We start from the raw sequence: 72089 nt of genomic DNA on the forward strand, positions 1-72089 counted from the left end.
CATTGGCGGCCGAAGACTTCCGGCATAAGAAGTCAGCCTCATTCTGCCAAAGGCCTTGTCAAAGAGGGCGGGGGAGCGGATAGAAGTTCAGGGCACTCTCTTGTCCTAGGGGTGGGAAATTGCCCGTAAAGGTGGAAGAATCAGCAATGATCAACGACATGAGGATGCAGAAGGCAATGGAAACCACTGCATTAAAGACACGTAACGTGTATCCACAGGACATGTGACCTGTAATTGAAGAAGTATCATGATGATCTCTCCATTGGCAAAAGATTCCGGAATAGTCCCCCATTCGGACCTCCAGGAGGGCACTGCCAAGGGGGAGGTTACCATGAGAAAAAGATTGAATAATCAACGAAAGGATAACATTCTACGAGTCGGGGCGTGGAATGTCAGAAGCTTGAACGTGGTAGGGAAACTAGAAAATCTGAAAAGGGAAATGCAAAGGCTCAATCTAGATATAGTAGGGGTCAGTGAAGTGAAGTGGAAGGAAGACAAGGATTTCTGGTCAGATGAGTATCGGGTAACATCAACAGCAGCAGAGAATGGTATAACAGGTGTAGGATTCGTTATAAATAGGAAGGTAGGGCAGAGGGTGTGTTACTGTGAACAGTTCAGTGAGTGGGTTGTTCTAATCAGAATCGACAGCAGACCAACACCGACAACGATAGTTCAGGTATACATGCCGACGTCGCAAGCTGGAGATGAAGCGATAGAGAAAGTGCACGAGGATATTGAAAGGGTAATGCAATATGTAAAGGGGGACGAAAATCTAATAGTCATGGGCGACTGGAATGCAGTTGTAGGGGAAGGAGTAGAAGAAAAGGTTACAGGAGAATATGGGCTTGGGACAAGGAATGAAAGAGGAGAAAGACTAATTGAGTTCTGTATCAAGTTTCAGCTAGTAATAGCGAATACCCTGTTCAAGAATCACAAGAGGAGGAGGTATACTTGGAAAAGGCCGGGAGATACGGGAAGATTTCAATTAGATTACATCATAGTCAGACAGACATTCCGAAATCAGATACTGGATTGTAAGGCGTACCCAGGAGCAGATATAGACTCAGATCACAATATAGTAGTGATGAAGAGTAGGCTGAAGTTCAAGACATTAGTCAGGAAGAATCAATACGCAAAGAAGTGGGATACGGAAGTACTAAGGAATGACGAGATACGTTTGAAGTTCTCCAACGCTATAGATATAGCAATAAGGAATACCGCAGTAGGCAGTACAGTTGAAGAGAAATGGACATCTCTAAAAAGGGCCATCACAGAAGTTGGGAAGGAAAACATAGGTACAAAGAAGGTAGCTGCGAAGAAACCATGGGTAACAGAAGAAATACTTCAGTTGATTGATGAAAGGAGGAAGTACAAACATGTTCCGGGAAAATCAGGAATACAGAAATACAAGTCGCTGAGGAATGAAGTAAATAGGAAGTGCAGGGAAACTAAGACGAAATGGCTGCAGGAAAAATGTGAAGACATCGTAAAAGATATGATTGTCGGAAAGACAGACTCAGCATACAGGAAAGTCAAAACAACCTTTGGTGACATTAAAAGCAACGGTGGTAACATTAAGAGTGCAACGGGAATCCCACTGTTAAATGCAGAGGAGAGAGCAGATAGGTGGAAAGAATACATTGAAAGCCTCTATGAGGGTGAAGATTTGTCTGATGTGATAGAAGAAGAAACAGGAGTCGATTTAGAAGAGATAGGGTATCCAGTATTAGAATCGGAATTTAAAAGAGCTTTGGAGGACTTACGGTCAAATAAGGCAGAAGGGATACATAACATTCCATCAGAATTTCTAAAATCATTGGTGGAAGTGGCAACAAAACGACTATTCACGTTGGTGTGTAGAATATATGAGTCTGGCGATATACCATCTGACTTTCGGAAAAGCATCATCCACACAATTCCGAAGACGGCAAGAGCTGACAAGTGCGAGAATTATCGCACAATCAGCTTAACAGCTCATGCATCGAAGCTGCTTACAAGAATAATATACAGAAGAATGGAAAAGAAAATTGAGAATGCGCTAGGTGACGATCAGTTTGGCTTTAGGAAAAGTAAAGGGACGAGAGAGGCAATTCTGACGTTACGGCTAGTAATGGAAGCAAGGCTAAAGAAAAATCAAGACAGTTTCATAGGATTTGTCGACCTGGAAAAAGCGTTCGACAATATAAAATGGTGCAAGCTGTTCGAGATTCTGAAAAAAATAGGGGTAAGCTATAGGGAGAGACGGGTCATATACAATATGTACAACAACCAAGAGGGAATACAATGCTGGCCACCGCAAATGCAACACCCTGAAGGAAGCATCCGAATCAAGTGAAATTTACACCATGGGTTTGCAGCGATGAGATATGCAACTGATTAGAATTTCAGCGCAGACGCACATCACGCGCGCCTGTGGCGCCGCCTCATAGCGCCATTTAAGGCTTGGCGATTTCGACGAGTGTACGTTCGGCACGTGTGTTTACCTTGTGGTTGTTTCACAAGACGATCAGTTATGCCTCGTAGATAACAGCGAACATTGTTTGATCAAGTATCCAAGTTCGACAGAGGAAGGATAGTGGCTTACCGAGATTGTGGATTATCATACAGAGAAATCGCTAGTCGTGTTGGACGAAACCAAACAACTGTAATGCGGATATGTGACCGTTGGATGCAGGAGGGTACGACGGACCGACGTGGTCGATCGCATTCACCTCGGTGCACCACTGCACGTGCTGATAGGCTAATTGTGCGCATGGCAGTGACGGATCGCTCAGTGACATCCCGAACCATAGCACAGCACATTGCGTCTGTAACGCATCATCCAGTGTCTGCGCGTACCATTCGACGCCGTTTACAGCAGAGTGGTCTGTCTGCAAGACGTCCATTGCTTCGTCTACCATTGACGCAGAACCACAGACGTCTCCGTCGCCAATGGTGTGATGACAGACGGATGTGGACGGCAGAATGGAATGACGTTGTCTTTACTGACGAGGCACGCTTCTGTCTGCAGCACCACGATGGTCGGATTCGAGTGTGGAGACACCGTGCAGAGAGGATGCTGGACAGCTGCATTATGCACCGCCACACTGGTCTTGCACCGGGTATTATGGTATGGGGCGGTATTGGATATTACTCTCGCACGCCTCTAGTACGCATTGCCGGTACTTTAAATAGCCGGCGCTACATATCCGAGGTGCTGGAGCCAGTTGTCCTTCCTTACCTTCAGGGCTCGGCCACAGCCATATTTCAACAGGATAATGCGCGACCACACGTGGCACGCATTGTCCAAAGGTTCTTCGTCAATAACCAGATTGAAGTGCTTCCCTGGCCGGCTCGCTCTCCGGATCTTTCGCCGATAGAAAACATGTGGTCCATGGTTGCTCAACGAGTGACCCAGATTACATCCCCAGCTGCCACACCAGATGATCTTTGGCAACGTGTGGAAGCTGCTTGGGCTGCTGTACCCCAGGAACACATCCAACGTCTCTTTGACTCAATGCCGAGACGTGTGGCAGCGATGATCTCCAACAATGGCGGCTACTGTGGCTACTGATTCTGGCAGGAACCACATGTCACAGACGTCTGTATCATTTGATACTTGGTCAACATGTTATTTACAAAATAAATTTTGTTGTGCTACCTCTTGTCTTTCTTGGTGTTGCATTTACGGTGGCCAGCAGTGTGATAAGGAGTGGACAATCAAGAACGAAGTGCTGGTATTAAGAAGGGTGTAAGACAAGGCTGTAGCCTTTCGCCCCTACTCTTCAATCTGTACATCGAGGAAGCAATGATGGAAATAAAAGAAAGGTTCAGGAGTGGAATTAAAATACAAGGTGAAAGGATATCAATGATACGATTCGCTGATGACATTGCTATCCTGAGTGAAAGTGAAGAAGAATTAAATGATCTGCTGAACGGAGTGAACAGTCTAATGAGTACACCGTATGGTTTGAGAGTAAATCGGAGAAAGACGAAGGTAATGAGAAGTAGTAGAAATGAGAACAGCGAGAAACTTAACATCAGGATTGATGGTCACGAAGTCAATGAAGTTAAGGAATTTTGCTACCTAGGCAGTAAAATAACCAATGACGGACGGAGCAAGGAGGACATCAAAAGCAGACTCGCTATGGCAAAAAAGGCATTTCTGGCCAAGAGAAGTCTACTAATATCAAATACCGGCCTTAATTTGAGGAAGAAATTTCTGAGGATGTACGTCTGGAGTACAGCATTGTATGGTAGTGAAACATGGACTGTGGGAAAACCGGAACAGAAGAGAATCGAAGCATTTGAGATGTGGTGCTATAGACGAATGTTGAAAATTAGGTGGACTGATAAGGTAAGGAATGAGGAGGTTCTACGCAGAATCGGAGAGAAAAGGAATATGTGGAAAACACTGATAAGGAGAAGGGACAGGATGATAGGACATCTGCTAAGACATGAGGGAATGACTTCCATGGCACTAGCGAGAGCTGTAGAGGGCAAAAACTGTAGAGGAAGATTGGAATACGTCAAGCAAATAATTGAGGACGTAGGTTGCAAGTGCTACTCTGAGATGAAGAGGTTAGCACAGGAAAGGAATTCGTGGCGGGCCGCATCAAACCAGTCAGTAGACTGATGACCAAAAAAAAAATATCCTGTGTCGACCCGCTCCTTGAAAGTAAGGCTGCGCTGTTAGGATTGTATTCCAAATGCTCTTGTGGCCGGTTGCATCATTTGGGGCGACATTACACAAAGCTATTCATTGTGTGTTGCTTCCATGCCAAAGACGGGAGGTTAAGATATGTCTTTCCTAAACTTATACACGATTATTTACAACAAAATGAAGTTGATTTACATCTACATACAAAATCCGCAAGCCGCCGTATGATACGTGGCGGAGGGTGTCTTGTATCACTACCAGTCATTTCTTTTCCTGTTCCATTCGCAAATAGAGTGAGGGAAAACTGCTGTCTATACAGGGTTATTACAAATGATTGAAGCGATTTCACAGCTCTACAATAACTTTACTATTTGAGATATTTTCACAATGCTTTGCACACACATACAAAAACTCAAAAAGTTTTTTTAGGCATTCACAAATGTTCCATATGTGCCCCTTTAGTGATTCGGCAGACATCAAGCCGATAATCAACTTCCTCCCACACTCGGCACAGCATGTCCCCATCAATGAGTTCGAAAGCATCGTTGATGCGAGCTCGCAGTTCTGGCACGCTGAATCTTTCACATAACTCCACAGAAAGAAATCGCATGGGGTTAAGTCGGGAGAGGGTGGAGGCCATGACACGAATTGCTGATCATGATCTCTACCACGACCGATCCATCGGTTTTCCAATCTCCTGTTTAAGAAATGCCGAACATCATGATGGAAGTGTGGTGGAGCACCATCCAGTTGAAAGATGAAAATAGCTCCCTGCTTGCTTTATTCGTCGACTTCTGCGGCTACGTGTGAAACTTGCCCGCACGCGTTCAACCGTTTCTTCGCTCACTGCAGGCCGACCCGTTGATTTCCCCTTACAGAGGCATCCAGAAGCTTTAAACTGCGCATACCATCGCCGAATGGAGTTAGCAGTTGGTGGATCTTTGTTGAACTTCGTCCTGAAGTGTCGTTGCACTGTTATGACTGACTGATGTGAGTGCATTTCAAGCACGACATACGCTTTCTCGGCTCCTGTCGCCATTTTGTCTCACTGCGCTCTCGAGCGCTCTGGCGGCAGAAACCTGAAGTGCGGCTTCAGCCGAACAAAACTTTATGAGTTTTTCTACGTATCTGTTGTGTGTCGTGACCATATGTCAATGAATGGAGCTACAGTGAATTTATGAAATCGCTTCAATCATTTGTAATAGCCCTGTATGTCTCTATACGAGACCTAATGTCTCTTGCGTTATGTTTGGTCTAGGGATCACGGTAGCTCAGAGTGTTTGGTCAGAGGGATGATTGCCCTCTGTAAAAATAAAAAAAATAAAAATAAATAAAAATAAAATAAAATAAAAAATACACAGGCATAAGAAGTCAGCCTCATTCTGCCAACGGCCTTATTAAAGAGGGCGGAGGAGCGGATAGAGGGTCAGGTCTCTCTCTTGTCCTTGAGGTGGGAAATTGCCCCTAAAGGCGAAAGAATCAGCAATGATCAACGACATGAGGATGCAGAAGGCAATGGGAACCACTGCATTAAAGACACGTAACATGTATCCACAGGTTATGTGGCTTGTAATTGAAAAGTGTCATGATGATCTCTCCATTGGCAAAAGATTGTGGAATAGCCTATTCGGATCTTCTAGAGGCGAATGGCAGGGGAGAGCTGACCACGAGAAAAAGATCGCATAACCATCGGAGGGATAACGTTCTACAAGTCGGGTCGTGGAATGTCAGATATGAATGTGGCTGGGTAGCTAGAGTATCAGAAAAAGGGAAGAGCTAAGGCCCAATCTACATGTAGTGGGAACAGTGATGGGAAAAAGAAAGAAGAACAAGAAAAGGTTTTCTGATCAGATGATTGTAGTTTATTATCTAAAGCAGCAGAAAATGGTATAACGGGAGTAGAATTTACTGTGAATAGGAACGTATGGCAGAGAGTGAATTACTGTGAACGGTTCAGTGATAGGGTTGCTCTTATCAGAATCGACAGCATACCAATACTGGGAATGATAGTTCAAGTTACATACCATCTGAAGATGAAGAGACAGAGTAGATGATGATACTGAACGGGTACTTCAGCACGTAAAGGGAGATGAAAACCTAATAGTCATGATGGACTGGAATGCGGTTGTGGATGAAGGAGTAGAAGAAGAGCTTATGGAAGAACATAGGGTTGGTACTAGGACTGAAAGAGGAGAAAGACTAAGTTCTGCATGAAATTTAAGCCAGGAATGGCGAATACACGCTTGGAGTTCGGTAAGGCTATAGAAACTGCGATAAGAAGTAGCTCAGCAGGCAGTACAGTTGAAGGGGAATGGACATCTCTAAAAAGAAGTTGGTAAGAAAAACATAGGTACAAACAAGGTAAATGCGAAAGAGCAGCAGAGGTTCTTCAGTCTATTGATGAAAGAAGGAAGTGTTGTGGCGTAACAAGACAGCTACGCCACACTGAAGTAGCCGAAAGGCACGCGTAATCTCACGTAGGCTAGATAGAGGTCTGAAACAGGATACGTAATGAATGGTAGCAAGAAAAGTACGTAGCTGCTTTAATACTTAACTTTTAATCCTTCATGTGAATACAGCATTCCTTGATGATACAAGTGAGACTCTATCTAAAAATGGTTAATGGCGCCTTGCTAGGTCGTAGCCATGGACTTAGCTGAAGGCTATTCTAACTATCTGCTCGGCTAATGAGCGATGCTTCGTCCGTGTAGTCGCTAGCAATGTCGTCCGTACAACTGGGGCAAGTGCTCTTCCGTATCTCGAGACCTGCCTTGTGGTGGCGCTCGGTCTGCGATCACACAGTGGCGACACCCGGGTCCGACATGTACTAAATGGACCGCGGCCGATTTCAGCTACCACCTAGCAAGTGTGGTGTCTGGCGGTGACACCACAGGAAGTACAGAAATGTTCAGGGAAAATCAGGTATACAGAAATACAAGCCGCTTAGGAATGAAATAAATAGGAAGTGTTGGTAAGCTAAGGTGAAATGGCTGTATGAAAAGTTTGAAGAAATGGAAAAAGAAATAATAGTCAGAAGAACAGACTCAGCATATAGAATAGTCAAAACAACCTTCGATGAAACTAAAAGCAAGCCTGATAACATTAAGAGTGCAGCGGGAATCCCATTGTTAACTGCAGAAGAGAGAATGGATTTCTGGAAGGAGTAGTTACACTGAAGGCCTGCATGTGGGGGAAGACCTGTCTCATGTGACAGAAGAGGAAACATGAGTCGATATAGAATCCGGCACTAGAATCAGAAAATAAAACAGGTTTGGAAGACTCAAGATCAAATAAGCCAGAAGGGATAAGTAACATTCTATCAGAATTTCTAAAATCATTACGGAAAGTGGCAACAAAACGACTGTTCACTTTGGTGTGCAGAATGAACCTGGCGATATACAATCTGACTTTCGGAAAAATGTCATCTACACAATTCCGAAGACTGCAAGAGATTACACGTGCGAGAATTGTTGCGCAATCCATACTGCTGACAAGTTTGGCTTTAGGAAAGATAAAGGCATCAGAGAGTCAGTTCCGACGTTGCGGCTGATAATGGAAGTAAAACTAAAGAAAAATCAAGACACTTTCACAGGAAAAGCATTCGACAGTGTCAAATGATGCAAGATGTTCGAAATTCTGATGAAAATAGTGGTAAACTGTAGGGGGAGATGGATAATATACAACACGTAAAAGAGCAAACCGGAATAATAAGAGTCGAAGACCACGAACTAAGTGATCAGATTAAAAAGGATATAAGACAGGGAAGCAATGTTTCGCCCCTATTGTTCAGTCTTTACATCGAAGTAGCAATAATGAAAATACAAGAAAGGTTCAAGAGTAGAAATAAAATCAAGGAGAAAGGATATCAGTGATAAGATTTGCTGATGACATTGCTATCCTCAGTGAAAGCAAGAAGAATTACAGGATCTGATGAACGGAATGAACAGTCTAATGAGTACGGAATATGGATTGAGAGTAAATCGACGAAAGAAAGACGAAAGTAACGAGAAGTAGAATAAATGAGAACAGCGAGAAAATTAACTTCACGAAGTCGACCAAGTAAAGTAATTCTGCTACCTGGGCAGCAAAATAACCCATGACAGGGGAAATAAAAAAGCAGATTAGCACAGGCAAAAAAGGCATTCCTGATCAAGAGAAGTTCACTAATATCAAACATAGGCCTTAATTTGAGGAAGAAGTTTCTGAGAATGTACATTTTGAGCACAGCATTGTATGGTAGTGCAACATGGACTGTGTTGGAAAAACGGAACAGACGGGAATCGGAGCATTTCAGATGTGGTTTACAGATGAATGTTGAAAATTAGGTGAACTGATAAAGTGTGGAATGAAGAGGTTTTACGCAGAATCGGATAAGAAAAGCATATATAGAAAACACATCAACCAGAAATTTTGCCTAAGTCATCTTGTATCCTCCTCAATGACGACGGCTTCTTGAGCCGTGCTCACTCCCAACTATGCGTTTTCGTGAACTTCGCTATATGTGTTTGGTTTCCCGCCCTTGTTGTGGTTACGTCGTGTCTTCTTCCTTCTACGTGTGCCAGCAGTGATGTGTATCGATACTTGCGCCGTGTACTATCTTGGGTTGGTGCATATAGTTTCTGGCTAGGGGGTCTGGAGGCAGTCGGTGGATTGTTGCGGACGAGGGAAGCTATTTCCGCGCTGTGCAGTCGGCTGGGTCCGTTGGCAGCCCCTGCGCAGTGTCGGAACGTGTGTGGAGCTGTGCGATCGCCACGAACTTCGTGGTTTATTGATTGGGGACGTCAAAGTTGAGTAGTGGTTTCAGCTACCCAAGCCACGTCCTTTCATGTAGTGGTGGTTCGTTTCGGCGGTTTCCTGCTACTGCTGAAATTTAGCCGCCATGCGGTGCAATTAACTATTTTGGTTGACTAAAATTAGAGGGCACCAGTGCAATTTTCTGCCATGTGGCCGTTACCAGCCCTGACGCAAATTCAGGCAGTCTTATTTTGGGTGAAGTTAACTATATTACCGTGTTTCATATTCAAGTGGACCAGCGGAATTTTTCTGCCTAGTTGCCGTTAGTGTTCCGGTTACCTGCCCTGGCCACTAACGTAATTGCAGGCAGCGTCCTTTTCTCACCTGTTGTCGCTGTCCAACATGGTGTGTAATTTTGACAGCTAATACATACTCCATTGTGGATTATCACGTTTGTAACCTTTTCTGTTTGAGTTCTCATGTACTGATTGATGGGAAGCAAGTCGTTGTGTCGGTCGGTCCGTGGCTGTCCCCTGGTTGGCTTCCGACGGATCAAGAGTAGTTAGGCTCACTACCTGTCTCGCCTAAGTGAACAAGGGCAGACCGACCTCCCTGTAGGCTTCTGAGTGGCACCAGTGTTTAATTATCTGTTTTTAGCTGCTTAAAATTTAAGGCTTATGGTTATTTTGTCTTTTTTTTAAATTATGCAAAATTAATTCTTTGATTTATCTTTCAAGCTTAAACATTGTGGCCTTCTGCCTTTAAAAGATTATGGTAATATATTTTAAAATTCTGAAACTTAATTGTGGCCTTCAGCCATTGGTATTGCGCCTTGCATATGTTTATTCTATCTGCTTTGCTCTAAGACTTTCCACTTAGCCATGATATGTTTTTTTGTTTATTTTATTTGTCTTTTAATTGCATCTTTATCGTATTGGTTTTTAAGATTTCTTCTTTTTAAACATTGTGGCCTTTTGCCTTTAAAAGTCTATGGTAATATATTTTAAAATTTTGAAACTTAATCGTGGCCTTCAGCCTTTGATATTGCACCTTGCATTTGTTTTTCGATCTATTTTGCTGTGATGTTTTTGTAATTATTTTATTGTTTATCTTAATTAGATTTTTTTAATCTTGTTGATTTGTTAAGATATCTTGTTTGGAGGCCCTCAGCCGTGAAAGAGTTGCATTTAGTAAAGGTTCGGCTATTTGCCGCTTTCGTTGTAAATGTGTGATTAAATTACAATAAATTACAACTAGAAGGCGAAACTGACCCCATCCTTATTTGACCCTTTCCACAATGCTAATTACTTGTTTTGCTCAGCGGGTTTAGCTGGCGTATCACTTCCCACACACACACACACACACACACACACACACACACACACACCATAACATCATGAGCAAACAACCGCAGATTCTGCTCATCCTGTCCGTCAGATCATTTAATTATATAGAGAATAGTATATGTCCTATCAGACCCTCAACGATACTCTTGAGAGATGAATGGTCACCCCCAACCCACGGAGGAAAACGTACTGGTTTCCTTTATTTAAGGAGTCTTCGAGCCCCTCACACATCTGGGAACCTACTCCATATGCTCATGTCATTAACTGTCCGCAGTGGGGCACCGTGTCAAGCGGTTTTCGGAAATATAGGAATGTGGAATGCGCCTATTGCCATTCACCTATTGTTCGAAGGATATCATGTGAGAAAAGGTCAAGCTTAGTTTCACGCGAACAATGCTTTCTAAATCCGTGCTGAAATTTTCTAAATTTGAACTTCTCGGGTGAACTTCAAACAAAACAAATCAGACCCTCAATTTACCATACTAACAAGACAAACAAACGGTATCTTAAGCAAAGAATACAAAAATTAATTACAACTGCTGAGTAAATGATTGCTTTGGTTAGCCATTATTCTCAGAATCCACACACTTCTATATATCCATGTTTCTCCTATACGTATAACCACTGTCATCTTTAGTCGCAACTCAGAAATCCTCAAAGTGCTGAAAAGGTGCATGTCCCCACAAAAACTGCTTAAGAAAACCATACTCCCACGATTAACCACAACAAATGAACTCCTGAAATATAGCAAGGGACGTTCAAATGAAAACCTTAAGCAAAATTAATATACACGAAAAAGATACATAATCAATACGCTTTATAAAAGCTGCCCTCACTCACCCTGCCCCCCTTAGTCTATCGTCTACAAATAATACCCGTAACTATATTCTCCGAAAAATAAAAACACTGTATTCCATCATCTTACATCGCTTTGTGACATAACAAATCCTTGAATTACTTTGACGTGACAAGTTAATCTGGTTTAACTACATACACGACATCCCCAACGACAGACTGCCAGTCACTTCCTCATACAAAAAATGGTTCCAATGGCTCTGAGCACTATGGGACTTAACATCAGTCCCCTAGAATTAGAACTACATAAACCTAAGTAACCTATGGACATCACACACATCCATGCCCGAGGCAGGATTCGAACCTGCGACCGTAGCAGCAGCGCGGTTCCGGGTGAAGCGCCTAGAACCGCTCGGCCACAGCGGCTGGCACTTTCTTATACATTATCATCCACAATACATATCTAAGATGTCACAACTTGCTTTACCGTTTGCACAAAATTTCCTCATACTTGTTTCCATGGTAAAGGACACAACAAATATATGTAAAGAAACATAATCATTTTACGTATTGCTTCTTCTGTAATCTCAGTGCATATGGTCTCACGTGTGCAGTTTCATGGGTGGTTTCTCCTTTTCCCTTTTATCCCTTACCCCCCCCCCCTTTTCTTCCTGCCTCTTACTTGCGAGTGCCGCTATTACTGGCGGTAACGTATCCGTTGAACCCCTAAATGGATGAATACATGCAACATGCATGATGGTTGTGCTCGTCGGTAACTGTAGCTTGACGTTCACTGGTCATCTAAATAACCTTGTTACGGTGTGATTAACTTTTTATTTTTCCCCTTGGGGTGTATGGCCGTGTCAATATGACCCACTGAGCCAAACGATAGTCTGGCAGTTTCGCGTTGTGTTGTCCTAGTCTCTCTTGATGCTCAAGGGACTTGGTATAGGTCTTTTGTATTCGCTCCGCACTTCTCTCAATGTTTTCGCTAAATTTGGGTGACTAGATCACCATTTTTCCTTGATTTTGGTTTCATCACCTCAATGGCGATGGAATTTTTCGTCCGTACACTACCTCGTACACTGTTCATTCGTGGGTTTTAAAATTATATGCCGCTACTACATGTGGCAACCGAGTATCCCAATCATTGTATTGGCTGCCCGCATAAGTGCTTAACTTTTTCCTCTTGTTCGATGTAAATACTGTTTTCCAGAGGCCTGTGACGTAGAAGGCGCCTTGTCAGATTGTGAATGTGCAACATATGACACAATTGCTTCATCATTTCCAACATAAAGTTGGCGCCCTGATCCATGAAACCATTTTCAGAACCCTGAACTTCAGTAACGAATTGTTCAAAGCTGCGTGTGCTAGTGTGTTGGCTTGCTGATTCACAATAATGATCAGGCCTACATAATGTGAGAACAAACAATAACAGAATGTAGCGGTTTCCTCTTGGTGTGTGGCTGCTAGTGTCCATCCATGTCAGTTAGAATGGGTTTCTAGCCCCAGCAATGTCTTTCGTGGTACACATTGATGGCTTGAGTCCGCATGTTGTGCACATGGCACAGTCTTTAACCTATCGCTCTTATGTCTTGTCCAAGCCTTCTCTGTCAATAATGTTTGACTACTCTATCCCCCTGATTTGGTCATGTGCCTGTTTTAACATTTCTTCTTACGCTATTATAGGAACAACTACATGGGATCCATGACTTGTTGTCTTATATAATATACCATCATCAACAGCGAACTGTGATCGTCTTGAAAATAGCTTGTAACTCACGTCAGCAGCTTGCACTCTCTGGTACTCTACAATACTACGACTTACTATCCACACTACACCAATTTCATTGCTAAGGCCATCTGCATCACTGTGTTCCTTACCAGGTTTACAAACAGCTTCGAAGTCAAACTCGGCCAATTTTAGTGTGCATTGCGTAGGTGTACTCGATACTACTTCAGTGCTGTGTGATCTGTTAATACTTTAAATTTTTTCCCATATAAATACCAGTGAAAGTATTAAACATTTACTCTGTGCTTTGTTCAACTCCATTGACACATAAGTGGCTGGATGTTCCTTGCCCCGTGCCTCTTGGCGTAAAACACGGAATACTGCATGGTTAGTAACATCCCAAGATAATATGAATTCTTTCTCTTAATCTGGAAAGTCCTATACTGGACTAGTTGTAAGAAATTCCTTCACTTTTTCAAATGAACTTTTACTCTCTGTTGTTCAATGGACTTCACACCTTTCTTTACACGTTATGCTGTTTCTGAAAATCTTGCAACAAATTTTCTACCATTATTTGCTAATATGAAACATGACTATAGTTCCGTGAATATCTGCTTGTTGATAAATGCCAAATATTGTTTACTGATCGTGAATCTTTTCTTTCTCCATCTTGGCTAATGACATCCTGTGATGCAAAATAATTTTCTATGTCTAGAGTAAGGTGTGGTGAAAGTAATCACTTAGGAACTTCCCTCAACTATTGCACATACTCGTTCATATCCCTCACAAACAGAATGGCATTATCTAGAGACACCATGTGCTATCTCAGCTTTAATGACCTCAGTGCTCACCTACACGACATCCACAATGTTGAATTATGACTGGTGCATTTTTATCGCAAACAACACTTGCCAGTATAATGACCTCAGGGAACTGTAAGTGCGACTTTTGATCAGTTCTCTGTTACTACTTCCAGTTGATGAGAGTCACTTTTTAGATCTAAGTTGAAAAATATCTGCATCATATCAAGTTGTCAAGGGGTTTGATTATATTCAGTATTGAATACACACCTGTAATCACAAAACTATTGAGGCATCTACATTCGCAGCAGAATGGATACTTCTTTGCTACATTTGAATTCTTCGTCAGTACTATTACAGTAAGTGCACCCTATGCACTGATACCTTCCTCAGTCATACCATCACGTAATTGTTAGTAAATGAATTTCTCCAAACGGATTGTAGATGATGAGTCACACTACATGGCTTATCATATACAAGTGGTAGCTAATAAACGTAAACATGGTCGTATTACGCTTTTTGCGATGTTTATTTAATCGTGCGATTAGCTAATTTCGACTAAGCGTCATGGTGAAGCACAATTGTAACACAATTGTAACTTTTATTTACAAATAAAAAGTAGCCACATTCTATCATTTTACGAAGGATCCACACTACAGTGACATCTTTTAAGAGCGTATTCTGAGCTTTGCTCTATATCTGATATAGAGCAAAGTTCAGGATACGATCTTAAAAGGTGTCACAGTAGTGTAGATCCTTCCGTCAAACGAGAAAGTATGGTTTATTTCTACTTGTGATTTGTGATTAAGAGTGATTTGAAAATGACGTGAAATACATGTCACTGTCAACACTTTTCCCCCACATGGAACGCTGTGCCCCCAATTTCTACCATGCACTGCTCAAAGTGAATTTTAGCATGTTGCTTGTACAGGAAATCTAGTCCTAGACCTGTCAAATACAGGGCAAAGCTTCCATATTTTCCCGGAATTTTTCTGCACCAATCTGCAAATTTAACATAGCCGAACCTGGTTGCTGCATATTATCACGCTCAACTCCTCATAACACATATTGTGGAGGAATTAAGTACGTCTTATAAAAAATCTATGTTTCCCTTACCGTTCACTATGCAAATGAAGCAACATTCCTCCTCTTATGCGTTCTTGCAACATAAAAATTCAGCTGGAGTACCACCCAGCGCCACAAAAACTGACACATGAAGGAACCTAATATTCTTATGTCTGTCTGCCTTTTTTAAAAATACTGTCATACCACAGTGATCTCGGTACAGGTAACGTTACTTATCATCAGAAAAATGAGCCATTATTGTTGCTATGATTTAGTTAGGTGCGACAGAGATAAAATTAGTCATTTTTCAGAACATTTCTCTTGGTGAAAATTAAAATTGGTAGGAGATGTGGACTGAGGTGAGAACACATACAGGACAACATGATCAACCGTTTCTTCGGAATGCCTTCTTGCTTGTCTTCCACAGCTGATAAATCCCAGGTGTATCCACCTTGCACTGATCAGCTGGTGTGCTGTATATCTCACACAGTAGTAACATGCATATTAGAAGCAATGGGCCCCATGTGCTATGGATGATTGACGAATTGAGGCAGTCACCCTCAGATGAGGTTCTCTGTAATAAATAATATCAAACTGAATGATAGCCGTTGTAATATAGGCCCTAATGCAATGAGTAGAATAAAAACTGACACTGTCGTGAGTTTAAGAACTATTGGCACGAAGGATTCCAAAATATTCCGAATGGTTCCTATAATGGAGTCGATGGATGACTGTTTTGCGAGTAGACAACAGGCATAGCTTTGATAGCCAGCCACAACAATCAGATCATTCTGTAAAAAGTGTTAAAATGGCGAAGTTGCACCCGGCATACTACGTGTGACTACAGTCACCGATGGACTGAGTAAACCTGAAATAAGTGTATCTAAATTGTGCTTTTTATGGATCACTGAAAATCTGCGATGAAACAAAAGAAGAAAAATTAACAGCCCATCAAAATCGCACTAGGAAAAGAAAAAGTGAAGAGGAACGAGACAGAAATTATTAATTATTATAAAACTTTGTCATCTACTTCTAAACAATTTTCTGAATCTTTCTGAATAATAAACCAACTCTGGATGTTTTTGGGACTTCAAAAACTACTTTATGCATTGGTAAGAGTTTACTATGTTTCGTGATAATCTAGTCATGTTGTTTAGCTTAAATCACGGTCACAAAACTTTTGTTGGATCTGTCTCCAACCCTCTCAACTAACCAAGGGCAAAGACAAGCACAATGTCTTACTGTATATACGTTATTTTAAATGTGCCAGTTTTAACCTAGTCTTCTTCCCACTCCCTTTTCCTGTAAAGAGATTGGCCACCACCGATGAGAGCGGGCTGCCCATTGCCACCCCTTCCGTTTGCTCGTAGAATTGACCCCTATATAGGAAGTACCTCGAAGTCAGTATGTGTCTGAATAAGTCCAGGAGAGCACCGCCGAACTTTTCTCCAATCAGCTCAAGTGCATCACTCAGTGGTACGCAGGTCAACAGGGAGACCACGTCGAAACTGACCATAATCTCAGAGTCCGAGATCTGTAGCTGCCTGAGGCGTTGTATGAAATTCTCTGAGTTGCTAATGTGATGGGCACACCTCCTCACATATGGGGAGAGCATCTTCTTAAGGTGTTGGCAGTGAGGTAGGTGGCTGCATCATTATTGCTGACTATTGGACATGGAGGAACCCCTTCCTTAGGCAGGCCATAAAATCTGGATGGTACTGGTGTTTTAGCCCTTAGCTGATTAACGGTCTTTTCTGGAAGGCCAGTTTCCTTTAGAAGAGATCTGGTCTTCTTATCAACATTGTCTGTGGGGTCCCTTTCTACAGGTCTGTACGCCGGGTCTTCTAGAAGTTGTCGCACCTTATTGTCATAATGTGCCTTCTATAGGACGACGGTCGCATTCCCCTTATCTGCTGGTAACATCACAATGCTGTCATCTTCCCGGAGTTGTTTGAGAGCCATACTCTGGTCACCGGAAATGTTTGATTTGGGCAGCTTGGTTTTAGGGAGCACCCTACACGTCTCTCATCAGACTTTTTCAGCCACACTGGCAGAAAGTTTCATGGCCACCTACTCCGCTGAACTGACAAAGACCGCAACAGGAATATTTCTGGGGGTAACAGCAAAATTGAGACCGTTGCTCAATACTTTCAAGGTGGTCGCGTCCAATTCCGTCTGGCTCTTCAGGAACCCCTGGTGGCGAAACAGGGCGCATCGCCTTTTGAACATCTCGAGAAGAGAATCCATTTTTGTAGAACACGAATTGTAGATGTTCTATCTTCCTCGCCAAATTATCCGTATCTGACAGTGTTCGTGTCCAGTGAACCAGTGTTCTGAGTACACCGTTTTTCTGTGCCGGGTGGTGGCAACTGCTGGCTTGCAGGTACAAGTCGGTGTGAGTGGTTTGCGGTACACACCGTGACTGCAGGTACCACTCCCTTCCTCTTAACTAGTACATCTAGGAAACGGAATAGTCCATCTCTCTCCAGTTCCATGACGAATTTAATGTTAGGGTGTCGTGAGTTAAGGTGGTCCAAGAAAACATCGAACTTTTCCCTCCCGTGGGGCCATATGACAAAGGTGTCATGCACGTATCTGAAAAAGCGTTTCAGTTGATCTGGGGCCGATGTAAGTGCGTCCTCTTCAAATCTTTCCGTAAAGAGATTGGCCACCACCGGTGACATCCAGAGAGTTGCTGGCTCTACATGTTTTTATAGCAAATTCTCTAACCAGAAGAGACTGGGACCTCGTTGATGGCACCTTCTGGTCCATAGCGGAGTGGACGAGGAAGAAATCGGCGTCCTGTCAACTAGTCAAGTTTGAGCGTCTTAACAACAAGGTGGAGCAGAACGAGGACGCTCGCACTGTCACCAAGGTTAAGGCTCTGCTAGGGAGTGTGAAGGATGACCTGCGTCTACAGAAACCGGGCGTTTACCACGTACCATGTGAATGTAGTATGGCATACATCGACCAGACGACCAAGACCGTTGACATCACGTGCAAGGAGCACCAAAGGCACACCAGACTGAGACAGGCGACCAAGTCGAGCATTGTTTAAAACTCAATCATTTTATGAAGTATAATGATTCAAAGATTTTAACACAAACATCGAGATAGTGGAACAGGGTCATCAAAGAATCTATTGAGATTAAGGTCGCGGAGAATCTCATTAACCGGGACGCCGGTTTCCAGCTGAGCTCGGCTTGGAACCCAGCACTCGATCTTCTGAAGACGCAACGGAGGCAACATCCACACCCCAAGGGACACAAGTATAAAGATGGAATTAGGGATAACAGCCCAGTACACGTAACAACGGACGTACATGGAATGGTGCCTAAGACAACAGACACAATATCTGAGGGCGTTCTTCCGAGTCTCGAGCGACAGTTTGAACAGAATCGGCCCGAAAATGACACTGCAGCCGCTCCTGGGGGACAAGAACTTCCGACGGAACGCCTAACATGGCACACCACGGTAACGCAACGTCTCAATTCACAGAAGGACTCAAATGACGACAGTCGACAGATAAAACGTCTAGGACAGCTTGGACGCCATTCAGAACTTAATTCAGCTATACTGACAACGGATAATAGCCACAAAGTACGTGCACAGCGTTCGGAACAGCCGCGGCTAGAAGAAAACGCCACAGCCGTTGCTATTGGTCGGCGCACACCTCGGATAGAGCGCCAGACGCGGCGGCGACCGCAGAGGGAACGCCTAGAACAACGTAGGCATAAATACCGTACTCGTTCGACACTGGAATCAGTATCGGACAGCACCTGAAGAAGACTGCAAGTCACGCAGTTGAAATATCGTGCAGGAAAGATGCGAATAGCCCCTAGTTAAAATTATGCTTGTTAACAGATAATTTATTTCATTATACCTTCGCGCCGCCCAGCTGCTTCTTCCATTCTATCATTTTCGCCGTTTCAAAGCTGTTGCACATATTTCTGTACAAAAATTATCTTTTGTATAACACTGTAAAGTGAATTTCCATGAATTATTTACTGTACCATGTACTGATGAAAAACTTAGTTATAATCATAAAAATGCATCGTGCTCTATGTACCTTGCGTCGCTTAGCAGTTTGATCCAACTGGTTTTAATCTCGTTCCTTGACAGCAGTTTGAACTTGTTTCGCTATTAAATATGTCGACGATATACAATGTATACGTTTGACAATTTCCTACGATTGACGTTATGACGTGGCATTTGGTAAGCTAAAAAGGAACCATGCTCTACTCACTATAGTATGTCTCTAATCAATGGTGAAAAGTAACATACTTCTTATCTTCCGATACCAATTTTGTATTTTATTTTATACTCTTTCAAGATGAAGAAATGTCGAAACACACAAGAGGAATTTTGGGAATAATAAAATGTGTGTCAAGGCGCCTGAAAATTATTAAAGTGCATACCATGGCCGTTTCGTCTCATACAATTTTCGTGCAAATTGCGGTTGATAATGAGTTATCTCTGACAGATTGACTGACTTGATGCCATCCACCAAGGATTCCGAAGGTGTCGGCCACCGAAACGCAAATTGCGTTTTTCTTAGTGGATATGGTATTTATTGACTTCCTGTATCACACTAAATATAATTTAAAAAAAGAGATGATTATATAGGATATCAGGGAAAATTGTGGCTGGTAGAGAGAACGCAGTATGTTATTTCTGAGAGAGAGTCATAGGCAGAAGTACAATTAGCGTCAGATGTGCCCCACGAAATTGTATAGGAAGCCTTGTAATTCTCTCATACAGCAATGAGCTGGCAGTCATATTAAAAAAGCAACCTGAGACTTCTCGAGAATGATGCAGTTATCTACAACTTGTACTTTATGAAAACAACTGCAGAAATATTGAATCAGATCCGGATAATATTTGAAAGTTGTGCAAAGATTGACAACTTGTTTTAAATGTACACAGAAGTAAAATTACGCACTTCGCAAAACGAAATAAAAATAGATAATATCTTACGGCTACAACATTAGTGACTTACAGTTAGAATCATAACAATGTAACAGTTTGTAAAGGTATGAAATTTAATGGTCTTATAAATTCAGTTGTAGGTAAGACAGACGGCAGATTTCGTTTCATTTTCAGCATACTGGGAAATTGCAGTCTACAAAGTTGCTTGCTTACAAATCACTTCTGCGCCTCATCTTAGAGTATTACTCAAGTGTGAGCAACCCCTGCAAATAACACTAACAGGGGATACTGATCGAATTCAAAACAAGGTGGCACGAAATCGCAAGTTTGTTTGATGCAAGGGAAGGCATCACAAAAATATTGAAAAACCTGACTTGGTAGCCCCTGGAAGACAGAGGCAAATTATCCTACGACAGTCTACGTCTAAAATATCAAGAACCAGCATTAACTGAAGAATCCAAAAATATTCTTCAGCGCCTCACGAGTTGCTCTGTTAGGGACGGTGATGATGAAATTGGACCTGCCGTTCTGGGTGGGCGGAGGGCGACTGGCGTCTCGACGCCAGGGGAAGCCGTGCTGACGATGCACATCTGTATACTACCTATGGTGCCTGCTCTCGGGCGACAGTGCACAAGTAATCGTGCCTGTGCTGCTTGACGAAAACATCGTTTGCATAGTCGCTAGTATTATGGTTCAGATTTACGTTCAGTGTTTTTCCTTTTTACTGGTGTCCTAATGGGTGTGCTCCTCCAAGACCTAAGCATATTTTCCTGAAATACATGTCAGTTGTCGATTACGCGAATTAGGTGGGACGGGGTATGTTTTCTAATAGTTGTTGTGTTTAAGTGGTTGATCTTCTTATATCTAACTGGCCGGCCTAGTGTTTGGTTTGGCTGTCCATCCCATCTATGTTCCAGCATAGTGTCGACCATTGTCTGTGTTGATTAAACAGTCTATTTTCTGCTGCCTTTAAATGTCTGAGAAAATTGAATATTAACTTTAAGCTTTTTGTATGAGTTCGTATTTGTGTTTTATTTGTGAACATTGCTCTGGTGTGTATTGTAATGGGTTTTTGGTTCTGTTTATTGTTGTTGTGGTGGTGTGTACGCGTTATTGTAAAACTTATGAAAATGTAGCAGTAAGAATAACAGTATTGTTCGAAAGAAATAAATAATCTATGATAATTCTTCATGTGCTGATGAGCCCGACTATAATGAATTATTTTGTCATATTATCTCTACGAATAAATATGGAAATGGTGTTTCAGTAATTCAGTACGTGGCACTAAAATCTATACACCAAATAATTAATATATCACACCACAACCTCTACTCATAACAACACTGGTATCGTAAATATTTTTATTTAAAGTCACTGATAAATTATTCTTAGGGAAATTAATCTTACGCACCAGCCATAAAAATTATTTCATTTACGCAAAGTCTAAGATTGTTCTACTGAATGTTATTTTCATTTTTAGAATAAAAAATAATAAATTCCTATGGGTTCTTGTCTTCGGAGTTCAAGTATCGTAATATCGATCGAAAGAATTAATGTCTGACTACTTCTGCAGTTTGAAATTGCCGCTCCATACGCTCACGTAATGGCGGCAGACAAAGCACTGTCTGGACCGCTGCGGATACAAAAATTAAAACATTCATAGTAGGCTATCTAGTTACAAATAAAAGTCCGTACACCAGAATTCCATTTAGTAAATTGTAGGTTACATTTTTCTTTTGATCAGTTAGGCGATCTTTTACAATATTTAAAAGAACAGACTTCAGCTTATCTTCGATCTCATCCGTTTCATACATCATAGAGAACAACAGCGAAGGAAAAATTCCACAGACAATACAATGCCAATACATTCTTTTAGTGGTATCATCTTTTGTTATATGATTATTCTTTGTAGAAAACTGTTGATAAAAATAATAAGACTTATTGTTGTTGGACATTTCTCAATTTAATAAGACACAATATAATAATAAGTATTTTCGCAGTTCTCACATGTATGCTTAAAAGTCATTTCAGGAAAAATATTTATCACTTCATAAATCTTGAGTACTGTCGGATACACTGGTGACAAAAAATATTGTCGTTGAAATTACAGTATGTAAGGTGGACATGTCAATTTGATTTTGTATGTTATCGATGTGCATGTCAGAGAGAGAGATAAAGTTACGTTGCTGTTAAACAATCTTTGGTTTTGTCGTAGCACAGTCTTTGCCTCTGTGCACTCTGATACATTCTTAGTTGAAATGTGATGGACATATGCTGTGGTGCTGTGCTGACTTGTGATTGTATCTGTTAGATGTACATAGTTTTGGTAGTATGTAGGTTTTTTGTTGAGTGGGAGGTAACGTTGGACTAAATTTCGTACAGAAACAAATATAGTGAGGAGGTTACATGTATTTATTTCAAATCTATTAGTCCAATTCTCCTTCCCCCTCTCTCTGTTCATCTCATTCTACCCCATCTCCCAGTCCACTTTCTTCACCTCCCACTCTCTGTCCATCTCCTCCCTCTCTCTCTGTACAAATTATCCTCTTTTCCTACTATGTCGATCTCTTCTTCCCCCTTCTCCCTGTCCATCTCTCTCTTTCCTTTCTATGCGCATCTCCTCTTTCCCCTCTCTCTGTCCATCTCCGCCTTCCATCATATCCTGAACGATGTGTAGCACCAGGTGGTTATAGCGAAGGTACTCACAGAGGTACAGTGTGTGCTCTAATCATAGCACGGTAGCGAAACTTGGGAGATAGTCTTATGCGTTAATGCGGAATCTATTTACCCCTCAAATAGTATTAGTTCCACTTTTGGCCACCAGATACAAATCTGGCACTGTGAATACAAGAAAGATATATAGAAATGTTTCCATATGTAATTGCTTGAGAACTGGACTTGGGCAGAAAAGGCGAGGGAAGTGAGAAAGGCATAATGTTGATTTTATAGTAACTGTCTTTTACACAGTTTGTTCAAAATGAGCACCGGAGACATCGGCGAGATACTGTACAGCGTAAGATTTGCACCTGGTAGCCAAAATTGGAACTAATTTTTTTTTCCAGCGTAAATCGGTTCGCTGCCATATGATAGTTATAGCCCATACTGGATCTCGGGGAGCAGCTGTTCTTTAATTATAACCACCAGCAACAATCAGGTAAACTTGTACATACACTCAGAGGAGTATGTGGTTACTTTCTGTTAAATGTGTTGGGACTGGAGTTAGTAGCAGAGAAGTAATGAATTTTAAACGCCATGACGTCCTGCCTGATGCTACAATTTTACTGCATGAACAGAGAAAATGTAGTATGCGATAAACTTTTCATCTATCATTATTATTATTTGCGAGAAAAATTCCTTAAAATATATATTACTGACATTACCAGAGCGGGGTCGATCTATAGTGCAATGAACGTCGGAAAAGTTCAAAGAGCCAAGATCGCTAGTAAGGTACTTATTTAGACTACCAATTCCGGTAAGACTATATTACCATCTCCGGATTTTCAGCTTTACAGTTCATATGGCGGAGAAAGTACGAATTATAAAGTTGAAGATCCGATGAGGGTAACACCGTCTTACCGAAACCGGTTGTCTAAATAGTAACGTAGCTAGCGATCATGGCTGGTTGGAGTTTTCCGGGAGTACAGTTCGGTAAATGTATGAAATTGTATGTAAATTTTGTTGCAGGTCACTAATCACGTAGTATACATCAACCAATAAAAGCATTTTAACACGTATGATCAAGAAACAAGGAGTAAATAACTTTTACAAAGAGTAAACATTTTTCCGTTATTCGCGTATTAGTTTTCAGACCAGCAAGTATCTTGCACTACACACTTTCTGAATTAGCCTATTTTCTTCCTCAGGTTTCAAACTTCCTCCATACCAAATCTCGTCGAAATCTGCTGGGCGGGTTAGTAATAATGAGTGTAAACGTTATGGATGATGCAGCTGTTATACACGGGTCTCAGCCTTTATGACGTCATATATGCTAAACTATGTGTCGTGCAATGATATAATTTTGCGGATACATTCGGTGGTGTACGTGAACGTTATCTGCAAAATGTGTCACGAATACAGTCGGTAGTAAGGAAGTAAGAAATTTTAAACGTCATTCTTGATGTGGAAATGAGCGGTAAACTTTTTTCCTTTCACTATTTTGTAGGGGAAGTCAGCGAGAAAAATTTCGTAAATGTTTGAAATTATGTATTAAGTTTGTTGAAAGTCACTAAGCGTTCTCATTTTCAAATATGGATGAATAAAAAGCACTCCGTCTCCATACCACAAGTGGCCCATAGGGACCATCCGACCGCCGTGTCATCCTCAGTTGAGGATGCGGATATGAGGGGCGTTGGTCAGCACACCACTCTACCGGTCGTTATGATGGTTTTCTGTGACCGGAGCCGTTACTATTCGGTGGAGGAGCTCCTAAATTGGCATCACGAGGCTGAGTGCACTCCGAAAAACGGCAACAGCGCATGGCGGCCCGGATGGTCACCCATCCAAGTGCTGGCCACATTCGACATGGCTTAACTTCGGTGATCTGACGGGAACCGATGTATCCACTGCGGCAAGGTCGTTGCCCAAATATGGACAAATAAAATCTGCTTATTCGCGCGTCCCACCCACTTTGATAGGAAAGTGGTTTTCAACCTCACAGGGAGTCTTTTCCGACAGTAGGTGATACGTGTACCAAGTCTGACTGAAAGTGGTGCTGTAGTTTTGGAAGAGCTCGGGAATATAGATAGATTCATACATAAATACATACATTTATATATTATGTGTCAATATATTTTTTGCCATGATTCGATTTTCATTAAGTATACCCTGTGCGGTTCTCCTATCTACGTTGAAGTTACTGATGAAAACTCCATAATAATTCATCTAGTAGTTCTACAGATTGCCGTATTCAAGACAGGTAGACAAGAAGCTTTAAATAGCTTTTTGTCCGTGATTTTATTTTGATTAACTAACGCCTATAAGCTAACCCAAACGATGTTCTAATTACCTGCGAAACCGCCAAGAAAATCAGTCTAGTAGTTCTGGAGATTAGCGTTTTCAACGACAGACAGACGTGACGATTTTACAGATTTATTGTTAGTACAGATTGTATTTTAAAACATTACTGTGTCACATGTTTTAGGCGTTCATTTGCTTTCAGCAATAGCAGTTATGGTGTTTTACATTTGATTACAAAGCTGCTGTCTTCATCACAAACAATTTTCCCCTACGTCTAACATTGTCTGGTAAGTCATTGATGTATATCTAAAATAACATAGATCCTAAGACGGTCCTGTGGTAATATACTTGGACATTGATAAATGTTACACTAAAAATTTGGTTTTATTTGAAAGTTGTACAACATTTATCCTTTGTACACTGTTTTCTCAGATACGATCGGAACCAGTTATTGCCAATTCGTCGTATTCATAACGTATAGTTTTTCTAGTGGAGTTTTACGATCAACAGTACCAAAAGCCTTTAATAGATCTTAAAATATGCCTTCTCTTTTGTAAGGTCTACAACCGCTGATTCTGCATTTCTGCTATTCTAGAAACCGAACTGTGCTTCACTGAGGAGGTCATATTTACCAGGTCATATTTACCCAAGTAATTCGTTTGTCTTTCACAATGAATTCTGTTAATTTTGAGAATGATGACAGCAGAGAAATGGGATTATAGTTTATTTATATCTTCTGCATCATCATTCTTTAATGACCGCACAAATCGTGCCTCTCTCACATTGGAAAGTTACCTGAGCTGAAAGTCCATACCGCAGTTCGATCGCGTCCGCATTATTACTTTGTGCCAGGCAGTGCTCTTAGAAGGGAAGTGCCCAAGCGTCTCGGAGTGAACCAAAGCGATGTTGTTCGGACATGGAGGAGATACAGAGTGAGACAGGAACTGTCGATGACATTCCTCGTTCAGGCCGCCCAAGGATTACTACTGCATTGGATGACCGCTACCTACGGATTATGGCTCGGAGGAACCCTGACAGCAACGCCAACATGTTGAATAGTGCTTTTGGTGCAGCCACAGGACGTCGTGTTACGACTCAAACTGTGCGCAATAGGCTGCATGATCCCCAACTGCCAGCGTCCATGGCGGGGTCCATCTTTGCAATCACGACACCATGTAGCGCCGTACAGATGGCTCCAACAACATGCCGAATGGACCACGCAGGATTGGCATGACGTTCTCTTCACCGATGTCGCATAAGCTTTCAACCAAATCGTCGGAGACGTGTTTGGAGGAAATCCTGTCAGGCTGAACGCCTTAGACACACTGTCCAGCGAGTTCAGCAAGGTGGAGATTCCCTGCTGTTTTGGTGTGGCATTTTGTGGGGCTGACGTATGCCGCTGGTGGTCATGGAAGACGCAGTAACGGCTGTACGATACGTGAATGCCATTCTCCGACCGATAGTGCAACCATATCGGCAGCATATTGGCGAGACATTCGTCTTCATGGACGACAATTCGCGCCCCAATCGTGCACATCTTGTGAATGACTTCCTTCAAGACAACGACATCGCTCGACTAGAGTGGCCAGCATGTTCTCCAGACATGAATCCTATCGAACATACCTGGGATAGATTGAAACAGGCTGTCTATAGACGACGTGACCCACCAACCACTCTGAGGGATGTAAGCCGAATCGCCGTTGAGGAGTGGGACAATTTGGACCAAAAGTGCCTTAATTCACTTGTGGATTGTATGCCATGACGAATACAGGCATGCATCAATGCAAGAGGACGTGCTACTGGGCATTAGAGGTACTGGTGCGTACAACAATCTGGACCACCACCTCTGAAGGTCTCGCTGTCTGGTGGTACAACGTGCAATGTGTTGTTTTTATGAGCAATAAAAAGAGCGGGAATGATATTTATGTTGATCTCTATTCCAATTTTCTGTACAGGTTCCGGAACTCTTGGAACAGAGTTGATGCAAAAGATTTTTTGATGTGTGTAGTTTAGCAGCTCTAGCTCACTTTGGTTTTTTCTTCTCGAGCTGAGCTATTTAATAGTCTGGAAGGACCTACTGGTACGATGTGTCTTTTTTTGGGATTTGGAATCGCTGCTTTTTAGGAATGTCTGTAGAGAAATTGGTATCTACATTGTTTTATACATAAACTTCATCTCACCTTTGGTCTGATAATGTCCCTGAAATGTTGAAATTTTGCGTTTTTATACTGATCTGTTGTAGGTCTACAGTCTGAGGGGTTTTTCCAACAACTTATTTACTTTTATTAACTGGCGTAAATGATCAGAGAGTCCAGCATCTTTTATGTAAAACAGAGTTTTATCTTTCTATGTCTGTAACTACGATATGCATTACGAATGCTGATGTTTTCGTTATCCTTGTGGCACTATTGGCCAGTTGTGTCATGATAAAACTGTGCTACTGAGTAATCTATAACGTTCGTATACCTCCACATAAGATTATCTTGATTTTAGGCACTACAGCTTTGTCGAGAACCTCAGGTGATTTTTTTAAAAAAAGGCGATTACATTATTACTGGTACACAAAGAACGATTATTCTTTTGTACACACCAATATCAGTTAGTTCAAAAACTGATTATTCAGAATGTCACTCATGTTATAAGGTCATGTCTGAGTGTGAGTTCCCTTTAGGAAAGTCCTACAAGTATAACTTCCCCTGTCCTGCGACGATAATGTTATAGTCTGGATTTCTGTATCTCTACACCGGTGTTCTGTGATGCAAATTAATGTACAATTCAACATCGACTGCTGTATTTTGTTTTTCTATTGCGATGAAGGATTGTTAGGTTTGTATGAATTCCACTGTTACTTGCTCCTATGGCTTTTGTCTGATTCTCATGCTCAGTAAGCAAGCTATTTGTTATGATGCAATTTATATTTTTTTGAACTGATGGAGAATTTTCTACACTAATGGGGACATTGTTTAAGCAGGGACACCTGTTTATTCCAGAATACTTACAAGCAACTCCATTAGTGCGAGTCGCAAAAGGCCAATGATGTTTGAAACATTCGACACCCCACATATTGTCTACCATACAACTACAATATTGGTTGCTAATGGCAACATGGGGCGGGCCTGGAGGTATTCGATGGTGAGCACAGCGCGGGGCTACAGAACGTTGAACTGCGTGCTACAGTGCTAGTGGTGTTAATACAGAACAGAGCAATGGCCTCGATAAACAAAGCAAACATTGCATTATGTCTAAAACAGTCGCAGTAGTTGACATTTCGTCAGAAAAGAACCCAAGACATTTTGCAGATTGAGAAAGAAGTGGCAGATGAAATATCAGCGTTTGTGCAAGATGAGTCAGTGGAATATGTCGTGTCGTGTACGCTCGACTGAGCGTGCAATGTTCATGAGGAGTATAATCATGACGATACGTGCTTAGCAAATGAAAGTGATACTGCAACAAGTGCCGACCATGTATTTCATCATCCTTGTCGAACACGAAGCCACAAATCCCGTCTCCAGTGAAACGTAGTAATGGACAAACATGGAATGTCATCCACATCATAGGAAAAAAAACAATTAATAATAGATTACGAATAAACACGCAGCAATATGACCGTGTAGTGCATAAGAAAAACTACGGATATCCAAGGGAGGACAAGGCGCACTTCTTACAAAAACTGGTTTCAAGGATGTTCGATACAATTTACAGGATGTGCGTAATATTGTCCTACTACGCTATACACATGAAATTGCATGCGACATACATGACAGCGATTTCAAGGAAAGCAGTGGATGGTTGCATAACTTCAAACAGTGCTACGGAATTGAAGGACGTAAGATAACGAAATTTCAAACAAAGCGTCTTTGTCGATGCACAGAAAACTGCGGAATCGGCCCGAAAATTTGTAGATGAGCAAAACAAACTTATTCCATAAATCAGGAAGGAATCTGACCGATCGGGATTTGAAGAAGAATCCTGGAAATTAAATGTATCAGGAGACTTGTATCAAAATCGCCTGACATCTGTGCCTTAACGTATCCGTATACAATTATGTCTACTGTTAATCTGCATAGTAGATTGGCTAGAAAGTTATTTACTGTGCTGCGAGAAGCTGGAGGTGCTCTGCCCTCTACCGTTCTTTCTTGTGTGCGTGATCTTGCAAAGGCACTAGGGAACAAATGCTTTACAGTAACCAAGAGTGGGAAAATGGGTGTAATACAACTACAACTATGGTATGAGCACTGCTTTTGGCCACAAGCTGGTCAAAATAGCTTGATTTTGCTTGATTCTTGATCTGCGGATAAAAATCATACTCCTTTGGAGCAAAGCATCCCTCTTGAAAAGTGTGTGAGACGTTGCGGTTCATACCACTTACAACTGATGGACAAATTCAGCATCTGGATGTTTGTTTTTTCCTGGCCCATAAAACATATTATGGCATTATCTGCAGCTACACGTTAAAGGATTGCTAGTTCCACGATAAGGTCCATGCTGTTGGTTACATGCCATCACGTTCCATCATTTCTCATCATCTCGTTACATCCTATACGCATTCCTTAAGAGTGGATACCTAGCTGAACGTCCAGCAGGGCTTGTAACTCCCAAGAAGTTTGTCTTCGATCTTGAAGGTGCGATCCTTTGTGATCACTGTGGCCCACCATTTTTATCCAGTAATCATGGTGGAAGTGAATGATTTGTTTTGATCTTTTCTTGAATGTCGATGATGCCCATTTTGTGAAAGTTAATACATAAATGCCATAGAAGGTTGATCTTTGCACCTCCTGGACACCCATTTTCTGCCGCCCTCCTGATCTACATGGTGTCATTAGCAGCTAATGTCATAAGTCTTAACAAGACACTTTCAAATGAGCCTTAGTAAAGATTGAATCTGCTACCTCCTTGATAGTCCTCCTACCAATGGCAACAGGTGTTTGTTAATAATTTTGAAGCCGTATTGGAGTGACAGCGATGTTCTCAAGCAGCAAAACAAAAACAGCCATTACAGATGGCAACTAATTAAAGGCGATATCAACTGTCTGTTTGCTTTGTAACACCTATTTGACCGTGTGGGACCAGAGACTCACATGTGAAACGCTGGAACCGCATTCCCACTTGTGTGGTTTGGAAACGAGCAGCCACTACCCTACTCGTTGCCCTGACCTTGACTAAAGCATCAAATTCATCTCTTGTGTAGGCCTGATTCTACCTTCAGTTCACAATGATAGTGGAATCGTTTAAGGACGAAGAGTCGACTATAGACTCAATTTAATATGTATAAGACTCACAAACATACTAACAATGAAGCTCACAGACTGACCAGGGTAAAAATCTCATTGAACCAGAAGGCAAAAGTGCCTAGATACAAGAACGTTATTAGTGGAGCGTTAGACAACGCTCGATCAATCAAGAAAAAAGACACACATAAGTAAACGAAGGACACAGATTGAAGAAATAAAGCACTTAATTGAGAGCAATACAAAGAGGTACTAACAGACCGTTTTTGAAAGTAGAACATGGCAGACCTTAGCGACAGCGTAATTCCGTAGATGGATAGGATGCAATTGCAATTAGGAACTGTTACCATAATCCGGGATGATATGAAGAGCTTATTCCAATAGTGGTACAAGTCCATTACCTCCACTTTTCTGTCTATAATGCTTCTGACATTAATGGCCCAAACAAACAGAAAGAAAGGTTCATCTCTAGCAAGAAGTTATAAGCTTGAATATTTCTGATATCCCAACTGCAGATTTTTCAGCGCTCATTTAACTTTAGGACTCTGTATCTCAGAATGAACAAAAGTAGACTTGCACCGCTATTGAAATAAGCTCTTAATATGATTCTCGCAACTAGGGACCAACAAAATCATTAACCGGTTATCTTTCATCGACCCTTCTGGTGTCTGTAGCACTCACAAGCGGAATCCTCCATAGGTCGCCCTCTGACACAGATGAAAATTAGCAGGGTGAAACAAGGTAGAAAGTAAAGGAACTCCTCTTTAGGATCTGGTGCCAACTGTCAATAGTTTCAAAGAAAATGATGGTTAACATTTCAGTGTGACTCATCAGTCTGCTCGTTCAGTGTCAATGTTTGCGAGTTGGTAGCACAGTTGTTAAGGGCGCCGTTTTAAAAGACTTCGGCGTCCCGTGTTCAAATCCAATCTTATATTGCTTATTTTTCTTTATCTTTCTTTGGAACATCAATATTTTTTCAACATTGTGATAAACAGTGGAATTACTGACAGAAGAAGTAAGTGTTTCATCATCACAAAATTTATATAATCTTATACTATTAACTGTAATTGGAAATGAAAAACAAATGAATTCTAACATTTCAATTTATCAATGAAATAGGAATACACACGTGTCCATTAAAGGCAATTCTACTAACGTGTACACCGTCTCGTGACGACGTATATTTTTACCGACAGGTGAGGAATTACGTGTTCGCTGATTACTGTAGTGCCCTCTTCTCATCGCAATGATGCAATTAAAATACATGCCTTAAACCAACATCAGTCATCAGTTGTAGGCTCCAACTTTTGAGAAATGCTACGATATACATGGTGGATTGCTGCGAAATTATCACCATATCACGAGTATAATCACAGTAAAAAAAAAAAATAGTGACTGCCGGATATGAGCCTTCGCACATTGCTCATGGTGCTCCAGATTTATATGCTTTGAATGGTTTTGTGGCAGATATCGCCATGGAGGGTACACAGCATCTCTTGAAGTATAAAAGTAGAAATGAAAGCAAAAATAGAAATGCTAGAACTTACATGTTCTTCATTTTAGTTACTGTTAATGAGATAAGATTGTGTAAGATTTCTGACGATAAAATCTGTTTTTAATAAGATTAGAAAAGTTTACCTCTATTGTGTAGAATACAGCTGTATTTAACGATTTCACAAAATGAAAAAAAAAGACATATATTGGGGTTTGAACATGGGATGAAAAAATTTGAAAGTCTGCTCTTGATCACTACAATACGGACTCATTTAACATAACACTGGGTGAGCAGACTGATAAACTGCGACTGAAAAATATAACACTCGTTTTCTCGGAAACTACTGAGAGTTGGCACCTAACCCAAAATGCGTATTTCTTTGTTATCATCCTTGTTTCGCCCTGCGGGCGAGTTAACGAGGGTCCCCCTTGCAAGTTAAACCACCTCAACATGGCTTCTAAACGGTAGGACCATACGGTCTGCAGACTGACTACATCAGTGGTTATAGTTAAAGTGCAGCTACTCACAGGGATCCGGTGTGAGTTGTAATCATCGTATGGCTGCGAAACCTCGTAGATATCCTAATTTGTTGACGCGGAAACGATTTACGTTGGAAAATATTAGTTCCAGTTTTGGCCGCCAGCTTCCAATATGGCGCTGTGAATGCAAGACAGACGTACATAAATGTTTCCATATAGAATGGACTGTGAACGGGATGTGCTGTGTTGGCAGAAGAGCCAACACCGTGTTGCTAGAGGAGGCCGAAATGCACGCATTTAATTACACGCAGACTGGCGTGAGGACTGGAACAGTTAAATGTAATTAATATAGTCAATAAGGTACGCTGTTGCTGGAATACTTAACTTTAATCCATAATCGGTGTACATCGCTCTTGACGGTACATTAATAATAATAACAATATAAACTGGTAATGGCGCTTTGCTAGGTCGTAGCAAATGACGTAGCTGAAGGCTATGCTAACTATCGTCTCGGCAAATGAGAGCGTATTTGTCAGTGTAGCATCGCTAGCAAAGTCGGCTGTACAACTGGGGCGAGTGCTAGGAAGTCTCTGTAGACCTGCCGTGTGGTGGCGCTCGGTCTGCAATCACAGACAGTGGTGACACGCGGGTCCGACGTATACTACCGGACCGCGGCCGATTTAAAGGCTACCACCTAGCAAGTGTGGTGTCTGGCGGTGACACTACAGGATGTAGGCAAAAAGAGCAATGAGTGAGAAAGCCATAATGTTGACTTTATTATTAATCAATGCTTGCACAATTTGTCCAGTATGAGCACTGGAGACGTCGACTAGATGGTAGGGGTTATTTTCACATTCTGCTTAACTGTGCCCATTCTACGCAGTTCCCTTCGCAGCGTCCACTCGGAGACGTGTCCAGCTAGACCCGTATTCACCGAAAACAGCAATTCCTGTCGGCTTTGAGACCGATGTTCATTGGAAGATTAGATACATGTATGCAGTCCCTGTTGTTTAGGACCTTACGCGGTGTTACATCGTTGTCAGTGGCACATTAGCTTTTGTAGACATGTTGAATATTCTGATGCGCCAGAATATAAAATACGGCTACTTCAGTCTCGGTGTGGTCGCGAGCACGTCGAAACACTTTAGCTCCTTTTCGCCATTCTGTCAGGCCTACACATCGATCCTCATTACCGCACTGGTTCCTTACAACAGACTGGTATATACACACCTATTCACTGTTAAGATTTTCTTCGGTGATGGAGGGCTCTAGTCAATGTACACAATGAGCCAAGTTCGTGCCAAGACAATAGAAAAAAAGGTAACGCACCACAAAGGGATAGTGCAAATTGGACACAAATCGATATTTATACAGATATAGACGGAAAATGCAAAACTGTTAACGCTGGCGGCTGATATATGAATGTGTGACGCTGCAGTGCAACTCCACCGTGCAGCAGACAAAAACAGTAAACAGGGGACATGTCGAGACCAGAGCGTAAAATCTTCGCGAATTTCATTCCATGCTCTATGCCTCATAGACAGGCGCGTGATCAATATACACTCATGTCAGCATCTCAGAGAGGACGCATAGTTGGGGTTAAAGAAACCGGTTGGAGTAACCGGCGAATCGCTCGACATTTGAATAGGAGCGATGTCACTATTCGGCTATATTGGCAGTAATGGTGAACCATGGCCGAACACAGCGTCAAGAAGGAAGCCCTTTGCCTAGGAGAGACGACGACCTAGAAAGACGACAGAACGAGCTCACAGAGCAGCTAGCATTATCATTGGTCCGGGGTGCAGCTGGTTCTTCAGTGAGCACAAAGACCATCAATAGACGGCTCACAGAATGGTGACTGAGCTCATGACGCCCATTGTGCCGACTACCACTGACTTCTGAATATTAATAAGCACATTTGCAATGGCGTCGGGCACATTCGGCTTGGAATCTCATTGAATGGAATAGTATTGAGTTATGAGTCCCGCTTCGGACTGAGCCCCGAACAGCGGTGGGATACAAACCTAGCTGTCGTCCGTCATACCGAACAACAACTCGTGTGATGGTCTGGGGTACCATTTCTTTTCATAGCAGGGCCTCTTTGGTTATCATCCGTGGCACCCTTATAAAACAGCGGTACGTCCACGATATTCTACGCCCCCTTTTGTTCCTCTTCATGGAAGCCGTGCTGGGCTTACGTTTCACAAGGTAATGCCCGCTCGCAAACGGCGAGGGCTTTCTGCTGCTTGTCTTCGTGCTCTCCAAACCCTACCTTGCCCAGCAAGGTCGCCGGGTCTCTCCCCAGTTAAAATCGTTTGGAGCATCATGGGCAGGGACCTCCAATCAGCTCGGGATTTTGCCGATCTAACGCGCCAGTCGGGCAAAATTTGCCACGATATCTCTCAGTAGAACATGCAGCTACTCTGTAAATCAATGCCAAGCCGAATAATTTTTTACGTAGGGGTCAGATGTGGACTACGCGTCACTGACTCGCTCAATTTGTGAAGCTTTGCCTCCTCAATAAAGCGTCCAGTATTTCTGAAACTGAAATCATTTCTTTGTCTGTACAAGTACATCATATCTAACGATTTCCGTCCCATCTTGATAACTTCTTGGTTGTGTGTCTTTTTTTCTCTTTTGTACTACAGAGCGAGAAAATATACACTGGCGGGGAAAAATAGCAACACCAAGAAGGAATTATGAAACGTAAACGAAAGTTGGAAAACGTGTTTCCGCTTCTGGAAGATGATGTTTATTCAGATTTCGTGCCAATCGTATAAGAGCGGTGCATGTAGCACCTCTATGAGGATAGAAATCAGATTTGCTTTAAATACACCTTGTAACGGTCGTGAGCATTAGTTATCTTTGAGATTGGGCGTGGTGAGTTGATGTTACTCAAGAACGCCTTTAAGGCGACAAAAAAGGCCTTTATCAACACCTAACAGAGTTTGAGCGAGGTTGTGTAATAGGGCAACGAGGAGCTGAATGTTCCTTCTGCGATATTGCAGAAAGCCTTAGTTGGGATGTAGCCACTGTACATGATTTCTTGTAGCGGTGGTCACGAGAATACCGGCGGTCGCAAGAAGACCAGGGTATGGAGGGCCACTTGGAAGACCATAGTGTTCGGTGAATGGCTCTGGCGAATCGTACTGCATCTGCGGCAGCAATCTGAGTAACTGTTGGCACCTCAATGGCGTAACGAAGTGCTACAAATCGGTTACTTCAAAGACAACTCCAAGCCAGACGGCCTGTGGTGTGTATGCTACTGACTCCAAACCACCGCCGTTTGCTACTTTAGTGGAGTCAAGGATAGCTTATTGAAGGGGAGGCTGGATGACTGTTGTGATTTCTGATGAAATCTGGTTTCTGCCTCGGTGCCAGTGATGGCCGTGTATTGGTTAGAAGGAGCCCATGTGAGGGCCTGCAACCAATCTGTCTCTGTGCTAGACACACTGGAGCTATGCCTGGATATATGGTCAGGGGTCCGATTTCGAATGATAACAGGAACACTCTGGTGATTATCCCACGCACGTGACTGCGACTTTCTATGTCAATCTGGTGATTCGACCTGTTGTGCTGTCATTCACGAAAGGCACTCCAGGGGGGTGTTTTCCAACAGGATAACGCACGTCCACGCACCGCTGTTGTAACCCAACGTGTACAGCAGTGTGTCGACATGTTACCTTGCCCTGCTTGAACATCAGCTCTATCTCCAATCGAAAGCAAGTGAAACATCATTGGACCACTAGAACGTCATTAACACAACAGCATTACCCGTGCCTTTGTTGACGCACCAATTGAACAGGCATAGAACTCCATCCCTGCCAGCTGGAGTGGCCGTGCGGTTCTAGGCACTACGGTCTGGAACCGAGCGGCCGCTGCGGTCGCAGGTTCGAATCCTGCCTCGGGCATGGATGTGTGTGATGTCCTTAGGTTAGTTAGGTTTAATTAGTTCTAAGTTATAGGCGACTGATGACCTCAGAAGTTAAGTCGCATAGTGCTCAGAGCCATTTGAACCATTTTTTGAACTCCATCCCAGAAACTGTCAGCCGTCACCTGTACAACAAAATACATGCACTTTTGCACTCTTTAACCCAAAATTGTGGTGGCAACACCACTTATTAGTGTACCAGTATTTCACATTTTCAATGGCTTATCTCGCCCTTAAACTAACCCGTGTCCTTGCAATGTTAATCATTTACATATTTCACCTAGACAAATGTATTCCCGAAATCCCGAAATTTCATTACTGAACATCAGATACTTATTGATGTTACGTTTTTTTTTTCTCTCAGCATATATGTCTTGTGAGAGCGTAACTCACGGATCGAAAATTACCCAGACTATATTCGCCCAGTATTTGAGAATGAGAGCATTTAGAGACTTCCAACAAATCTTACACATACTTTCAAACCTTTAAGAACCATTCTCTCTGGATCGCACCACGCAATGATGAAAGGGCAAATGTTTCTCGCTTACTACATTTCAATTTATTATTTCTTTACTACTAACTCCATCCGCAACGCATTTTGGAGATAGCACCCATACGTATCTACAAAGTTATGGAGACAGGACATTTTATATGTGGGGGATCGATTCTTTAAAGTAGAGGGTAGGGGTTTACTGGTGGTTTGCTGACGACCACTGATAAATATGAAGAAAAATGTAACTGATAATCACTTTTATTGACACTTTGAACAATTATGTACAGTTTAGGGTAGAAGAGAGAGAAGAAGATGGAGGGTTAGATGAGATTGCTGGCAGCCCCTCGTCGTGCGAGATGGAAGGAACTCTGTCGGCAGCTCCCCGCGGCGGTCGCCCCCTCGGCCCACCACGCCCCCCAGCGCCGCGGTGCCGGTCGTCGTGGGCGGGTCAGTCTGGTGGCCTGGAGGGTGCGAGCGCCTACTGCGTGTACTGCGGCTGGAAGCCGTTCTCGTCGGCGATGAAGTTGATGCTGTAGTCCTTGCCGTCGGCGCCCTTCCACGTGATGGTTCCGCGCACCTCGAGCGCCTCGTTCTCCGTGCCCTGGTTCTTCACCACTCCCTGCTCCTGCCGGATCAGCCCGTCGCTCGTCTTGAACCTGCGGCACAGCAGAGAAAGCCGTCTCATCACCTACCCTGTAGGGCCACATCAGTACGACTATTTCCTAGGCATGACGTACCCACACCACTACGTCGTAAGCCACCTTAGATGGTGCTTGGCGGAGGATACTTCTGGCACCACCGTCTTTTTCCAGTTCCATTCACGAATGACGCAAGGGAAGAATGACTGTCGATATACACTACTGCACATTAAAATTGCTACACCACGAAGATGACGTGCTACAAACGCGAAATTTAACCGACAGGAAGAAGATGCTGTGATATGCAAATGATCAGCTTTTCAGAGCATTCACACAAGCTTGGCGCCGGTGTCGACACCTACAACGTACTGACATGAGGAAAGTTTCCAAACGATTTCTCATACACAAACATCAGTTGACCGGCGTTGCCTGAGGTGTGATGCCTCGTGTAAGAAGGAGAAATGCGTACCATCACGTTTCCGAATTTGATAAAGGTCGGATTGTAGCCAATCGCGATTGCGGTTTATCGTATCGCGACGTTGCTGCTCGCGTTGGTCGAGATCCAATGACTGTTAGCAGTCGGAATCGGTGGGTTCAGGAGGGTAATACGGAACGCCGTGCTGGATCCCAACGGCCTCGTATCACTAGCAGTCGAGATGACAGGCATCTTATCCGCATGGCTGTAACGGATCGTGCAGCCACGTCTCGAACCCTGAGTCAACAGATGGGGACGTTTGCAAGACAACAACTATCTGCACGAACAGTTCGACGACATTTGTAGCCGCATGGACTATCAGCTCGGAGACCATGGCTGCGGTTACCCTTGACGCTGCATCACAGGCAGGAGCGCCTGCGATGGTGTACTCAGTCACGAACCTGGGTGCAGGAATGGCAAAACGTCATTTTTTCGGATGAATGCAGGTTCTGTTTACAGCATCATGATGGTCGCATCCGTGTTTGGCGACATCGCGGTGAACGCACATTGGAAGCGTGTATTCGTCATCGCCATACTGGCGTATCACCCGGCGTGATGGTATGGTGTGCCATTGGTTACACGTCTCGGTCATCTCTTGTTCGCATTGACGGCACTTCGAACAACGGACGTTACATTTCAGATGTGTTACGACCCGTGGCTCTACCCTACATTGGATTGCTGCGAAACCATACATTTCAGCAGGATAATGCACGACCGCAAGTTGCAGATCCTGTACGGGCCTTTCTGGATACAGAAAATGTTCGACTGCTGCCCTGGCCAGCACATTCTCCAAATCTCTCACCAATTGAAAACGTCTTGTCAATGGTGGCCGAGCAACTGGCTCGTCGCAATAGGCCAGTCACTACTCTTGATGAACTATGGTATCGCGTTGAAGCTGCATGGGCAGCTGTACCTGTACACGCCGTCCAAGCTCTGTTTGACTCAATGCCCCGGCGTATTAATGCCGTTATTACGGCCAGAGGTGGTTGTTCTGGGTACTGGTTTCTCAGCATCTATGCACCCAAATTGCGTGAAAATGTAATCACATGTCAGTTCTAGTAATATTTGTCCAATGAATACCCGTTTATCATCTGGATTTCTTCCTGGTGTAGCCATTTTAATGGTCAGTAGTGTAGCTCCATATATAAGCTCTAATTTCTCGTCGTGGACGTACGAGGAAGAGAGAAGTTGCTGGACTCCTCTTGGAGTTCGCTCTCAGCAGTAAAACCATTGGTTACACGTCTCGGTCACCTCTTGTTCGCATTGACGGCACTTCGAACAACGGACGTTACATTTCAGATGTGTTACGACCCGTGGCTCTACCCTACATTGGATTGCTGCGAAACCATACATTTCAGCAGGATAATGCACGACCGTATGTTGCAGATCCTGTACGGGCCTTTCTGGATACAGAAAATGTTCGACTGCTGCCCTGGCCAGCACATTCTCCAAATCTCTCACCAATTGAAAACGTCTTGTCAATGGTGGCCGAGCAACTGGCTCGTCGCAATAGGCCAGTCACTACTCTTGATGAACTATGGTATCGCGTTGAAGCTGCATGGGCAGCTGTACCTGTACACGCCGTCCAAGCTCTGTTTGACTCAATGCCCCGGCGTATTAATGCCGTTATTACGGCCAGAGGTGGTTGTTCTGGGTACTGGTTTCTCAGCATCTATGCACCCAAATTGCGTGAAATGTAATCACATGTCAGTTCTAGTAATATTTGTCCAATGAATACCCGTTTATCATCTGGATTTCTTCCTGGTGTAGCCATTTTAATGGTCAGTAGTGTAGCTCCATATATAAGCTCTAATTTCTCGTCGTGGACGTACGAGGAAGAGAGAAGTTGCTGGACTCCTCTTGGAGTTCGCTCTCAGCAGTAAAAATCTACTTTACGCATAACGCTTCTCTTGTAGTGTCTGCCACTGAAGTTCGTTTATCATCTCCGCAACGCTGTCGCACGGAGCAAACTATCCCCTGGCATCGCTTTTCTTTGGATCTTCTCTGTATCTTCTGTTACTCTTAATTTGTAGAGGTCCCAGACTGATAAAAAGTACACAAGACTCAATCGAACAAGTGTTTTTGGAATCCACTTCTTTCGTGGATGAATTTAATTCCTCCGAGTGAATCTCAGCCAGGCATGTACTTTTCCTACGATTTGTTTTATGTGCTCATCCCCGCTCAGGTTATCCCGGATGGTTACTCCTATGTATCAAATGGCTCTGAGCACTATGGGACTTAACATCTGAGGTCATCAGTCCTCTAGACTTAGAACTACTTAAACCTAACTAACCTAAGGACAGCACACACATCCATGCCCGAGGCGGGATTCGAACCTGCGACCGTAGCAGCAGCGCGGTTCCGGACTGACGCGCCTAGAACCGCTCGCCCACAACGGCCGGCTCCTATGTATCTTACGGCAGTTACTGCTTCCATTGATTTACCACCAACAGCGTCATCGAACAGTACTGGATCTCTTCACCTATTTAAACGCGGCACGTTACTTTTATTTACGCGGAGACTTAACACATGCCGTTCCACGCTCAGACCATTGGCCAAGAAGAGCGGTTCAGTCTCAGCAGAGAGCACGTTCGGAGTTCCCCGCAGATAATTCTGCTGCCGTATAGACAACAGGCTCTTGACAATGTGCGATTGAAATGGTGCGGCTGCTTGAAACGTACCCCTAAGTTCAAGTTCACGGGACTGTACGATGCTTGTGGCTAAAACCTCTAAATTGCTCATACATTCATCGCGGAATTCTGTCAGGATATGGACTAAATGCGATGTGACATTACCATAGTGAAATGGTGCTCATTATTTGACCAAGGTCGCAGAGACGTGGGTAATGACAGTCTGGTAGGTCAGATCCTGCACTATGCGAATTCCATCTTTTCGGCAAGCTGAAAGAACATCTGACGAGAAAGACATTTTCTAACTACGAGGACGTTTACGCAGTGTTTCGCCAAAGGGTCCCCGACAAAGGAACGGTTTTCTGTTGTCGAACCATTCGTAGAACGTACCGACTATTTTTTACGAAGGCTTCGTGATTATGTTCAAAAATAGTGTCGTGTATCTGCGTCACTTTGAAATATCAAGCAGCACTCAATAAAAATAACTTGGCCTGCCATAATAACATGTAGCTTACTTTTGGAAGTTCCCCGTACGTTCAAGGTGAACTGCCAGTACCTCAACCAAACCTTATATCCTGCGCACTGCTCATTACGTGTGTCGGTTGATGGCGTCGGCGACATAGCTAAACGTAGACAGGTTGTATGTACTCATTCCGCTCTCTGGACTCATACGTAAAAGAGGTGCATTATTCGGAGAGAGGAGAAAACCGCTCTCGCTGAAAAATAAGGAGGTTATTAGAGTTGGAAAACACGCTCTGATTGGGGAGGGGTGGAAAACGAAATCGACATAACTTTTTGAAAAGGACTGTCCCAGCATTTTCCTTACAGGATTTACGGAAACCACGATATACCTCAATCTACATGACCAGACAGGGACTTGAGCCACCACGTTGCCGAGAATGAAGCCACTGTCCTATCCATTTCATTACATCGCACCCCAAGAGTAGAATGGTGCGAAAACTGTAACATTAATACAGTGTTTACGTGTCCGGAGGAACGCTGAATGGTACGTGTGACGCCAACTGTGTCTTTTCCATCCCAACAGTGTTCGTTATCTACATCCGCTGACGATGGTGCATCGACGAAAAAGTGTTGAAGTTCATTGAAAATGTTGAGACTGGACAGCTGTGATAATTGGTAGTTTGATCTGATGAGTACTATTTCCTGCTATGTGGAATAGCTGACGACAGTCGACAAATAAAGAATATAAAAGGCAAACAAGCAATAGCAAGAAAAGTGTTACTGTAGAAAGGAAACTAATATGTACAGAAATATGTGTAAGTTAAAGTCCGCGCCACTTTTTTCTGTCTGTATGTGAACGCATAACTCAGGAACTGATATAGTGATTTTGACATGGTTTTACTCGTACTAATACACCCTGAAGGTTTGTGTATGTAATTTTTAACTGCATGATTTGTAGCTCCCGGCGCGTTTTTCTGCCTGTACGTGAAGAACCTCAGAAACTTCTGTAGGGATTTTGATACGGTTTGCTATTAACCGACGGACATTCATGATTCAGGTTTGTATATACAACATAATACCGCTACATCAAACAAGACGTCTGGCTTTAGTTAGCGCTTCACGCATTAAACAGGGGGGGGGGGGGGGGATGGCTAGTTGAATATAAAATTAAATGTTGGGAAGTCGTTTCTGAAGGTATTGTCTGGCGTATAGCCTTATACAGAAGTGGAAATGTGGAAGATGATGATGATGTTTGGTTTGTGTGGCGCTCAACTGCGTGGTCATAAGCGCCAGTACAAAGTCCCAATTTTTACACATTCCTATTTTTTTACACAATCCAATGTAGCCAATGTCACGAATGACGATGATGATGATGATGACAACACCAACACCCGGTCCCCGCGCAGAGAAAAATCCCCAACCCGGTCGGGAATCGAACCCAGGGCCCCGTGATCCACAGGCAGCAACGATAGTCGCTAGACCACGAGCTGCGGGCGGAAATGTGGACGATGAACAGTTTACACAAGGAGAAAGAAAAAAATGAGCTTTTGAAATGTGCTGTGGTAGTAGAATGCTGAAGGTTGGCTGGTGACATCTAATACAAGGGAAAAGGAATTGGGGAGACAAGAAATTTATGACACAACTAAATTAAAATTAGGGATCCGTTAATAGAGCACATCTTGAGACATAAAGGAATCGTCAATTTGATAATGGAGGTAAGTGCGTATGGGAGTAGTTATGCAGAGATGAACAGCCATGCACAGAGTAGATAAATGTGGGAAAAAGAAGCTGTTACAAAAATATGCCGACCTCGTCAAGGTGCTGTGAGACAAGGTGCCGTAAAAGGTGTCTTGAGGAACAAATTGAGCATAAGAACGCATCTATGAAACCGCCGTTCAACGATTGTACAGACTGTCGAAAGTGTAGAGACCACTGCCTGCTTCTGGGCATCTCTTTGAGTAGCAAGCGTGTGTCTATACGCCGAACGAACACATGCGGAATTGCATGCAATTGAAGTGAAGGCAATCAGGATGTCGTGTGGTGCCGAATGCGTCCGCACATGTACAATAACAGCGCAGGCACCGATATGCGCGATAGCGGCAGAGAGGTTGACGACTGAGCTCATATTTGCAGCCAAAGGGGCTGCCTATCCTCAGGCGTTAGCCTCTATAACTTCAACGCTCCGTGGTGTTGTTGGGTGTCGTTTCCAGAGACGGGTTCCTGTCCTCAGACTGTTCCTCAAGACACCCAGTACAACCACTCGAAATTCGTTCGTATACATTTTTATTGTACACTGTATACCCAGTTGCCCTATTCCCCCGAACTACATCAGATTGAACTTGTGTGAATAGTTATGTTTGCAGAGTGATCCTCTACATCAAACCCTTCAACAACTCCAGGAAGCAGTGCGAACAGCATGGCTATTCATCAGTCGCTTTCAGAATGTCTAGCTGTTTTGTGTGCTGGAAACGACAGTAATTCTGAATACTAAGCTGTTGTACTAATGTGGTATTAGTAGCTGCTTCAGACCTTCCTCTAACGAAGGAGTAGTATGACGAATTCTGGGTGACTAGCAATCGAAAAGAAATGATTTTTACTGGTTGCTGTTATAACCCTACACATTAGCAGTATCTGTAATGAACCTTATTTCTGTAATTATGTTTCCGATGGTAAATATTAATCAAGAATATAGACAGAGACTCTGGTTCGCTCCTCCCATATGCGTGAAGCTCGAAGTTTGTGAGAACTTTCGCTTCAAATAAGGCAAAAAAGTAATCGTTTTCAGATCTTCACCCAAAAAAAGTGGTTGCGTAGCAACTGGCCTTTTTTAAGAATTCCACAGTGAAAGCAACAGAATAGAATGTGGCTGGAGACAGCGCTGAGTGATGAAGAGAAGTCGATATGGATTCGTCAGTACAATCCAGGCTGTGCTGTTCACGTCACAACAGTCCACCCTGTTTAACCTTATGATTTCTGAGGTATTCTCTACGGTGATTTATAGACGGTACAGTTAAAAGAGTACAGTCCAACTGAAGATTATATTTTTATGCAGATTATTTCCACTACTCGCCCATACGTCATCACTATGTGCTTATGAACTTCGGTGTTCTTGTCCTGGATTCCACAGGTTTCCTTTTTCAGAATGAGATTTCCACTCCGTAGCGGAGTGTGCGCTGATGTGAAATATATCATATCAGCGCACACTCCGCTGCAGAGTGAAAATCTCATTCTGGAAACATCCCCCAGACTGTGGCTAAGCCACGTCTCCGCAATATCCTTTCTTTCAGGAGTGCTAAATCTGCAAGGTTCGCAGGAGAGCTTCTGTAAAGTTTGGAAGGTAGGAGACGAGGTACTGGCAGATGTGAAGCTGTGGGGACGGGGCGGGAGTCGTGCTTGGGTAGCTCAGATGGTAGAGCACTTGCCCGCGATAGGCAAAGGTCCCGAGTTCGAGTCTCGGTCCGGCACACAGTTTTAATCTGCCAGCAAGTTTGAGGTTTCCTTTTTATTTTTCAGATTATAAGTTGCTGGGCGCCCCGATCTTTACTTCGCACGGAATCGCTGAAAATTTGCAGAATTTTGATAAAACAGTTACTCGTCATCTTCAGACTGCGATGTCTATTATCGGTAAATGTTTCCGACGTGTTGTTAATTACCGCACAGAAAGCTGATCGCGAATTCGCTAAACGACAACTCTTAACTTTGACATGCGAAGTAGGTTTTACCCTACATTGCTATGTCATTTCCACTGTCAATGTATCGCAAGAACTGGCGGCGTCTATATGTTTGCGCTAGTAGCGTGTCGGAGGGAACGTCTTATCATCATTACTCGTTTTATCTCCAGGTCCACTCACGGACATAGCAAGAGACAAATGACTGTCTCTGCACGCCTGGGCGCGCCTTTCTTGTCTTCCTTTACGGTGGCAGTACAACAGTTTGAGAACTTTTATGAATCAGCTTGTCTCTAAATTTATGCAAAGCCTTTCGCGGGAACAACGTCACCTTTCTCACTAAGGTTTCTGTTTACGTTGCCTGAACATGTCTTTAACACTACTTTCGAAAGAACTAAACCGACCGGTTACAAGACAGGCCATCTCGCATTTCCGACAACCTCCTCCTGTAGGTCCACTTCATGAGGATCGTAAACACTTGTGCAATACTCACGAGTACTCCCACACGAATTCTGTCCGTTGTCTCTTCTCTTCTTGCCTTTTTTGCAGCCGACTACTGACATTTTAATAGAATTCTGATAGGTTTGTGACCTCATAATGATGAAAAATGCTTCAATGTTTGGGAGACTCTTGGTGGAGGATTACGATGTAAGCTAGCATTGATACACTGTTGCCTTTGTTTTCTCTATAAAATGACGAAACACTTAGACACGACCTCCATATTTGAAAAAAGAAATATCTCGTCGGGAATGGATATCCAGAATGATTTGCGATAACTTCATACGGGTTGCCGGACCATGTCCTGAAACCAGAAAGATGAGCTCTACCATTCGTGGCAATTATGCACGTCTTTTATACGGACTCGACGCTTTAACTTGCTCGGGCAACAACGTAGCGCATCCTACATCAGGAGTAAAACAATGGGGACGGTGAGCTGGCCAGCTGGCCAGCTTTTAGGCAGTTTTTCACATCCCACGAGGTAAATACGGGGCTGTTATCCACGTGCCGCCTCAGCTGCAGGCTACGCAAACATTTAGAAACGTTATCACGCTTGCACATGGAAATTTACTCTAGACGCAGGCGGACACGGGGTTCACAGACTCTCTCTTGAGTGATGAACAAAAGCCTGGTGACAGTAGATGGCCAGCCGCTGTGGCCGAGCGGTTCTAGGCGCTTCAAACCAGAACCACGGGGCTGCTGCGGTCGCACGTTCAAATCGTGCCTCGGGCATGGATGTGCGTGACGTCCTTAGGTTAGTTAGGTGTAAGTACTTCTAAGTGTGGGGGACTGAAGGCCTCAGATGTTAAGTCCCATTGTGCTTAGAGCCATTTGAACCATTTTTGACAGTAGATGTTTCGACTCTTTAAATTCCATAATCACATTTATAAACTTTCAGGCCGAATATGCCATACTTATACCTTGGTCGAATGAATTTGTTGGAGAAACTCAACGTTTGATCCTCATTTGTGGAGTACGTGTTCAAAGGGGGTTGTAGCTTCTTTGCAGATCGGATTGACATGTTGTCTCACTGTTGACTGAAGTAAGATTTCATTTCCCTGTGCTGCCACGCAGAGGTGTGACGTCATGTGTTTACGAAATCGAACACAAGTGGCTGTTGGATGCGCTGTTGTGGTCGCCCCACTGTGGAAGGACCTAGTCATGTAAATTGGTCTGACGGTATCTTGGCTGCAAAGGCTTTTCCGCAGCAGTTGATCAATCTGTTGTTCCTCTTTCCAATGTTGCCCTTATGTTCTTTAGTCAATTTTCCACCGTTCATTTTGCAATAACCGCATAGAAGAGCCCATAGTTGCAGCGTATCGTTTTCCACAGCGAACAAGGATTCATAACGTTAGAAAGTCCTCTGCAGCTCCTCATGTGTACTTTACATGCTACCAGGCGATCTGTTTTACTACTTGAGACACAGGGCTCAAATTTAAGAAGGGTGGATGTTCAAATGGCTCTGAGCACTATGGGACATAACATCTGAGGTCATCAGTCCCCTAGAACTTAGAACTACTTAAACCTAACTAACCTAAGGACGTCACACACATTCATGCCCGAGGCAGGCCTCGAACCTGCGACCACAACGGTAGCACGGTTCCAGACTGAAGCGCCTAGAACCGCTCGGCCACACCGGCAGGCAAGGTGGTTGGAGTTCAAGCAATTGAAATCATCAGTCAGTCAGGTTTATAAATCACATCTGGCGATTGTGTGTATTTTAGTTCGTCAAACTCACAGATGGTTCTGCCTCCGCCGTCGTTCAGTCGCACCCGAGGTTCCATCTGTAATAATCTCGATGTGAATGAAATATTAATTTCTGCACTTCTTTTCCCTCTTGTCTGCACGGTCAGCTTTTCGTTATTTGGCAGAGATGTCCACATGCCATCCCAGTTACCCCGCCAGTAGTGAGATTCTGTCAACGGCTTCCGAGTATTTGGACCCCTCCCACTCAGTTTCCCCTCCATCGCTATCCACGTTTCGCATAAGTCGTGGTAATCGGATTCACAGGTACTCACCCAAAGGTGTACTGGCCGAGTCCATCGTTGTCAATGCTCTGCTCTAGGATGACGGCCTCACCAGGCTTCTGGGGGCGGGCGGCGACAACGGCGATGAGGGCGGCGGCAACGAGCAGCTGAAACACAGGGCGGCAACGGTAATCAGCGGCGGAATGTGGCGCCAAATACCACACAACACAGCTCCTGGGTCTGATAACGGCCTCAGTTCAGCGGCCTCGGTATGTCTTATCTAGTTGAACATAATAACTGATGATTAGATCTAGTGGAACTATCAAATTGGGGGACCTTGATTACTAAGTTTTACACAGTATTGAGAATAGCTCCCGAAGCTTTCCGGGGGATTACGGTCAGACATTTACTGGGCCAGTAGAGTTGCTACATGGTGCCTGAGTGTTCGTCAAACTAGGAACGTACGTGGGCAGTCTGATAAATACAACTGTTGTTATGTGGGAAGACAGGAGCGTCCACAGCACATCAATCACCAAGACGTAGAAACGAATGGTGACACATGGTTATCGTGGTTGTTGAAATAAACACCTTGGCTCTTGTCCACGGTTCGAGATGACTGGGTGACTGTGTTGTCCTCATCATTTCAACGTCATTCATTAGAGTGGCGAGTTTGGACTGAGCAAAGATTGGGAATTTGTGTGGGCCGTAGTTGGGCGCCCCACAAACCAAATATCATCATCATCATTATCATCTTGTCACGGTAACCTGAATGAGTGGACCCAAGTCATGATACTAAAAATACTCCCCAAAACATTACAGAATCACCTGCGGCCTAAACTACAGCCACCGTACGATGTGCAATAAATGCTTCATTGGGCCATCGGTGGATTCGGCACCTTGCATCATTTAAACAGAGGCGAAATCGTGGTCTCGTCGGCCCAAATTGTACGGCTGCCTGCTGTCCAGTTTCTGCGTGGTCTGGCCCAGTGAAGACGCGAAGTGGTATGTGTGACTATGAGCAATGCCTTTCGCCAGGTAAAGGACTGCAGATATAAGCTACATGTGGACCTCTTTGCAATGTTCGCTCGGAATTTGTTTGAGAAAGACCTGCTTTCACATCCAGGAGCTGTCTTGTTGAGTCTGAGGCAGATTGTCATGGATAAGACGTGACGCCTTCCGTTGTTATCGGTTAGAATACGTACACTGCCACTGTTCTTACGCCGTGAAACACTGTTGCGAGTGGACACCATTGCTTTACGTACATGGACGGTCTGCGTTGATATACTAACAAATCTGGAAACTTCATCCACGACGTGACCATAGGCTTGTCCAAACAAGAGAGCTCCTGAAACTTGCTGGCAGATTAAAACTGTGTGTCGGGCAGAGGCTCGATCTCGGGACCTTTACCTTTCACTGGTAAATGCTCTACCAATTTAGCCATCCAAGCATGACTCCCGAACCGTCGTCACAGCTTGACTTCCGACAGTACCTCATCTCCTGCCTGGTACTGCCGAAAGCAAAACTATGGGGACGGCTCGTTACTCGTGCCTGGGTAGCTCTGTTGGTAGAGCACTTGCCCGCGCAAGGTAAAGGTGCCGAGATAGAGTACCATTCCTAGATTCAGTTTTAATCTGTCAGAAAGTTTCATATCAGCGCAAACTCTGCTGGAGAATGAAAATTTCATTCTGGAAACGAGAGCGTCTTTCTGCCATTTTGTCACGTCTCCCTCTCGACTCATTTTACAGTGCTGATTCCATACAGCCAACGGGTACATGCACACTATTTCACTGAAGTGACTTAACACCAGCGGCGACAAGCCACATGAGCACCTCGTACCAGTTCTAGACCACCAAAGTGCTCTTTTTAAGGGGACAACTTTTATTTGGTCCAGTGAGATTATGGCAAAAGTTGACATCACTTATGAACTGTACGTCTCTTCTCGCCACGCAAGCCTGACTCGTCTTTACTCTTCGCACGACTCCTCAGATACCAGCGCATTGTGCTGACATACTATCCCCGTGTATTCAGTTGTTAACTAGAGGGTACATTTCTGGAGATCAAATGTGTAAAACATAGAGGTAAAACAGCAGTAAGAATAATGATTAACTGTAGTGCTCGGGCAGAGTGTACGGAAATAATTTTTAAGAAATTGGGCACCCTCACTGCAGCAATTGAGTTCATTTGCCAATCTATCTTGCATAGCTGGGAAAAGACCAATATCTCACAGTTTCACACACGATCGTGCGACAAGTCAGCTCGGACGATCTCACTGTTTTGTATCTCGGAGCAAAATATTAAAACTGTTTTCTCAAGAAGACGAAAAAGATAAGTACATGTATTCAGAAAGGTTGTCGAAAGATTCCTCTTCGAAAATGCATACTACACAGTGAAAGATTACATAGAAAATTCAGAGTGTGGGTAAGAAAAAAGTATCTACTAAAAATCTCTATCACATTATAATATACAATCACAGTACAACGGTTCTTTACACGAAACTGATACTCAAGATCTGTAGTGCATAATACGAACGTCTCCCCATCTCCCTGCACTCAGCATTTCACTCATCACGAAGGTTTCTATGGCTTTTCTAAATCACTTCAGGCAAAAGTTTGGGCCACATCTTTCTCTTAAATACTTATGTTTATCTGTGTTCCCCTTAGGCACTATACCTAGTCTGAGTATATTTATATGTATTTCTACATGACATATTTTTATTAAAACGTGTTTCATTGTGAAATACTCTAGTACTTACTGTAGATGTAACTGATGGTGTCTGGATGAGATCGGCGTATTTACTACATACTACTTAAATGTTGGATTAAACAGTTTCTATGTTACTATTTTCTTCTCTTCGGATTAGTCGATTAAGTGACTCTCCACTATGTCCTTGATGTGAGTAATCTCCGCCCTGCGCAAGGAACTCTCCGACGAGGAGAGAGGTACCTGATGCCGACTGATACTTTCAGTTGAACTGTGAGGTCTAGCAAGGCAGCTCAGCTGGTGACAGAATTGTACACCAATGGGGAGGGTCTGCTTTTGATTACCTGTCAGGTACACAGTTTTATCCTGTCTTCACAAAGAATGCACTCTGCTACTTACTGAAACGTGCGAGTGAGTTGACCGTAGACTTTTGAAGGGACAATCCTAGGGATCAATCGAAGACACTTTTTTACAAAATTCACTGTACTCATAGGTCGGAATTGCCGTTCAGGGATTTAAATTCTGCTCCTCCAGTACAGAACAGTGTCTCAATCAAATCGCCAATATACTCGGTAAGGAACAGTAAGACAAGACTAAATTTCACTCGTAACTCTGTAGATCTCCGTGACGGCCATACCGAGATGTTGGATCATAACTGCAGATGACTGATTCGTTATTTAATCGACGTTCTAGAATACCTTAGATGGCAGAACGAACTTACATTTCTCTTTCTAAACGGATGCAGAACGATGTAGATAAAGCAGGTTGCTTCAACGGCTTTGATATTGCCCGAGGAATAGGACAAACGTGATTATTAGGCCAGAAGGAAGAAAAGCTAGTTGAAATAGCAATCCTGTCTATGTAGTATCAGCTCAGCATCACTTCACACTCGAAAGACACTGGCGTTAAAGTGATTTGCGGTCTCGTTTGACGTGTGAACAGACCGAAAGAGGATTTAATTCTATCTTCTTACGCATGTAACTTCAAAACATCTTAACATCGGCCCAACCTTAATGATTTTTAGCCCAGAAGACAAGTTTAAAGCGTGTATTTTATTCCACTATTTATGGGGTCGTACATAATACTGTAGCAACGTAAGCCTACAGTACACACACCGCAGTGGTTTGCAATAGCTGGAAGAAAAACCAGGAAACAAACGTACACAAAAAAGCACAAGAAATGAGTGAAATGTGCAATTTCCAGCGGTACCAATAGTATAAGGATAACAAGTGTAGGAGAATCTCATATTTCAAAATAACAGAAGCTCGTTTGATACTAAAGTGAAATTGATATTACACAGAGAAAGAATATAAGATACATCTGATCCTTTGGCAGGGGTCAGACCCTGCAGCAGAAAGTCAGTAAATGAAATACAGTTATTATTTGTTCTGAGAGGATGTCATCTTCCTTCCACTCATTGGTTCTTATATGACGTTAATGTTTTTGTGTTAGCCGTGGTATTAGAGTCACCATAATGGAGAAGTATGCTTGAAGTACACTTCCTTTTATTTTCAGTTTTTAAGTTCAGTTGGAACACCGACTGAAGATTACACGTTCCCTTCAAAGTCTGCATCTGCCAGGACAAAGGTGTCCACAGATTGGCGGCAACGAAACCGTAATTAGAAAGTCGATGCGGTCATACCTTTCATTTAAGCGTAGGTAAAAAATGTGGAAGCAACGAAAAGTGTGCGGTCTGGTAGGGTGGAGAGTCGTGAATGAGGTGTAAACGTTATCCCCAAGTTTCGTAACCAGGGACTCCTATCGGTTATTAAGAGTCGTTAAATTGGAAACTGACGCTGAGAAAATGTGTGTCGGAGAAGCGATTGCGATTTTAACGTAACTCTTAGGAGAAGCCTTTCTGAGTGAGTTCACTCTCACCGTTAAATGAAGTTGTTTTATGTTTATGTCACTGTTCCTTTGGCTGGTTTTATTATGCCGTGCATCATATGGTAATCTTATTTAATCTGCCAGGAAGTTTCATATGGTAATCTGTTCACTGCAATAAATACATGAAATAAATTAGTTTATGTATTTTAATCTAATTATGGTTTTGCATAGAATTGTTTCTCCTCCTGTCCTTTGTAATACCTCTTCGTTTTGTACTTTATCTCTCTCTACATTATTTAAATACTTTTTGTGTGGTAAGAAATCGGCCTCCCACGTTTTTGCTTTACTAATTTCGCATGTCCTATTACGTCTTCCTCAGTTTTGATATTAACAACTTCCCCTTCTGTTTTCTGTTATTCTTCATCATTTCAGCTCAGTTCCGTCTAAAGTGTGTCCTACATGGTCTATCCATTCCTTACTTTAGATAAGAAGTCTTATGGTTAGCATTTCTATCGGTTTCACTTGTAGTTGTTTCATTCTCTTCATTGTTTCTTCGACGTAGCGAAACTTGCGGTACTTACTCTCAATTCGTATATATAGGTATTTCACTTGTACTTCTGCTAAATTTCTCTACATTTTCGAGATCAATTGATTTGATATCATAAGATGGTTTATCTGCCCCGAAAAGTTCTGTGAAGACATTCTTTTCTTTATTCCGTCAGATTCACCTCTCTGGTACATTTGCCTCCTTTGGAAACACACTACCCTGCAATGTTTATATTTATTATTTTTTCACGTCAAGATCTTATGAACTTGTGAGACATGTCAACTACAAGTTTTCACATTTATCTGATATTTTTGTTTCAGGCAATGTTATCAGAGTTGTTTTCATGAAATCTAACAGCCATTGAACTGATTCAAAAGTATTAGATGTCAAATCAGTTAGCGTTATCTGCTAGAGAGTTTAGTACCTCCCTATATCATCTGCCCACACTTATTTTGGTACTCAGTGTGCTGTCAAACTTGGAAGCAGCACAGAAGCATCTATTTCTTACACATCAACGTTTTCCTTTAACGTTCTACGACAGGCTTTCCGTGCTTAGTGGAGTCTCTATCTGTTTCCTTTTGCACTAAACAGATGCTTCAAGCTGCATAAATATATACTCGCAAAATGACCCTTAGTTCAGACTACAGTATTTATAATCTTAGCGGCCAGTATACTAGACTAACGACGGCTACCTACAACAAGGAATTTCTCTATTCGCAGTGACTACATGCAGAACTTGGAAGTGATCATTTGGAACAAACAGTTACCAACAAATAAATGTTGCCGAGGTTCAGTCCTTGTGTCTGTAGTCTTTCATTACAGTTCAGCATGAAGTACACCCACTTACATCTAACCGCTAGTTTCCTCTCGTATTTGTTGTGTAGGGAAGACGCAAAATCGGCGTTGTCAACAGATTCAGTTTTAGTGGATAATTTTCACGTTCATCGTTTGTTAATTATATATCTAAATGCTTTATTACAAATAAAATTTCATCGATTAGCTATGATAAATGTACGATTCGAAGCGTGTATTTCAAAACTATTCGTTGAAATTAGTACAGAAGGTAGGGAACGTCAAAACAAATATATTTCGAAGAGGAACACATAGTATCTGACTTCAGCATGCGACGTAAGGGAGCATTTTGCAAGCAGCTCTGACCTAAGCAGTTGTCTTAGAGCCGCTGACAGGATATGTGTAGTGATATCCTACTATCCAGAGTTGAAATGTTTGGACACATCTGAATTCATGTGGCACTCGACCTGGTGTTCATTAACAGCGATTCGGTGTTAATGTGTGTGCCGGTGCTCTTGGTGCTAGGTTGACTGGACCACACATTCTTTCTTCCACAGACAGAGACATCTCAGTTTCATGGAACGAGTGTTGCGAGAACTGCTGGAGGTTGTACTTCTGAATGTTAGGCATAGGGTGTACTTGTAACATGACAGGACGCCAGCTCAGTTTAGCCGCGGTGTTAGGAATCATCAGAGAACCGTCTTCGGAAATCGATGAACCAACCGAGGTGGCTCTGTAGCTTAGCCATCCACGTCAGCTGACCTTACATGGGTGGATTTCTTCCTCTGTGAAACATATGAAGCAGCAGGCGTCTGAAACCGTAATGAGGACAGAAGATAACGTCGCTAGAGTTGCCGTCACTGCTGGTACCACAGCGGACATGCAAGGCATCTTCGAACGGACACGGCAGTCAAAGGTCCGATGCTGTACTGCGTGGATACAGGCCAATGGACGCACATTCGAGCAGTTCCTGTGAATGCCATTGCTATAACTGTTCGCCTGTCTAAACAGGAAAGTGTGTTCTATTCCCATCCATATGGGAGTCTCCCATTTCAAAATGGGAGTGGTTGAGCCTTGTGTGTAACTATTTCATGTACGTCAGAGCCCGTGTGTGGTTGAGTTTTTCAAGACGATGAAAGACGGAAAGGACGTTCAGATCACCACAAATAGTGACATCTCAGAATTCGAAGCATTGCGCTGAGTTTATGTGTGATCAAATTGCCGGCTGGTTGCAGGTGATGGTTACGCCTTCGCATGACAGTATTCGAATCAGATACTACTGGATCTGGCACAATCTCGCTAGTAGGTTCGGATGAGATAGACGGTTGTGAAATGGTAAACCTGTTTACTACAGCTGACAAAGATATACATTTACTAGTGAGAGATTTTGCTGATCATGGAATCATTTCCTATGGAAATGTGAGGCAGTCATATCATATTCCGCATATCCAGTGGCGTTATTTTCATTAACCTGATAACTTCGTCCATTAGCAACTATTTTAACCTACTGTCGAGAGAAGAAATGTCGCATTTAAATTTTCTTTGTACACATGAAAATGAGATGGTTAGACAATAATAGGAACATTCGAAGGAAAGTGAATAATGCAGTATCAAATCAACCAGACGATTCTTACACTGGGGCCACGTGAAGGAAAAATAAGCTACGATTCACTTATCGCTGTTACCAAATGCTCTAGTTTCAACCAAAAAATTAAACATTGTGGAGTTTTAATGCTGACAGGAAGAGGCTTCGCTGAAAGTGTATGCACCGTTTAAAGAAAACGATGAAATACTCGTATGCGTATATCGATCAGCAGACAACAGAAAAAAGAAAGGTTTCTGGGCCCACAAGTAAGATAATGCATCGTTTTCTATCCATAGGTACAGAATTTGGTCTCCAGTTAGGTGTAGAACTTTATTCTAACTCTTCTGTCAATGGAGAATAATTACTCTGGTGCGGTTTCTACGTTAATCTCTCCTTAGAACTGGTTAGGCTACCCCGTTCTTAGGTTAGAGAACAGCGAGAGCGTTGCACCAACAGTAAGTGTCGTAGCACTGTGGTCTTTAGCGACGAAGATTTCCTGATTTCGATGTTCAATAAGTGTTAATTAGACGGGATCTAGTAAGACTGAAGTTAAGAAAGAATACTGCCTATATTTATATTAGGACAACAGAGCTCTAAAGTTACCTTCCGAAAGTGGTAACCAGTTGGGGCAAAGAAATTTGGAGGTGAGGAAAATGCAGTCGGAAGTGTAACTTTGTTAGATCAACTGCGATCCAAAATTATATTTAGCAAGCAGGAACCAGGTGGGACGTAGTAGGATTGTGGTGAGGAAAGCACAGTATCTGAAGTACATCGATATTACGCCAACTGTGGTACAAATTTAACTTTAGTAAGTGGTATCCAGATGGGACCTAGGACTGTGAAGTGAGGAAATCACAGTACCTGACGATGAAAAATTATCTTCAGTGAGTGGTAACGAGATGTTATGGTCAGATCTCGATGAAGAAAGCACAATATCTGGAGTATAACAAAGTTAGACCTACTGCAAAACTTAATTATCATGAGTTTTCCTCCCTTAGTACAGTTGAAGGTCAAAAGGCACTTTCTTTGCTCTAAATAGGTAATAAAAGACTTGGAACTCACCAGCTTCATGTTGGCTGTTGGCTGGGGAGAGCTGTGTAGCAGACGAGTCAGTTTGCAGAGTGCAGAAGTGTGACGGTACCCCGTACAGCAAGGTTTATATAGCGGGCGGTCTGGCGACCCCACCAGGATCGTCTTCCTGTCCCGTCGCGCCCGGAGCCGCGACATTCCCCTTCCACCAGGGCCCGACCCATCCCATAACAGTGCGCGACCGCCTCCGCCGTGAATCAGGGCCTGGGCCTTAAAGCTGACACTTTTAGAATGTTGTCCACTTTTTCTCCGAGATCCGCACGCATCTGCCGCTGAGTTACGCTCCGGACAGGACTACGCTCGCGGCGTGGGATAGGTGAACCGCGAAGGACGCCCTGGCTGTAAAGCAGTCCGCCGTGGCAATTCGTGGCTGCAGCCTTTTCATGTCAACAGGTGAATCTGAAGTATCGCAATGTGCGGTGGTTCTAAAGAACTCTGTGGGTGGTACTGAAGTATTTCTTTGAAGAACTGAATGACTTTGCAGTGAGTTGTTCAATAACCGTGTCTTCCAGCAATGCAGACTTTCTATGTACATTCTCAGGAAAACACTGTAAAGTGCACGGCAGAGGTTACATAGCATTGTAACACGTATTAGGGTTTCTTCCCGCCACAATTGTGTGTGGGCCGTGGAAGGGTAGAACAAGAGAGAAAGATTAGGGTTTAATGTCCCGTCGACAGTGCGGTCGTTAGAGGCGGAGCACAAGCTCTGATTAAGAAATGATCGGGAAGAAAATCAGCTGTGGCTTTTTCAAAGAAACCGCCCCGGTATTTGTCTGGAGTGATGTAGGTAAATCACGTAATACTTAAATCCGGATGGCTGGAGGTGGATTTAAACTGTCGTCCTCCCGAATGAGAGTCCAGTGTGCTAACTACTGCGCCACCTCGCTCACTACAGTGCAAAGAATGATAGTTTAAAGGTCCCCTTGTACTCTGTAATTACTCTGATCTTGTCTTCGCGGTCCCTACTGTAATGATGTCTAGGGTGTTGAAACAATTTCACAGACTCCTTGGCCCTATGCAAAATGGCAAAGTGGATCTAAGGCTTCCATTCAGTCCCCTGTTGGCCATTCTGAGTGGTAGTTGGAGATAGGAAAACGAAAGCCGAAGTTTTAAATTTCACGTTCAACAAATCGTTCACACAGGAGAACCGTGCAAACATAAAGTCATTTGATCATCGGACAGACTGCTGTATGGACGACATGATAATAAGTATCCCTGACGTAGAGAAACAACGGAAATATTTCAAAGCAAACAAATCACCAGTCCGGATGGAATCCCAATTCGGTTTTACAAAGAGTACTCTACGGCGCTGGCCTCTTACCTAGCTTGCATTTATCGTGAATCTCTCTCCCAGCACAAAGTCCCACACGACTGGAAGAAAGCACAGGTGACTGCATTATATAAGTAGGTCAAAATAACGGACCTGCAAAATTACAAACCAATATCAGTAACTTTGTTTTGCTACAGAATCCTTGAACATATTCTCAGTTCGAATATAAGAAACCCTCTTGAGGCTGAAAAGTTCACGAATCAGCATGGTTTTAGAAAGCATGACTCGTTCGAAAATCAGCTTGTCCTTTCCTCACACGATATGCTGCTAACTGTGGATGAAGGGCTATGGGAAGATTCCACATTTCTACGCAGATTTCCGGAAAGCATTTGACACGGTGGTCCTTTGCAGGCTGTCAACGCGGGTACGAGCATATGGAATAATTTCACTGATATGTGAGTAGCTCCAAAACTAGAAAAATAATAGAACCCAGTATGTTGTCCTCGACGGCGAGTGTTCAGCAGATACAAGGTTGGGTTGGTTGGGTTGTTTGGGGGAAGAGACCAAACAGCAGGGTCATCGGTCTCATCGGATTAGGGAAGGACGGGGAAGGAAGTTGGCCGTACCCTTTCAAAGGAACCATCCCGGCATTTGCCTGGAGCGATTTAGGGAAATCACGGAAAACCTAAATCAGGATGGCCCACGCGGGATTGAACCGTCGTCCTCCCGAATGCGAGTCCAGTGTGCTAACCACTGCGCCACCTCGCTCGGTCAGATACAAGGGTTTCGTCAGGAATGCTCCAGGTAAGTATGATAGGACTGCTCTTGTTATCAATATACATAAATGATTTGGCAGACCTGGTGGTCAGCAACCTGCCGTAGAAGAATGTATCTTAACGCGGATGAGCAGGAAGATCAAACCTGTAATGTTCGGTTAAGGTATTACTAGGTCCTGCTTGGCACTATCAAGTCGTTTAAATATCTGGGCGTAACGTTGCAAAGCGATATGAAATGGAAAGAGCATATGAGAATTTTGGCAGGGAAGGCGAATGGTCTACTTCGGTTATTGGGACAATTTGAGAAAATAATGGTTCACCTACAAAAAAGACCGCATGTAGGACACTGGTGCAAACTATTCTTGAGTACTGTTCGAGTGTTTGGGATCCATACCAGGTCAGATTGAACGAAGACATCGTAGCAATTCAGAGGCAGGTTGCTAGATCTGTTGTCGGTAGGTTTGAACAACACGTAGTCTTATGGGGATGCTTCGGGAACTCAAATGGGAATCCCTGGAGGGAAGGCGGCATTCTTTTCGAGAAACACTACTGAGAAAATTTAGACAATCGAAATTCGAAGCCGACTGCCGAACGATTCTAATGCCGCAAACATACATTGCGCATAGGGACCATGAAGATAAGATGCGAGAAATTAGGGCTCACACAGTGGCATGTAGATAGTCGTTTTCCCCTCGCTCTATTTGTGAGTGGAAAAGGAAAGGGGGCGACTAGTTGTGGTGCAGGGTCCCCTCCGCGACGTACCGTACGGTGGCTTGCGGAGTATCTATGAAAATGTAGATACAGATGTTGGTTTTTGAAACTCTGTAAGTAGGTGTAGTCGATGTCTATCTGCAATTTTTTTCCAGTGCAAGTTTTTTCATCACCGTAACGCTGTCTCGTGGGTCAAACAAACCTGTGACCATTTGTGCACGTTCAAATTCCCCATTAACCTTATTTCGACACGTGAACAGTATTCTTCGCTCAAAAGTTTTATAACCAATCTCCTTTATAGGCTGCATTTTCCCATTATCCTTCCAATGAACGGCAGTGTGCCTCTTGTATTAGCTACGTCAGAAATTTTGTCATCGTAAGGTTCCGTATCCCCATAAACTGTTACACTCAGGTACATGTTTCAGCGATTCCATTTGTGACTCAAGGATATTTTGCTCACAGGATACTATTTTCCTATGTTTTGTTAAGTGCACAGTTCTACATTTCTTTACACTTAAAAGCACAATGCCAATCTTAATACCACTTCGAAATCTTACCAATATCTGTCTGGATATTTTTTCAGCTAATATTTAATTACAGAGAATTGTGCAATCTGAGAAAATATAAGGCCACTATTATCATTTTCTGCTAGGTCCTTAATATGCAATATGAACAAGAGCTCCTATACAGTTCCTGGGGCACGCCTGAAGTTCCTTCTATTTCTGCCGAAATACATTAAAAAAATTTGTCTCGGATGAAAGCAGCCGACAGTTGCACTAAATTATGTTTATTTTAAACCTTGGACATGGTTTCTGCTGTAATAATATAGCATTCTTCAAAAATGGTTCAAATGGCTCTGAGCACTATGGGACTTAACTTCTGAAGTCATCAGTCACCTAGAACTTAGAACTAGTTAAACCTAACTAACCTAAGGACATCACACACATCCATGCCCGAAGCAGGATTCGAACCTGCCACCGTAGCGGTCACGCGGTTCCAGACTGTAGCGCCTAGAACCGCTCGGCCACTCCGGCCGGCTATAGCCTTCTTCAGAAGTCATACATACTAATAAATGAAAGATGTCTTAGCGTGTTCGAGACGGTTGCTGTTGTCGCTACCATGATGAAAATAATTAAAAAAAATTTATCTCACGACCGAATGTCTGTGCATCAGTCCCATAGATAGCTTAGACTAGAGTCATACTTAGAAATATGTGAGATGTCAAAAAGAGAAATTCTAGCGACATTACACTTGCAGAAATGAAGTGGAAGTTTCATTACCACTGTGCAAATAAAATGCGCAATGTTGGGAAGAGTAATGGTTGCCTCTTAATCTCTTAAGCGCTACGTCTTGGGAAGTACACGGTAAAACGTCCTGCGTGCTTGCTCACATGTGCCAGAAGATCAAGGCTATCGTGTACTTAACCGCATTTAACTAAAGGGTAGAGCATTCTGATTATGTTACATTCTAACAAAGCAGACATTCTTTTTTTTTACACTGTGACCAAAGAAACTGTTCGAGAAAAGTGTAAACTATGTGAAATATCCTCATTAACCGCATCTGATCAAATTTTGCAGTGTGAAAACAATAATGAGTAAAAAGTTACAGTGAAATCGTAAAGTAGGGCCTATAGTTTGGGTAATATGAACATTTCTGAGGCATTAAAATTGAGCATCTGGCTAGAAATCAGTTCAACTCTTTCCGATGACTTTTATGACCAGCTGTCGTATGCGTAGAAGACTCGGTGACAAATCAGTGCTCCATCCTCTATCTCCCAAAGTGAACAGAAGATGTCTGAAAGCGTTTACGAGCGAAGACTACGCATACGGAATTTGGAGTTAGGCATGGGCTGAGCATATTGGTTTACTGTTCAGAAGAAATGCAGGATAGATTTGATTTCGCAAAGAACACAAAAGAAAAAAATTCAAAGTGAGAAATAAAAAAGGGGGCAGTTGCATATCCAGTTCCAAGAAAAAAAATTCAATACCTGATACCGAATCTCAAAACTGAAACTGGAAGGTGTAAACAGTCGTAATATATAGCAATAATATATATTTGAAGGAAAGAGAGGCAGTAGAGAAAGAGAATGTTACATACAGAAAACTGTTTTTTCTAGTATCTAGATCACAGTTTATTATCCTGATCGCTTTTGAATAAATTCGTAAATGAGTAATCCACTTTTGTTGCCATATCCCTCTTATTTCGTAATTTTGGGAGAAGTTTGAGAGACATATCAAAGCCACTGTACAGTGAGGTGACAAAACTCGTGGGATAGTGATGTGCAGACGTGTATCGCGTACACACGTGATTTATGTGAAAAGTTTTCCGACGTGACTATGGCCACAAGACGGGAATTAACATACTGTGAACGTGGGGTGGTTGTTGGAGCTAGACGCATGAGACATTCCGTTTCTGAAATTGTCAGGGAATTATTCCAAGATCCACAGCGTCAAGAGTGTGCCAAAAACACCACATTCAGGAATTACCTCTCACCACGGACAACGCAGTGGCCGACAGCCTGAGAGCAACGGCGTTTGCATGGAGTTGTCAGTGCTAACAGACGAGCAATACTGCCTGAAATAGCCACAGAAATGGATGTGGGACGTGGGACGTACGACGATCGTATCTGTTAGGACAGTGCTGTGAAATCTGGCGTTAATGAGCTATGGCAGCAGATGACCGACGTGAGTGCCTTTGCTAACAGAACGACATCTTTTGCAGCGCCCCTTCTGGGCTTGTGACCATATCGGTCGGAATCCAGACGACTGGAAAAACCGTGGCCTTATCAGATGAGTCCCGATTTCAATTGTTAGTAGCTGATGGTGTGATTCGAGTGTGGCGCAGACCCCATGAATCCAGGGACCCAACTTGCCATCGAGGCACCGTTCAAGCTGGTAGTAGCTCCATAATGGTGTGGACTGAATTTACATGAAAAAGACTTGGGTCTCTGGTCCAACTTAAGCGAGCATTGACTGGAAATTGTTATGCTTGGCTACTGGGATACTATTGTCAGCCCTTCACAGACTTCATGTTCCCAATTTTTGTAGATGACAATAAGCCTTGTCACTGGTTCACGATTGCTTTGAAGAACAGTTCGAGCGAATGATTTGGCCACCCCGACCACCCGACAAGAATTCCACTGAACATTTATGGGACGTTATCCAGAGGTCAGTTCGTGCACAGACTCCTGCACCGGCAACTCTTTCGCAATTATGGACGCCCATAGAGGCAGCGTTGCACAGTATTTCTGCAGGGGACTTCCAAAGACTTGTTGAGTGCATGCCGTGTCGAGTCGCTGCACTACACCTGGAAACAAAAAATGTTCAAATGAGTGTAAAATCTTATGGGACCTAACAGCTAAGATCACCAGCTCCTAAGCTTACACACTACTTAACCTAAACTATCCTAAGGACAAACACGCACACCCATGCCGGAGGGAGGACCCGAACCTCCGTCGGAACCAGCCGCACAGTCCATGACTGCAGCTCCCCAGACCGCTCGGCTAATCCCGCGCGGCCCAACACCGGGAAAAAGCAGGTCCGATGCGATATTAGAAGGTATTCCATTTGCCACTTCAGTGTGGAGTCTGAACCTTGGAAAATTGGCTCTCCCATTTAAGACCAATCAATTGGTTCAGTCATTCTCGCAGTTCCCTAGTTACAAGCCTATCACTGTGTCTCTGAATCCATTTTGTGTCCAGAAAAGAGAAAGATAGACCAATTTATGATAACGGTCGGCTCGTCCAAAGTACACCAGTTCATACCGCATCTGTATACGTGAGTTAGCTGCGTCTAATAACACGATCTAACCATGAGTGACGTAAGCGAAAGTTAAAGTAGTTTTGGCTTTTGTTTTCCAGTGTTTGAGGGCATTTCTGTCTTGCGCGAGATGCCGTTCGTTGTAAAATCTCTCTAGACAGCGTTTGTGAACTCCCTACGTGCACAAACACACAAGCTTTAAACGAAGCGAATTTTTGTTGGCATAACAAACTCTGCTGAAGTGAGCGCTTTCTCCTATAGTTTTATGTTGAATAGTACGCTTTCCTTCTTCACGATTGATACGGAAGCGCATAATTCCCCACTGTCCTTGTGATTACGTCGAACTCTTTTTAAGTATCTACTTTGAGTCTAATAGCACATCTGCACCACTTCGTGAGGAATTTTAACATCGTGAAGCATGAAAATTTGAAAGAGACAAGGCACTTGAAACAGTGCAGTAGGAGATGCCAGTTTACGGCTCTCTACTTTATGGTATGCGTGCTCTTCGTCTCAGCAAAATTAGTGCAGCGTAAATTCATTTGAACCTGCTTGTTGTAAATAAGCCTCGGTCATCTACAATTTTCACCCCTCCTCCACACTTGACGTGCGCATACACACCCACACACGCTTTCCTGCACAAACAAACTCATGATTCCTTGGTGCGTGAAGTTGTGTCCTGTGAATTGGAGTGTGAATGAATCATCCGGCTGGTACTTAAAGGTATTTTTTTATTTGCCTCCGATGCTGGCGCTGCAGTGTATATAAAGCAAGACCTTTATATACAACTGAAATATTTATTCGTACTATAAAATAGAACACCAAATAATGATTGTACGCGTCCCGGGTCTGTTTGAAAATGGAAGCATGGAGATCTCTTCATTCATTCAATTTGTGTCATAAATTTCTTTTCTCCCCAATTCAGTTCAGTACCTCCTGATTAGTTATCTTATCTACACATCTAATGACGTGTATGTGTAATACTGCGATTGGTGGTGGTAAGTTCCTATGGGACCAAACTGCTGAGGTTACACTAGGCTTTTACACTACTTAATTTAACTTAAACTAACTCACCCTAAGGACAACACACACATTCATGCGCGAAGGATTACTCGAATCTCTGACGGAAGGAATGGCCCGAACCGTGGCAAGGCGCCAAGGACCGAGGGGCTACCCCGCGCGGCAATTCTGAAGGGAACTGTTGATGCTGTGTATCGTCGTTCGCCAGTGTTGGATGCTACGTGAGATGTCACTGTTCTTCGGTGAAACTGACGGCCATCAGAGACTGAATGGCGCGAAGGGCCGTCCTACTTGAAGGAGGTTTGTAGCATCGCGAAATTGTAGGATTTACTATGCAAACTGTTTTGCTAGTGCAACTGAGCATTTCTACAAGATGTGGCCCGAAGAGCATCAAACGAATCGAAATGCAGCGTTCGGCCACAAATGCAATGTTATTACATGACAGCACTCATAGAATGTGAGTGAACTCTGCTTTCTGGTGCGGCCTAGACAACTGACACTTATTTCAAAATGACCTAGATAGTTCTAAAGTGGGATCGTCAGTGTAGGCGGTGACAATCGGAAATTTATCCCTCATCCCTCTTGAATAGCGAGACTTACACCACGGACGTGCAGCCTGCGGCAACCTAATTGAGAGGAACCTATCTAGAAGAAGGGGCGAGACACTGAAAGCCATCCAGATGCATCAACGCATAGCGTGAAAAGACTATGGTACGAGAAGTAGAATAATATCGTCGTGTAGCAATATACCTGAGGTAATAGAAGGGTATAAATAGGACCAAAAAATTAGTGCCAAGAGTGTCAGCGTCAGAAAATATATGTAATATAACTGAGAGACAAACATCCGTACGGCGAGGAGAGCGTCGACACCCTGCACTTACAGCTACGACATGAGCAAAGGAAAAAGCTTCACCACTACGTGTGGCTTCCTGCATACACAGTTCTCAAATACGTATGTAGCAAAGGAAGAACGAGAATAATATATCTCTAAATTGCTGTTATTACTGCGAGTAGGTAGCACAAATAACTGAACTTAACGACGTCATTAAACCTTGGTAAACTAACGACCCATGTTTAGTAATTATAGGACATGTCGAGGGGGATGGACGGTCTATTGAGCACAGAATATGGACGTAAGAAAAAATATGAAGGTAGCGACAAACTTACCAACTGAATTGGAGGCCATGTAGAACACGAAGTGAAGGAAGCCAAATAACCCATGGCGCAGGAAGAGGACATATAAAGCAAACTGGTACAGACAAAGAGAGTATTCCTTTCCAAAAGAAGCCTGTTAATATCAAACATAGGTCTTACTTTCAGAAAGAAATTTATCGAAGCGTACATCAACAACACAATGTATGGAAGTGACTCATGGATATGGCAATCGACGCGTTCGAAATGCTTTGTTGGAAAAGAATTTTAAAAGTTAGCTACGCCGATAGGACCATAAACGACGTTTTCCGCAGAATCGGCGAGGAGAGGAACATTTGGAAAACACTGACAAGAAGCAGGGACAGGATGATTGGACTTGTGTTAAGACATCACGGGATAACTTTCAAGGTAGTGGAGGGAGGCGCAGGGGACGAAACTGCAGGAAAGTATGGAGATTGGACTGCATCTAAAAAATTATTGAGCACATTGGATGTGAGAGCTACTCTGAGTAGGGGAGGTCTGAGCAGGAGAGAAAACTGTTGAAAGGAGGCTACTGGGGCACACTTGTATGTGGCACGCGAATATGATATGAATATTAATGTAAACTAAACTGAAACCATTATACTATAAACGATGTATATCTCTCAGAGGCTTTATAATGCAGATCGCTGACTGTGTACGACCGCAGAGCCAAAGATGCCTTTTCTGGTCTGAGATTATTATAGTCTTGGAGTAAGAGAGCCCTTGGCGGTCAGTTGTAGGTAGCTGTCTGTGAACGAAAGACGATGGAGTAGGCAGTTCTTGTGGTGTGTTTTGTGAAGCCATCAAGTGCTGGATTAATTTAGGTATGTCAATATTGTTGAACTTGGAAGCAAAAGTCTTCGTACAAGCAAGGTAAAGATGTTAAATAACTATGATTTCTGTTTTTGCCAGCACGTTAGTATAGATGAGTTGGCTGATAATTTGTAATTGTTGAGTATCCCGTTGAATGTACGTAAACAGTTTTGATAAAATGGCTCTTTAGATATTTCACTTTGTAATGTCTCTAAGATTTGTTAACAGAGGTATATGTAATTTGATGATTTGCATTTATGTTGAATTAGTGAGGTTGGATTATACCTGCTGTTTAAATCTCATTGTTTGTGAATCAATTGTGATAATGTAACTCCAATTATCAGATGTTTCTGAAAAGCCAAACTTAACTTGCAATATAATTTTTACTAAAACGCACCATAATCAATACCGCCTCCCTGTCAAAGGTCGTAAGTTTTTCAAAGAATTTGGATTTTCTTAAATGTTCTCGTTTCTCAGCCAAAAGAATTTCATGTGCATTTCAAGTACTTTGGCCAGCATTGCACACTGCTGAACCTGTGGCTATCATATTTTTTCAAGAGCGACCAGAATGTACCGCGTTCCACCGTTGCTGCTTTAGAGGTAAGACAGTTTAATTTATTTGTTATGTGCACAGGGACCAAAGTTACCAGTACTGAACAGGGCTAGAGGATTCAGTGCCTAAGGGGCCGAATGTATTGTGCAGTGAACTGTATTTCTTTATTGGTATTGGGAGTTGCATTGCCCAATCGATTCGTATTAAGTTTTGCTAACGATAACACAGTGTAATTACACCACTTGCAGGTACAACATGCTGTACGATAATTCGAGTTTTTTATCCAGTCCACAGTTCAGACATTCAATCAATGTAATTTTAAAAAGTTTATTTTTATAAAAGAACGTTAGACTGTGTAGGGCCGTATCAAGCCATTCAGAAATTTGATGACATAAAAAATATTATTACCAAAATAAATGTCGTCGCGTTTATATTTTTAAATTTATGATATCATAAGGGTGATGCAAACGCATTAACAGAGGCATATAAGGACATCGATAAAAACAATGGCTACAGCGAATGCACTTGGCTTGTAAACCTGATTTTACATGCCTATTGGACTAACAGAATATATTGGTTGTATCCAAATCGTTGTTATTAGAGATGACGGAACTGCCTTGTATAATTGTTTCATTATTCCTACTAATGCTAATTGAAGTGAGTCATAGCATCCAGGCCTGAAATAATAGCACTCACAGTCACCTGTGTACACCAAGACGAGAAGAAGGGCTGTGCAACATGTGAAACAAATAAAAAACGAATAACAGCAATTGGCAGCAATGCGTCGCTGGCAATATTTTGCAATTACTACGTCGCTACTGCTTTCTAATTTGCTTTGTTCCTTACGCACGTGTTCACTTTAACTCAGCAACCTTCTATAAGAGAAGACAGACGCTCCTTGCTGACAAATACCAAGTCCGTGCCATTATCTTTAAGCAGCAGCTGACAGTAGTGACGAGAGAGCTGCCTGACTGGGGCTTTCTGAATGCCGTAGTGCTATCTACTCATAACAACAGGGACTGCGTTGCCGGAGTGGCTTACGTCGATCCACTGGATGGGAGACACAGAGCCAAAGTAGGAAGGTAACGCCGTATGAGGGACGCTCAGCCATCTCTGCTGTTGTGGCAGGAAGCCGTCTGAAGTGTGACAAGATTGCAACAGATTCGCATTCAGTGCGGCCTCCGTGTAATAACGACAAGCCTTACTGAGCCTTTCCTTTTGCTTCATTTTGAGGGTACTAGCATATGGTTGAATGCTGGTTGTTATTGTATGGTGGCTCAATAGTGCCAGGCTAGGGATCCTTATGTTTCGACTTCAGTCCCACATTATTATCTGTCACTTTTCACTTGGCAGTGTTCGTTAACTCGAAAGATGCTGAGATGCATCGTGAGTCGGACCCCGCATTAAGCTCTGTGTCCTATATAACTAGCCTGATTAGTCAGCTCAAAGGTCGAAGGAAGACTAGGTCATACCACATCCAATTGGGCCAGTGAAGGACTGTGCTTTTCACACCAACCTTCGGGTTAATGAAAGATTTAACTTTTCTCTTACAGTTTATTCTATAGGTTATACTGCTTCTGTACGAAATAAATCTTCAAAGTAACTGAATCATCGACGACTCGAACAGAATCTATGTGTGTATCCTTCTCTCGTTGTCTGAAACGCAACAATTTTATTTAAATTACCTTTACAGTTGTTTGGTCACGGTTCGGGGCAGTTGGTGAGTGTGGTGGTAAAAAATTCGCTAAATGTGATGCAATAAATACATTTAGGTGTATCTGCATAAGATAATGTTAGTACCAGTATCGAGGGAACAGATTGAGGAGTATGTAAGCGAGGATACTCACTAATACGTGAAGTTGTGGAGAATATAGCGTTAGAGAACTAGGGGTTTCACATCGCACATTATATTGAGATACCTGTCAGCTACAATCACCCACTTCCATGCACCACAGTATGGATCAAACAGGCCGAGAGATCTACCACCATTACTTTGCAGCGTGAATAAAACAGTAAAAACATTTTCACACTTACGGTAAAGTCAGTAGCTCATATATTACTTAACGTTGTCTAAGAATATTTATTGCTCCACAGTTCGTCGATTTTTGCTCGACACACTAACGCAATGCCACGCCCTGGGACCACACTCTCTTACTAAAAGCATGAGATCAAGCAAGGGCTATCTGCCACCACATCACATGGGTGGGAGTGGATGATCATGGAGAAAAGTTTGTCAGTACATACACCAACAAGCCTTTTATGTATACACATATATTAACGCTCAGGAGAAGACATAATTTCTGTTAAGGACTTAGCAAATGATAATTAACTATTTAGTATAATAAGATAGAAGTGACACGGACAGAAGAAGAATCATCCTCAAATTTGCGCTTCTGGTTAACAAATAAGCAGTGAACTATCAACATAGAACGGTGAAGCAAAATGAAATCGCAGCTTCACGATAATAAAAGGCGATTGTGAGTGACGTGCTATCTCTGCTTGACCGCTGCAGTTCATCCGTCGCACGTCAGAAAAAAAGAGAATGTTGCTACAAATATTGCGCCATAACAGTACGCTAGTCCCTCATATAATCTTGTACTCATTCACTACCGCTAACATCTCCAGAACGGAAGATTTTTTTTTTTGGGGGTATTTAGACTTTTGGAGAGGACAATATAAAAGAACGTTAGTTAACGTCAGTTCAGTAGACAAATTACGTCTGTCGTAGTGACGTGAGCGAGTTTACATGTTGTCGATTTATTGGAAAGAGGATCTTCTTTTTTTTTTTTCTTCTTCTTCTTCTTCTTCTTAGGCCTTCCCGTTGGAGCGGGGTCTGCTTTTTGGGTCAGTGCACGCCATTTCTTACGGTTTTACGCTTCGTCGGCATTCATGCTTCTTGATCTTAGATCTTCGTTTATAGTGCCTAACCGTCGTAAGTTAGGTCTTCCACATTGTCTCTGGCTTTCAACAGTGAGGTAATAGGCTGAGCTGATGACTGAAGTAGACGGTGGCCGTAAGATGTGTCCTTACCATTGAAACATCTCTTCTTGCATCTCCTTGTTGATTGGAGCCAGTCCAGCTAGTTATTGGATCGTTGTATTATTGAGGCGTCAGCCGTGGTCGGCTCGCGTTAATGCCGTTTTTGCCGGCCGGAGTGGCCGAGCGGTTATAGGTGCTTCAGCCCGAAACTGCGCTGCTTCTACGGTCGCAGGTTCGGGCATGGATGTGTGTGACGCCGTTAGATTTAAGTAGTTCTAAGTCTAGGGGACTGATGACCTTCAATGTTAAGTCCCATAGTGCTCAGAGCCAATGCCGTTTTTCCTTTTGGGCATTTTGTCACCATCGAGTGACGTCTTATTCCTCCCTCAGTTACTATCTGAACGAGTTGCTCACTTGCCTCCGTCAGTGGCAGCAGCAGCATTTATCGATACTAGTACTGCTGTAACTTCTTTGGTGTGGCAGTTATATTTCCATGTCATGGTGTGTGCGGGCAGTTGGTCGGTTGCGGCGGAACAGCGAGGAAGTCTCTGCGGCGTGTGATCAGCCCGGGACCACTGGCGACGTGCCGGCGCGGTCGGAGTTATGTGGCACTAGCTGCAAGAACTGCTAAGTTCTGTCGCCCACCGCATCTGCGTATTGGAGTTGAGTAATCAGTGGACCTGTCGTAAAAGCTCAACCGTTGTGGCATCTCTTCATTGATTGCTGGTTGTTGCATCCTAGGCTGTCCCCGCAAGCAGCAACGTGATGGTGTGTTGGAGTTGAAAATTTTGCAGCCGTCTCCATGTATGATGTTTAATCTTTGAAATGATTATAATTTATTAGCGAAGTGCACCAGCGGTATCCTCTGCCTTGTGAACGTTAACGTTCCGGTTACCTGCCGTGGTCGTTAGCGTAGCTTTGCGGCAGTGTGTTTTCCTCGCCGTGTTGATGCTGTCTGGCATGACGTGTAGTTCGAGAGCGTGGTGTTGTTCTCTTTTTCTCTTTTGAGTGTTTATTGTGCCTTGACTGTGTTCATACACCAATTATTAAGACATAATCCTGCTGCAATCTTCGTCTTCACTGGTACTTTTGGTTGTCGTACTGTTGGTCGGGTGGGAGGGAATTGATTAGGCGGTTTGTTGGTTCGTCAGCCGTCCGTACATCGTGCTGCAACCCGATTGTTTAGTGTTACGCTTGGCTGTCTGTCTCACCTAAACTGTGGTTAGAGTTTCCTCCCCTGGCCGACCCTTGGAACACTTCTGAGCACCACTGTTTGTTGTTTGTGATTGTCATTTTATATGGTCGCAGGTACTGTGTCAGACCTTCAGCCGTGTATTAATATTGTCTGTTTTATGTTTAGTATAGGGTCTTCAGCCGAACTTCATAACAACTTTAAGATTAGGCCTTCAGCCGTGTTTCATTTAAAATTCTTGTTGCTCTATATTTCGGCCTTCAGCTGCGTTTGTTTCAGTTTAATATGTAAATCCTTGTCTGTAAGCTTTCTCTTTAATTATCGTGAATTCTTGAAACGGCTTTCAGCCGTGTTATGTAAATGTTTATCTTAAGGTTGTCTTTCATTATTCTCGAGTAATTATTTGGGTCTTCAGCCGACAAGATACTTCAAGTTTTCTTAAGATGTTTTTTTGTTGTACTGTGTAAAAGCTTACCTTTAAAGTATCTCTTTTATTATGTAAAGAAATTTTTTTTTTTTAAATTGGGCTTTCAGCCGAAGAATTAACTTGAATTTTCCTTTATACGGCTTTTAGTCGGAATTTGTAAATTCTTGGCTTTTAAAGAATTTCCTTAGCTGATCTGAAATATTATTTCGGCCTTTAGCCGAGAAGATATTGTAATTTTACTTAAGTAAGACCTTCAGCCGTTACTCTAAATCCTGGTGTTTTAAAAGCAATCATTTAAACTTATTCTGGAGAAGTTGCTTGGGCCCTCAGCCATGAATTGATCTTTGTTGTTTCAAGGAGAAAACTGTACATTGGTTTGAGGAATAAAGTTGTATGTTCTTGTATAACTAACAGTAATTGACCTTGGCTCCTGTCCACAACCTGATCCGCTCTGTCCTGAGAAACCAAATTTCAAGGCGGTCGAGCAGAGAAGTTGCTGATGATCTATTCAGTGTTCACGGTTTCTTGACGTGTAGAGAATGGTCTGCACTTCTAGGTACGGGCCAACACTCTGTACTTTATAATACAAGAATCCTCACCATTGTGAGGTGCACCTTTTAGTTTAGGTAGGCAGGCATCTTAGCACAAAGAATACATGTGACGTCTCTGAATGTGGTTCGAGTGTTTGCGCGTACATCCTCATTCATATAGCCGTCCTCTGTAGTCGGAACCCAGACATCGGAGTGTGTCCACCTTGGTAAAAGGAGTCACACTGATTAGTCTAGTTCAAAATGGTTCAAATAGCTCTGAGCACTATGGGACTTAACCGCTGAGGTCATCAGTCCCCTAGAACTTAGAACTACTTAAACCTAACTAACCTAAGGACATCATCCACATCCATGCCCGAGGCAGGATTCGAACATACGACCGTAGCGGTGGCGCGGTTCCAGACTGTAGCACCTAGAACCGCTCGGCCACTCTGGCCGGCGATTAGTCTAGTTTTAGGTGATGAGTCTTGTGGATGTATAAACCGAGACCAAAGCTTTGTAGACGATCATATCATGTTTATACTTGAGTATCAAGATTCTGTCTGGTATTCACCGCTAGCAATACATCATAAACGTACAGCATTGTTCACGATAGAAAATTCTGTAAGTCGCGCCTTATGGTATCCAGCGGAGACAGAGCTGAGCTTTGATGAACGCCAATTGTCAGTCAGTCCTGCAGAGCGTCGCAAACCGCTGCTGGTGCTTTTGTCCAGCATTTTTACCCAGGTTATGTGCCAGGAACCTGATGATCGCAAAGATCACACCAAATCATCTGGTGTGGTACTCGCTGAAATGCACTATCGATGTCAAGAAAGGCAAGATGTAGTGATTCCTTTTCTTGAGCAGTTTCTCCATTAGCTGGCTTGCTGCAAAAAATACATGTGTCTTGTAACGTCCCTCGACAAACTCACATTGATTTATTGACAGTTGGACTGCTCCAGCGCCTGAGGACAGGCAGACCCAACCTAACGGGCGCCATAGGAGTTGTCTAACTCTCAGCCGTCAGGCGCTGCAGCGACTACAAGGCTGAATGGGTATCGAAGTTTCTGACAGGTTGATTATTTTTAATGTGCTCAACTACGGTGAGTGAGTGGCACCGTGAGTGTTGCGGAGCCTTGGGGGGGGGGGGGGGGGGGTCTTGGAACACTCCCTCCATCTACCCGTGTTCCACCTTGTATAGCAAAGTAAACATTTTGGTCGCACTACACTCCGAAGGACAGCGATCATGTTCAATGGAGTTGTAGCCCCAAGATGTCGGTACAGCAGGATATAAACGCCCGGGAGGTAGCAGCAGTGTCGAGTGTTGTCAAGAACATTGTTGATAATTCTTCCGGGTTATATGGCCATGGTCCATGGAATTCTTCTATTCCTA

General features: G+C 43.0%; 1 protein-coding gene across 1 annotated transcript; it reads right to left on the bottom strand.

The window, feature by feature from the left end:
• Nucleotides 1-36864: 36864 nt before the first annotated feature.
• On the bottom strand, nucleotides 36865-55586 carry LOC124711685 (endocuticle structural protein SgAbd-6). Its single transcript, XM_047241883.1, has 3 exons — nucleotides 55474-55586; nucleotides 47012-47127; nucleotides 36865-37278 (listed from the first exon to the last, which is right to left on the bottom strand). Exons 1-3 carry the CDS (start codon nucleotides 55480-55482, stop codon nucleotides 37101-37103), a joined length of 303 nt encoding a protein of 100 aa, XP_047097839.1. The 5' UTR covers nucleotides 55483-55586; the 3' UTR covers nucleotides 36865-37100.
• Nucleotides 55587-72089: the final 16503 nt, after the last annotated feature.

Source organism: Schistocerca piceifrons, chromosome 8 (genome assembly GCF_021461385.2).
Source record: "Schistocerca piceifrons isolate TAMUIC-IGC-003096 chromosome 8, iqSchPice1.1, whole genome shotgun sequence".
Classification (NCBI taxonomy): Eukaryota; Metazoa; Arthropoda; class Insecta; order Orthoptera; family Acrididae; genus Schistocerca; species Schistocerca piceifrons.

Excerpts from the sequence above, each read along its gene's own strand:
- LOC124711685 (XM_047241883.1), bottom strand. Across the intron at positions 37,279-47,011 it reads CTCGGCCAGTACACCTTTGG|GTTCAAGACGAGCGACGGGC; the intron begins GTGAGTACCTGT and ends GCTGTGCCGCAG.